This window comes from Dasypus novemcinctus, chromosome 29, assembly GCF_030445035.2.
Source record: "Dasypus novemcinctus isolate mDasNov1 chromosome 29, mDasNov1.1.hap2, whole genome shotgun sequence".
NCBI classification, from domain to species: Eukaryota; Metazoa; Chordata; class Mammalia; order Cingulata; family Dasypodidae; genus Dasypus; species Dasypus novemcinctus.
This window is the reverse complement of record NC_080701.1, coordinates 20495251-20566434: the sequence shown is the minus strand read 5'-3', so window position 1 is coordinate 20566434 and position 71184 is coordinate 20495251. Positions and strand designations below refer to the sequence as shown.

At 46.1% G+C, this 71184-nt stretch overlaps 1 protein-coding gene and 1 long non-coding RNA gene across 3 annotated transcripts; one reads left to right on the top strand and one right to left on the bottom strand.

Annotated features, from left to right (window-relative positions):
- Nucleotides 1–19080: 19080 nt before the first annotated feature.
- LOC139437840 (uncharacterized) lies at nucleotides 19081–25254 on the bottom strand. The gene is made up of 2 exons (XR_011647752.1): nucleotides 24974–25254; nucleotides 19081–24372 (listed from the first exon to the last, which is right to left on the bottom strand). It is a non-coding gene; the product is annotated as an uncharacterized lncRNA (long non-coding RNA).
- A 606-nt stretch (nucleotides 25255–25860) lies between these two features.
- Nucleotides 25861–68182, top strand: RAB11FIP1 (RAB11 family interacting protein 1). Of its 2 annotated transcripts, XM_004469373.4 has the most exons (6): nucleotides 25892–26325; nucleotides 50838–51280; nucleotides 52027–52828; nucleotides 53785–55650; nucleotides 56407–56515; nucleotides 64591–68182. In XM_004469373.4, exons 1-6 carry the CDS (start codon nucleotides 25952–25954, stop codon nucleotides 64807–64809), a joined length of 3813 nt encoding a protein of 1270 aa, XP_004469430.1. In that variant the 5' UTR covers nucleotides 25892–25951; the 3' UTR covers nucleotides 64810–68182. The 2 variants fall into 2 exon arrangements, with proteins under 2 accessions (XP_004469432.1, XP_004469430.1); XM_004469375.4 differs by lacking the exon at nucleotides 53785–55650 and having other exon boundaries at nucleotides 25861–26325.
- Nucleotides 68183–71184: the final 3002 nt, after the last annotated feature.

The window sequence follows — 71184 nt, the reverse complement described above, 5'->3', positions numbered from 1 at the left end:
AAGGGATGCCCAGTAAGATGTAGTGAGGATTTCTCATCAGAAACCATGACGGTGAGAAGACAGTGGTATGATACAATTAGTATACTGAAGGAGAAAAATTGCCAGCTAGGAATTCTTTATCTGGCAAAACTATCCTTCAAATACAAAAGTGATTTCAAATATTCACAAATAAACAGAAACTAAGAGAGTTTGTAAAATCCATCTTTATAACAAGTACTAAAGGAAGCCTTATAGCCTGAAAGAAAATGACAGGAAAGACAGGCTTGGAGGAGAGAATAGAAGGCAAAAAATAGCATAAAGGATAACTAAAGGAGTAAAAAGACAGAGGAAAATAAGATATGATACATGAAAAACAAAGAAAATGGTGGAAGTAAATAATGCATGTACAGTAATATCACTGAATGTGAATGGATTAAATTCCCCAATCAAAAGATATAGGCTGGGAGCAGGCGTAGCTCAGTGGTTGAGTGCCTGCTTCCCACATACAAGGTCCCAGGTTCAATGTCTGGTACCTCCTCAAAACAAAACAAAAAATTATACAGGCTGACAGAATGGATTAAAAAAAGTAAAGTATATATATGCTGCCTACAAGAGACTCACCTTAGACACAGAAATACAAACTGGCTGAAAGTGAAAGGTTGGAAAAAGTAACCAAAAAAGAACAGGGGTAGCAAGCTATACAAATATTGGGCAAAACAGACTTTAAATGCAAAGAAGTTCTAAGTGATACAGAAGACCACTATATTTTAATAAACAGTCAACAATGTCTATGCATCTAACCAGAGTGCCCCAAAATACATGAGGCAAAATTGAAGGGAGAAATAGACATCTCTACAATAATAGTTGGAGACTTCAACATACAACTCACATCATTAGGTAAAACCTCTAGACAGAAGGTCAACAAGGAAACAGAGAACTTGAACAATATAATAAATGAGCTAGATCTAACAGACATATATAAAACATTGCATTCCAAATCAGTGGGTTATACATTCTTCTCAAGTGCTCATGGATCTTTTTCCAGGATAGACCACATGTTAGGTCACAAGGAAGGGCTCAATAAATAGAAAATGTGAAATTATACTAAGTACCTTCGTAGATCATAATGGATTAAAGCTGGAAATAAAAAAATAGACAAGAAGGGAAAATTTGCAAGTGTGTGGAAGCTGAGAAGAGAAGACAAGGAGAGGTAGATGCAGAGGATCACGCAGTGAATGGACACAGACTGCAAAAATAAAAATAAAAAAAAAATAAACAGCAGGACCAGGTAGGGGGAGGGAGAGGGGAAAGAAAGAACTTAACAAATCAATCACATTCAAAGAGATTGAATCAGTCATCAAAAATCTCCCAAAAAAGAAATGTCCAGGACCAGATGGCTTCACAGGTGAATTCCACCAGGCATTTCAAAAGAATTAACACCAATCCTGTTCAAACTCTTCCAAAAAATTGAAGAGGAGGGAAAATTACCCAACACATTTTATAAAGCCAGCATTATCCTAATACCACACCCAAATAAAGACACTGCAAGAAAAGAAAATTACAGGGGAGCAGATGTAGCTCAGCTTCACATGTGTGAGGTCCCAGGTTTAATCCCCAGTACCACCTAAAACAAACAAATAAACAAACAAACACAACTCTAACTGGGAGTGGATGTAGCTCAGTGGATAAGTGCCTGCTCTCCATGTACCAGGTCCTGGGTTCAGCCCCCTGTACCTCCTAAAAAAAAAAAAATTACAAACCAATCTCTCTAATGAACATAGATGAAACAATTCTCAACAAAATACACCACAACCAAGTGGGATTTATTCCCGGTATGCAAAGGTGGTTCAACATTAGAAAATCAATTCATGTAATATACCACATTAACATATTGAAAGAAAAAACCCACATAATCATCTCAATAGATGCAGAAAAGGCATTCAACAAAATCCAGCATCTTTTCTTGATAAAAAACACTTCCAAAGATAGAAATATAAGGAAAGTTCCTCAATATGATAAGGGGCATATATGAAAAACCCACAGCCAACATCCTACTCAACGGGTAAAGGTGGAAAGCTTTCCCTCTAAGATCAAGAAAAAGGCAGGAATGTCCACTGTCACCACTTTATTCAATATTGTGCTAGAAGTTTTAGCTAGAGCAATTAGACAAGAAAAAAAAGCATCTAAATAGGAAAAGAGGAAGTAAAACTGTATTTGCTGTGACATGATCCTATATATATATATATTTAAAGATTTATTTATCCCCCCCACCCTGGTCCCCTCCTCCCACCCTGCTGTTTTTGTTGTCTGTATAGTCTTCTCCTCTCATTTCTCTCCTCTAGGATTCACTGGTATTCGATCCTGGAGATTGCTGATGTGGAGAGAATTTTCCTGTCAGTTGTGCCGCCTCAGTTCCTGGTTTCTGCTGCGCTTCACCTTGACTCTCCCCTTGTCTCTCTTTTGATGCATCATCATCTCCTTGCGTGACTCACTTGTGTGGGCACTGGCAGACAACTCAGGCACTTGCTCAGGCATTCGCACACAGGCGTTCGCACACACACTGGTTCACCACGCAGGCACTTGCGTGGGCAATGGCTGCCACACAGGCACACTTTCTCTTCTTTATCACCAGGAGGCCCCAGGAATTGAACCCACCCATACGGTAGGCGGAAGCTCTATTACTTGAGCCACATCTGCTTCCCAATCCTAAATTTAGCATATTCTGTTATGTCTACCACAAAGCTATTTAAATAAGAAACTAGTCTGGCAAAATGGCAGGATATAGATCAACATGCAAAAATCAAAATTAAAAACTTTTGTACCTACAGGAATTTGTCAAAAGGGTAAAAAGGCAGCTGACTCAATAGGAGAAAATATTTGAAAATCACATGTCTGATAAAGGTTTAATACCCATGTATTGAAAAATCTGAGGAGGAAATCAGGGGGAAAAATTCCACCCAAATACCTACGAATCAATTTAACCAAAGTACAGGACCTATATTCAGAAAACTACAAAACAGTGCTAAAAGAAATCAAAGAAGACTAAACAAATGGAAAGATGTTCCATGTTCATGGATTGGAAGACTAAATACTGTATTGTTTTGTTTTTTAAAAGATTTATTTATTTATTTAATTTATTTTTCTCCCCTTCCCCACCCCCTCCTCCAGTTGTCTGCTTTCTGTGTCCATTCACTGTGTGTTCTTCTGTGTCCGCTTGTGTCAGTGGTACCAGGAATCTGTGTCTCTTTTTGTTGTGTCATCTTGCTGCGTCAGCTCTCCGTGTGTGTGGTGCCACTCCTGGGCAGGCTGCACTTTTTTCGCACTGGGTGGCTCTCCTTACGGGGCGCACCCCTTGTGTGTGGGGCTCCCCTTCACGGGGGACACCCCTGCGTGGCACGACACTCCTGGCGCGCATCAGCACTGTGCCTGGGCCAGCTCATCACACGGGTCAGGAGGACCTGAATACTGTATTGTGAAGAGGTCAATCCTACCCAAACTGATTTAAAAAAAAAAAAAAGAAATAGAAAAGGAAATTACAAAATTTATTTGGAAGGGGAAGTGCATCTGAACAGCTGAAAGTATTCTGAAAAAGAAAAGTGATGCAGGAGGACTTTCACTGCCTGGCCTCGAAACATGCTACAAAGCTACAGTGAAAGTCAAAACAGCATGGTATTGGCATGCTTTTTTTTTTTTAATATATGGTCACAAAACTTATATATTTAGAATTAGCCAGCTGGACGCAGTTTAGGTGATCCCAATTTTGTTGGCAACGTCCAGAGCATCATTGTCAGGAGCCAGCCAAACATTTGCCTTCTTCTCTCCATCAGGCCTGACCAGGGTGTTGCCGTGGCCACACCAAGGTCGCGGAGCGTCTTCACCGCCTGCTTGATCTGGTGCTTGTTGGCCTTGACATCCACGGCGCACACAAGTGTGTCGTTGCCTTCAATCTTCTTCATGGCTGACTCAGTGGTCGGGGGAACTTGGGGATGGCATAGTGGTCCAGCTTGCTTCTCCTGGGGGCGCTTTTCCGAGGCTATTTGGGCCGTCTCCTGAGATGCAGCATCTTGGGCTGCTGGAAGGTGGGTGACATGCAAATTATTTTTTTGGCTGTGGATGCCTTTCAGTACTGCCTTCTTGGTTTCAAAGCTTTTGTTTTGGCTTCAGTTTCGGGAGAGGCAGGCGCTTCCTTCTTCACTTTTGGCGCCGTCTTCGTGAAAAGGCCCAAATTGATTTATAGACTCAAATGCAATACCAATCAAAATTCCAACAGCCTACTTTACAGAAAGAGAGAAGGCAATCACCAGACTTATTTGGAAGGGAAAGTGCACCTGAATAGCAAAATGTATTCTAAAAAAGAAGAGCAATGTGAGAGGACACAGGACGCAGGTCCCTGGAACTCTCTGGAACCTTCTGGAATTCCCACAGCCTCTCGTGAGAAGAGCCCGGGAGTCACCAGACAGCTTCAGGGCCAGACTCACTTGAACACCCGCATCCCCCGGCGGCAGGTCTCGGGGTGTCCACCCCCACACTAGGGACCGTGTCCTCCTGGGCGGAACCCTCCGCGGCAGCGCCCCCCACACACCCCTGATCTGTGAAGAAGTCGGGGCCCACCTGGCCACTGTCAGCAAGGCCAGGGAGGGGCCTGCCTGCCACGGGAAAAGCTGGAGCCACAGGCCCCGGGCAGAAACCAGCCAGGGCTGGGCCCACGGAGCCACCTGGCATTCCCCTGGTCTCTCTCTGTGTAGAAAGGCGGTAGACCAGCCACTCCCTCCTACCTGTTTTTCCCTCTCCATGTCCAGAAAGGCCTTCTCCTCTGGGGCGGCGGCCTGGGGCCCTGGGCTAGGGAGCCGGCCATGCCCCAAGGGTGATCCAAGGGCAAATCACAGAGAAAGCCCCGGGACAGGCAGTGGCTGGGAGAAAACCGCCTCTAGGAACCGCTCTTTAGGGCCCTGTGCCTACCTTCACCTTTGCTGGTGGCTTCCATCGTCTACTGGCCCCAGGGAACTCCTGGGCAGCCGAATCTGTGTGCTTCCCCATTCCATCCCCACGGACCTGTCCCAAGAACCCTTACCCTCCACTCTGTGATTTCAGATTTACGCGGGACTTTCTCGCTTGTTCACCGTACACCAGCCACACGGGTCTTTTTACAGTCCTACAAACGGGATTTCCTGTCTCCGGGCCTTTGCACATGCTGTCTCCTCTGCCAGTAATATATTTGCGAGATCCGGCCTTTCTCATTTTGGGCATTTTGGGCATATTAGCTGTCACCTTAAATGTCTCCTCCATAGGAAAGTCTTTTCTCTAACCTTCCTACAAAATATGGCCTCTCCTTCCATAAATATGTGGTTCCTCTCCTTCCTTGTTTCTTTTGTACCTCTTGCCACATTTTTCATTTATTTTTCTTGTACTTTTTCTTTGCTAATTCAATGGAAAATAGGGCAAGAAACAGGCTTTGTCTTGCCTAGCCTATTACTAGAACAGAGCAGATACTCAAATATTTGTGATAGCACTTTTATTAATGAAATTGAGTCCTTGCTCGGGGATTGCTTTACAGAACTTTAGAGCCAGAAAGTGCCTCCTGGGAGAGGGCAGTTGGCCTGGTTCTACAGAAATCTGTGCTATCTGCAGAGTCCCTCGCTGCTTGAAATTGGCATGTCAGTGTAATTGTCAATTGCTGAACCCTCCAGTAAAGACCCAAGTCAGCGACCTCTGCGGGGCCCTATTACAGGGCCCTCCAAAGGCCCTGAGGAGCTCAGTAAATAAGAGGGGGCTGGGCCTCCTACCCGCAGGCTTGGCTCTTCCCCATTCCCACTTGGAGGCAAACTCAGCACATGACAAATCACCCCCAAACTGATCCCACTCCACAGAGCTGAAGCTCTCATGGGGACATTAAGAAGTGAATTGACCCCATGTGGCAAAAAATCAGCCAAATCCCCTTTAGCCCTCTCTGTTCTTCCCCCAAACACCCCAGCTGCCTCCTTTTTTTCCTTCCCTCTTGGCCTCTTACAACCTCACTTAATGGCCCTAAGCAGTTCAGTTGCCTCCAAGCTTACACCCCCCACTTAGCACAATCCTGCCTTTAGAAGGCAGTTGAGAGGACACCTCTCATTACTGAGGCACACCCCTGTTTATCACCTCCCCTTACACACACCTGATCCTCCCAACTAGAAAGGGTTGGGGGAGAGGGGCGTACTCTGAACTCAAGAAAAACACGTTTTTCTCCATTTTACTACAATGAAAGAATAGGGGTTGCCCAGTGGGTAGAAGAATGTGCTCTGGAGTGAGAAAACCTGGGTTCGAATCTGTGTTCTGCATTTATGTAACCATGGGGAAATGATCTATCATCCCTGAGGCTTGGTTGTCTCCTCTGTAAAATGGGGGTTGCGGTACCCACTTTTCTGGGTTGGGCTGAGGTTGAATAAGATCACTTGTATGCAGCACTTGTCAGTAAGAGCTCAGTAAGAATTATTAGAAGTCTTCTAGAAGGTTCTATAGTCACAAGGCCTCAGGAGAGAACTCCAGTTGCCAGCCAAGGCCAGGGTCGGTTATAAAAGGCCTCTGTGTAGCGGTCGCCTCCTCAATTCTCCGGTGTCCCCCAAAGGACTTCCAATTAGAGCCCTGCCCTCCTTCATCTACTTCCATCTTTCTTCCTAGCTCTGCTTAGGTTTCCCTTTGTGATGACTTTCCCACTCTGATGTTCTCACTCACTCAGTCCACAAACGCGGCCACACGAGGGGCACAGATCTCCTTGGTTATCGTAAGGTTCAAGGAAGAAGCTGGGTAAGTGAAACCCCAGTTGCCAATCTCCCAGGGGTCTGTCAGTGGCTCTTAACCTTTGCTAAGTCAGGGACCCCTCTGAGAATCTGATGAAAGATGGGGTCTCTCTCCCTACAAAAATGTATGCTCACTCATGCACTTGACATTCGCATACAACTTCAGGGCCAGTGAGGCCCACCCAGAGCTCCGTCTGTGTCCTTACTAGGACAGGGCCTCAGCACCTGGACAGCCTCTCACAAATCTGCGGCCCCAGAAGTAGGAACAAAATCCGACTCTTTTTCCATTTCCGGCCCTCTTTTTGTCAGAAGGCGTCAGCACAAGGAAGTGATTGCTTTAAGGAGGGAGAGGGGTACACAAAACTAGACAAACCAGTGCTAACCTGAGAAATGGCTAAGCTGGGAGGACCATATTTGGTGAGTTCCACGAAGATTCACGGTATCAACAAAGAAATATATGACAATCCAAGAAGAACTTTAGGCGTGAGAAGGGAAATAGAGGGGGAGACCTGGGGGAGAAGGGTACTGAAAATGTCACTATGCACCATGTCCTCCACGAGAACTTGGAAGGTTCTCCGAGACGCTGAGCAGTTCACAATTTCTTTCTACCAAGAAGTACAGAGAGGATGACAGAAGTTTGGTCTAGGGCCTGTTTTATCAATGGTAAGTTGGGGATCAAGTGATGTTTTAAGTTTCAGCCCCGGTGGGGTGGCAGTGGTGGAACTGGCACAAAGCCTGGGAAGTTGGTGGCTTTTGTTGGAGTAGGGGTAGGGGGTCGGCAGGGGTCAAGGAGGAGAGGGCACATCGCAGCCCTGAGGATAGGTGCAGACCCCCCCTGCCTCTCTCAAGAGCCTCAACACCGGCTGCGCCCCAACCCGGTTTCCTGACTTTTGAGACAGCAGGTGGTGCTGTTGAGCAAACTTGGGCTCCACCGCCAAGAAGAAACGTGAACTTTGAACTTGAGAAGCTGGGCACCCCTGGCCCTGGTAACTGTCTGCCTTCCGTCTGCCAAAGCAGAGGGCATGGGAGATGGAAATCTCCTTCCTCCTCAAGCTCCTTGGGGCAGCCCACTGGCCCCAGAGAGGAGGGAGGGCTGGGATCCGTTCTCGTGGGTTTCCCACGTGTTCATATCCCAAATGGCTTTGGAATGTGGCTCAGGTGCAGTCCTGGGTGGTGGCCACAGGGCATCACCTGTGCTTGTCTGGGCGGGCTGGAGAAATTCAGAGGCGTCCTCGCCATCGTCAGCCAGGCTGACGCACCCTCTGCCCAACTCAGGGCGGCTTCGTTGGCTTTGCCTGGACCTCTTGGACCTCGGTTTGTCCCCCTTTCCTTAGAAAGCTGCTTTTAAGCTGCTCTGAGTCCTGGGACTCCACGGCACAAACAAAGCAAACAATTGGGGGAAAAAATCACCTGAAGCTTCTGCAATTTAATTTATTTCAGATTTTTATCTAGTGAACTCAGGCTCTAGAAAACCTAGATGTGAAATCCTTGGTGAACTGTGGTGCTTTCTGTCCGGGCTAGAGCCCTGGATTAAGTGGGTCTCCTTTTCCCCAGTGAATCAGGATTTGATTGTTCACTGGGCTTTGCCCCCAACAATGGCAGGATTCCGAGGAATGAAAACACAGCACTGGTTTAACAGCTTCAGCCAGTTTTACAAAGTCCAGCATGCCAACCCTTTTAGAACCTCGTAGCACACTGGTCTTAACTCTTAGCCTACTTCACGTCCCTACCCTTGTTTTTCCTCCACCCCACCTTTCTCCTGGTGCTCTAATTTACATCGTTTAATTCCTTTTGTGTAGATTTGTAAACAGCCTTAAATCCTATTGCAACAGGACAGGGTAAAAATAAATAAGAAGAAAAACACAGCCCCAAAAGGTTAGATGTTTTGATATTGGCTGAACCTCGTGCTGATGTAAGGAAGTAACCGCACCACCCAGAATCCTCCAGGACTCGGTGGGGAGAGGATCTCCTCATGGAAGAAAGCAGGAACCACACAGCCTGGACTCTCGGCCTCCAGGATTCCTCACCTCTCCCTTGGCACCTCTCGAGGGGCAGCGAGCTTACCACCAAGCTGTAGGGTGGAGCGGGGCTGGGACCCTTTACCCACTTTGCCAGTGTGGACAAATGACCTCTCTGTTAGTGCCCCCGGCAGAGCTTCTCAAGCTCTGAACTTATAAAGCTGGACCACTTCAGATGACTTTTGAGGGAAGTGGACTTGGCCCAGTGGTTAGGGCGTCCACCTGCCACATAGGAGGTCCAGGGTTCAAACCCCGGGCCTCCTTGACCCATGTGGAGCTGGCCCATGCTCAGTTCTGATGCGCGCAAGGAGTGCCCTGCTACGGAGGGGTGTCCCCCGCGTAGGGGAGCCCCATGTGCAAGGAGTGCACCCCGTAAGGAGAGCCACCCAGTGCGAAAGAAAGTTCAGCCTGCCCAGGAATGGTGCCGCACACACGGAGAGCTGACACAACAAGATGGCACAACAAAAAGAAACACAGATTCCCGTGCTGCTGACAACAACAGAACCAGACAAAGAAGAACACACAGCAAATGGACACAGAACAGACAACTGGGGGTGGGGGGAGGGGGAAGGGGAAAGAAAGAAATAAAAAATAAATCTTAAAAAAAAAAGATGACTTTTGAAAAGAAAGGTTATGAGATAACAAGCAAAAAATATACAGAAAACATGAAACCAGGTCATCCAACTCGTGGCTTACAATTTTTATTTTATTTTCCGTTAGCAGGGGTCCTTTTTCCCAGGTCTCTAGACTGCCCAAGGGACTGTGGGCCATTTGGGATATACTCGAATCTGGACCTTAGCGAGAACGGCCCACACAGAAATAGGGAATGCCCCTGTCTGACAGCATTCCGAGCCCCTCCCTTCTGGGTTGTGTTTTCTTTCTGATGATCTGATTTTCTCCAGACAACTTATACTTGGAATGCCCACCCCTTTCAGGATTGTCCATATCAGAATAATGCACCACATGGTGACCTGAGCATGCAAACCAAGCAGATGAGGAGCAGTCGGCATTTGTATAATTTTGTAGTATAATGCAAACTTGATAAAACACATATAGCATAATACATACATATACATAGTACATACATATATACAGTACTTACACATACATATGGTGTAACATTAATTTTACAGTATAATTTTATTACACTAGCTACAAACCAGAGCAATTGTCAAACCGCAGGACCTCACATTCTCCTTCGTCAACATGGTAGTCTTTTTAACTCTTCTTTCTAGGGGTATTTTCAAGCCAAATAATGTTCTCCAACCGCCAGCACCAGACTTGACTGTCCCACTTTAAAAGATGAACATGGCAATACCAAACACTTGGAAATATTTTCCTGCCCTGAAGGAGGTACTCCAACCATGGTCAGAGGTATCTAAGTGTTAAGATCCATTTTTACCATCAAATTGGATTTCAAAGTTTTTTAGAGATGTAAGAGCCAATAGAAATCATTTGCTGCCATTCTTTCAGGGTGCTGGGGCCAGAAATGATTTAATGACTTGCTGAAGGTCCCAGAGTTAAAAAGGCTAGACTCAGATTTAAGACTGCTGATTCCCAGACCACTCCTTTTCTTCCTACACTATCCACATTGGCCTCTCTCACAGGTATTACTCCTTTTTTTTTTTTTTAAGATTTATTTTTTATTTCTCTCCCTTTCCCCCCCACCCCGGTTGTCTGTTCTCTGTGTCTATTTGCTGTGTCTCCTTTGTCCGCTTCTGTTGTTGTCAGCGGCATGGAAATCTGTGTTTCTTTTTGCTGTGTCATCTTGTGTCATTTCTCCGTGTGGGCGGCGCCATTCTTAGGCCGGCTGCACTTTCTTTCGCGCTGGGCGGCTCTCCTTATGGGGCGCACTTCTTGTGTGTGGGGCTCCCCTACGCGGGGGACACCCCTGTGTGGCACAGCACTCCTTGCGCACATCAGCACTGCACATGGGCCAGCTCCACACGGGTCAAGGAAGCCCGGGGTTTGAACCGCGGACCTCCCATGTGGTAGACGGATGCCCTAACCATTGGGCCAAGTCTGCTTCCTGGATATTACTTCTGAATACAAGTGTAATTGTGACTGGCACTTCCTTTACAGAAGTAGATGACATTTATATAGACACATGCAAGATAATAGAAATGGGGATTAAAGTAATATTATATATAGTATAATTATATACATAAATATTATTTGTATTATAATATAATTTCAGCTATTTGTGATGGGTGTCTTAATACATGTACAGAAGAGAATCCAGACTCCTGACACATGAATGAATGACTGTTAGGCATATTGAGGGTTTACCAAGGAAGAGAGAGGGAGCAGAAAATGTAATTGCATCCACTGAATGCAGAGTACCAAGGGAAACAAAGAAATGTAAACATAGACCTTACCCTTTAGTAGTTCGTGAAATACTACTAATAAAAAGCAGACTTTGATTAGCACTATTACAATTTAGTAAGGAGTGTAGGATCACTGTACGCGAAAACAAAACAAAACAAATAAAAACACAAATGAGGAAACATCAGTTAGGTGCAAGCAAGTTCAGACACATGTTATTTTTTCACTGTATGTATCTAATAATCAAGGATGGGGTTATTTGGGGTTAATTCTTGTACAGCTTCCCGCTCAGCGTTATAGACATAACAATACTTAATGGCACCTCTCTTATCTCTTGGTTTGGTCCTCTGGTCTGAGGAGGTAAATATTTCCGGTCCATACCTCTTCTCTGAACTCCAGTGTGGGTCCTGTATCCTGCTCCTGCATACGGACACAGACTCATGTGTCTTTTTTTTCAGGAGGTACGGAGGATTGAACCCAGGACTTTGTACATGGGAAGCAAGCGTGCAACCACTTGAGCTACATCCACTCCCCGGATCTTACCTTTTTTAAAATTATATTTTTATTTAAGAAGTTATAGGTTTACAGAAAAATCTTACATGAAATACCAAGTTCCCATAATACCACCCCATTGTTAACACCTTATGTTAAATAGTAAGACATTATCTTTTAAAACATGTGGAAGCAGTTCAAATGGCCTTTTGCATTTTTTAAAGGAAGAAATAAAAATGTCCTTATTCACTAATGATAGGATTATATACATAGAAAATCCTAAGGATTCTAAAACAACCAAACTAGAACTAACTGCTAGAACTAATAAGTAAATTTAGCAAGATTGCAGGATTCAGAGGACACCATACAACATCAATCGCGCTTCTGTATAATTGAAATGAACATTGGTATAATAAAATTAATATAACAATACCATATACTATTGTATCAAAAACTACGAAATAATTAGGAATAAATTTAGCAAAATACCGTAAAGTCTATACACTTAAAACTACAAAACATTACTGGAAAAAGTGTAGAAAACCTAAATAGAGGTCAAGCTTTTGTGCGTTGAAAGCTTTAATATTGTTTAGACATCCATATTCTCCCAAATGATCTATAGATGGAATGCAATCTCAAATGAAACAGGATAGCTTTTTCACAATCCCTTCTACCATTTGCTCTCTTCTGCCACAGGGCCATTGCATATATTGTTTTCTTTGCTTGGACCATTCTTCCCCTATTCACTCACTTAACTTCTACCCATTTTCCAGATCTCAGCTTAAGTGCCACTCTTAGAGAAGCCTCCTCATCCTCCCTAGATTTAGGTCAGAGTCCCCTGTTATAGAGCGGGACTTATATCACCATGGGAAACAGTGCTTTAAAACTGCAGGTTGCCACCAATTAGTGGGGTATAACATTATTTTAGTGGGTTGCAACCAGTACTTTTTTTCAAATGAAACAATAGAAAACATGAGAGAGAACACACATGATAAGGGTAAATATCATTTCATAAAATATGTTTGTTTGGGTTATAAATATGAGTTATATATGTGTTTATGTATATTTGGTACTGATGTAAAATGTACTTGACTGAGAGGTCATAGTCAAAACAATTTGAAAGACACAAGAGACATTTTCATAGCACTTATTATGGTTTCATTTTTTTTCATTTGCTGTATAATTATTTTCTGTGCCACCTTTTAAAGAAATTTTTGTCTCTTTTCCTGTATGAGGTCAAGGGTCTTATCAATTTTAACTCAACATTTCTCTCTCTCTTCATGTATTTTTGGAAAGTACCCCAAATTATATTTACCTGTATCCTTTTTTTTTTTCCTACTGGACAAAAATCCTCAGAAGATAGAGCCTTCTCTGTTTTTAGATGTAAGCTTATAAAATGTATATTTTATAAACTCTAATAAAAATATCACATAATGTGCATTTTATTAATACACATGTCCTCCTTATGAGGTCCCCTTAGTCCATGAGTGTCTCAGGGGATGGTATAGTGGGTTGGATGATGGTCTCCCCTCCAAAAGAAATACCCCCATGTGACCCCAGGAACCTGTGAATGTGCCCGTTTTCTGAAAAAGGGTCTGTGCCGATGTAATAAGTTAAGGATCTCACAATGAGATTATCCTGGATTACCCTGGCAGGCTCTAAGTCCAGTGACAAGTGTCCTTATGAGAGACAGAAGAGAAGACACAGGAGGAGGCCCTGCGAAGACAAACGCAGAGACAGACACCACAGCCAAGGCACACCTAGAGCGGGCGGAAGCTGGGACAGGCGAGGAAGGATCCACCCCGAGCCTTCAAGGGACCGTGGTCCTGCCAACACCTCGATTCCAGACTCCTGGGCCCTGGAACGAGAGAGAATAACTTCCTGTCGTTCTAAGCCGTCAAGTTTATGGCGACTTGTCACGCGTTCGGCGTCCTTTGGAGTCTTTTCGTACCTTGTGCTATCAGGGCTCAGTGGCGCGCAGCAGAGGTGCCTTTCCAGGCCAGCTTCTGCCATAAATGTCTTCCCTTTTCTTGAAGGTAGAGAATGGGGTAAATAGACTGAACCTTACATAATAGTGTAGAAACTTTTAGGTAAGGGGTATTCACTTTTAACATGGAAGTAAAAAGATAGCCTACTCAAGGGGAGAAAATATTTGGAAGCCACATATCCCAAAACGATTTTAAAATATTCAAAATATAGAAAGTAATCTGGGAAGCAGACTTGGCTCAAGAGATAGAGCATCCGCCTACCACATGGGAGGTCCAGGGTTCAAACCCAGGCCTCCTGACCTGTGCGGTGAGCTGGCCCATGCGCAGCGCTGATGCACTCAAGGAGTGCTCCGCCATGCAAGGGGTGTCCCCCACATAGGGGAGCCCCACGCACAAGGAGTGCACCAGCAAGTAGAGCCACCCTGCATGAAAGAAAGTGCAGCCTGCCCAGGAGTGGTGCTACATACACAGAGAGCTGATGCAGCAAGATGACGCAACAGAGACAGATTCACAGTGCCACTGACAAGAATGCGAGTGGACACCGAAGAACATACAGCGAATGGACATAGAGAGCAGACAACTGGGGGAGGGGGGGGAGAGAAATAAATAAAAATAAATCTTTTCAAAAAAAGAGAAAAAGAATAATCCTTCAACTTAACCACAAAAAGACAAAGGACCCATTTTAAAAATGGATGGAAGCCTTGAATAGACATCTCTCCAAAGAAGATACACAAATGCGCAGAAAGAAAAGGTGCTCAACATCATTAGCCATTGGGGAAATTTATATCAAAGCCACAGTGAGATCCCATTTCACATCCATTAGAATGGCTGCTACTGAAAAATTATAAGTGTTGGAGAGAATGCAGAGAAACAGGAACACTCATTCATTGCTGGTGGCAATGTAACACGGTGTAGCTGCTCCGGAAGTTTGGAGCTTCCTCAGAAGGCTAACTATAGAATTACCATATGACCAGCAATTCCACTTGTAGGTATGTACCCAAAAGAATTGACAGCAGGGAAGTGGCTGTGGCTCAAGTGATAGAGCTTCTGCCTACCATATGAAGGACCTGGGTTCGATCCTTGGGGCCTCCTGGTGAAAAAGAAGAGAAAGCGTGCCCGTACAGCGAGCCAGTGCCCACCAAGTGAGTCATGCAGCAAGATGATGATGCATCAAAAGAGAGACAAGGGGAGAGTCAAGGTGAAATGCAGCAGAAACTAGGAACTGAGATGGTACAATTGACAGGGAACCTTTCTCTACATCAGGATTGAATCCTGATGAATCCTAGAGGAGAGAAAATGAGATGAGAAGACAACACAGACAGCAAAAACAGCAGGGCAGGAGGAGGGGAAGGGGGGAAATAAATAAATAAATAAATCTTTTTAAAAAATAAAAAGAATTTACAGCAGGGACTCATAGAGATATTTGCACACCGATGTTCATAACAGCATTATTCACAATTGCCAAAAGATGGACGCAACCCAAGCGTCCATCAACTGCTGAATGGATAAACAAAATGTGGTGAATATATACAGTGGAATATTATTCAGCCACAAAAAGGAATGAAGTTCTGATACATGTGACAGTACAGATGGACCCTGAAGACACAAAAAGACTAATATTGTATGAGCTTATGGCTATGAAAACAATTAGAATAAGCAATTAGAATAAGCAAGCTCATACAGTCAGAATATAAATACAGGTTACCAGGGGACAGGGTGGGGACAGGGAATGGGAATTTAAGGCCTAAAATGTATGGGGTTCCTATTTGGAATGATGGAGAAGTTTTAGTATGGATGGTGGAGATAGCAGCGCAACATTGTGAATGTAATTAGTAGTACTGAAATATATACATCTGTATGTGGTTAAAAGGGGAAATGTTAGGTTGCATAGATGGTAAGAGAATACAAATGAAAAAGTCCATGGAACTACACTATTCAGTGAACTCTATGTTAAACCATGGACTAGAGTTAATAGCACAATTATGAAAATGTGCTATCATTAATTGTAACAAATGTTCCACACCAATGCAAGGTATTGATAATAGGGTGGTTAATGGGGATCCTGTATTTTACGCAGGTTTGTTCTGTTAACTCACAACTTCTCTAATAAAGAAAAAAAAAGTCATAAAAGACAGAACTAAACAAACCAAAAACAAACTCCGGAGGTGAATTAGAGCCTGTAGTTAAGAGGTTAATCCATTTTCAAATGGGAATTCCTTCTGTGTTCTCAAGGGTCCAGAATGTCCCTTTCTTATTCCTGGCAGGCCTGCAGGAACTCATGGGTGATATGGGGAGAGGAAGAGGGAGAAAGAAAGAAAGGGATCCCACACTGGCTGACTCAGAGATATTTTCATTATGAATGACTAATAAAAAACTAAAATTTAAAAATGGTAGGGGATTCCTCAGGAAGCTAAATATAGAACTGCCATATGACCCAGCAATTCCTCTACTAGGAATATATCCAGAAAAACTAAAAACTCTGACACGAATAGACATTTGCACACCAATGTTCACAGCAGCGTTGCTCACAATTGCCAAAAGATGGAAACAACCCAAGTGTCTATCCACCAATGAACGGATAAATAGAATGTGGTCTATATGTAAGATGGAATACTATGCTGCAATATGAAATGAAACTGGGACATATGCGATAATACAGATGAGTCTTGAAGACATTATACTAAGCAAAGTAAGCCAGACACAAAAGGATAAATATGGCATGGTCTCATTAATATGAAGTAAATACAAATAATAAAGACATGGAATTAAAAAAAAATGATAGGGGAGCAGATGTGACTCAAGGGGTTGAGCGCCTGCTTCCCACATGGGAGGTCCTGGGTTCAGTTCCCAGTGCCTCCTAAAAAAAAACAAAGAACAAGCAAACAAATGAAAAAGCCAACTCAGGGGAGCTGATGTGCCTCGATGGTTGAGCACTGGCTTCCCACATATGAGGTCCAGGGTTCAAACCCCAGCCCTGGTACCCCCCCCCACCAAAAAAAAAAGAAAACATTTACAATTGCATATATATAGGAATAAATCTGACAAAAGATGTATAAAACCTCTACCCAGAAAACTACAAACTTTGGGAGAAATTAAATGAAGGGATAGATCCTGCCCATTGTTTGGAAGATTCAATAGCATAAGATGCCAACTTTCCCCAAATCGATTTATAAATTCAAAGCGACACCAATAAATATTCCAGCAGGTCCTTTTAGAAATTGACAAGTTGATTTAAGATGTACGTGAAAATGCAAGAATAGTCAAGAGGGGAGCGGGTGTAGCTCAACTGGCTGAATGCCTGCTTCCGACATACGAGGTCCTGGTTTGATCCCCAGTGCCTCCTACAAACAAAAAAACAAGCAACAAACACATGAAAATTCCAACTCAGGGAAGCCAATGTAGTTCAGTGGCTGAGGCCCTGGCTTCCCACATATAAGGTCCCTGGTTCAATATTCCTGGCCCTAGAAACTCAAAAAAAAAAAAAAAAAAAAAAAGCCAAGAAATCTTGAGGAACAAAGCTAAAGCTTTTACCCTATTAGGTCTCAAGACTTTTAAAGTTACAATAATTCAGACAGCGTGGCACTGACTCAAGAACAGACAATAAACCAATGGAACAAAACAGTACGGAAACAAATCCACACATAATGGTCATACTGAAGGCCTGGTAGTGGAAAGTTGATGTTCCCGGATTTTATCTAGGTTCTTGGCTATGCTGCAGAAGTGAATTTCAAGAGCATGCTGGGTGAGTTAGGCCTAACCTATTCAGGGAGGCAGGGAAGAGAAAGGGGAGAAAATAACAGAAAAATAACAGCACAGGGGTCCCAGGTAGAGAGGAAGGGGCTTAAAAGGGATAAAGAGGGCTGATTTACAAGCTACAATTCCCCATTATAGATGATAAATCCCCAGGTTTACTGGTGTGACCACATGGCAGAGGAAAAAATGGCGAGGATGGCACACAGAGGACAGCACGGCCCGCAGGCAAGAGAGCAGGGCAGGAGTCCACGCTCAGGCTGTGCCTGGCTTTTAAACTGTTAATTATTCCACCCCTTTGCTAATGGCAGGGGAGGGTTTCCAGCTGTTTGCTGTTTGGATTGGTCACCCCACCCATCAGTCCCTTAGTGAGGAACCAATGATAAAGTTCCCAGGGAACATCCGGGGCTTTTCCTTGCTCCGAGGAAGAAGTCTTTGTTCTGGATGGAAGAATCTTGGGGGAGGGTCTTCCAGCAGCCATCTTAGGGGTTACTGATGTCCACCTGGACTCTTTGCCAGGTTCCAGATCCGTCTATTATTTCCCTATCTTAGTAGCCTGCTTCACTGGGTCTTTCAAGAAATGTCACTGGGTCTATGAGATATCCATATGGAAAAAAAATGAATCTTGAGCCCTATCTGATGCTACAGGTACGGAATATTTTGTACTTCAATGGAAAACCATGCATTGGCCATAGCAGTGCTCTCTGGGTCATCTGATTTAGAGTCTATGGCAACTATTTTACAACTCTATAACTCGTAGATCTCTGATAGCAATGCAAAATTCATGAAAATAAACTCTGTCTGATAAGGAACAACCCTCCCCCTACCACACATGGAAAAACCAGTTTTGCCTTCATTTGCACATTCATTCAGTATTCCTGATCTATAACTGGGTCTGTCCTTTGGATTCACCTTTGAATTGGTTGTAACACTTTACCAGATTCCTCATTAATGAGTTAAATAAAACCTTTAACATCTGTACATTTTTATATCTATATGTCACCTTTTTTTTTGAAAATTATCTTTTAACAGTGCACAAAATTAATTCCAGATGGACTGCTTATCTAAATGTTAAAGCGAAACAATAACGCTTTTAGGAGATTATAAAGGAGAATACACTCATGGTCTTGTGGCAGCAAAGATTCCTTACACTATAAAGATATAGTAAAAGATTCCTCTTACTATAAAAGAAAAGCTTTATAGTATGATTAATTGACTTCATTAAAATTAAGAACTTTTTTCATCAAAAAACACCATTAAGAGAGTGAAAAAGCAAGCCACAGAGAAGATATTTGTATTACCTTTGTTTGACAAAGGTATCTGTATCCTACATATAGCTACAAATCAACATGACAACTAATAAGAAAAACGGACTAAAGACACATATAGGCACATTACAAAAGACATATCCAAATAGCTAATAAATGTGAGAAAAAGTGCACAGCCTCCTTAGCCATCAAAGAAACAAATTAAAACCACTGCACACCCACCAGAAGGGCAAAATGAAAAACTGACAACACGAAGGTTGACAAGGAAGCGGGGAAACTGACTCTTAAACATTGGGAGTGTAATTTAGTATAACAACTCTGGAAAAATTCGTTGAACATAGACCCTAGGGACCAGCAATTCCACCCTTTGATGTGTGGGTCTGTGTATGTACCAAAAAAACAATGAGAATGTTATAGCAAGTTTATTCTTGTCAGTCCTGTATTAGCTTCTTGTGGTTGGTGTAACAAATTACCACAGACTTGGTGGTTTCAAACAATAGAATTTTATTCTCTCAGTTCCAGAGGCCAGAAGTCTGAAATCAGGGAGTCGGCAGGGCTGGATCCTTCCAGGGGCTCCAGGGAAGATGCTTCTTCCAGCTTCTGGTAGCCGCCAGCATGCCTCAGCTGTGGCTTCCTCCCTCCAGCCTCTGCCTCCTCCAATGGCCGTTCTTTTTGGATCTGCGCAATCGCCCTCTTCCTCACTCTTGTAAAGTCACTTGTCATTGGATTTAGGGCCCACCTGGATGGTCCAGGATGATCGTACCTCAAGATTCTTAATTTAACTACTTCGGCAAATAAGGCCATATTCTGGGGATTAGGACGTGGGCATAAGTCTTTTTGGGGTCATCATTCAGCCCACAACAAAGCTCCAAACTAGAAACAACCTAGGGGTCCTTCGATGGTAGGTTGAAAAGGAAACTGTGGGTTATTCATACATGGGGTGCTAGAAAATAAAAATGAAAGTCATAAACACAGTACTAAATGAAAGGAGCCAGACCCCAAGCAGTACCCAATGTATGATTCCATTTATATAATGGTCAAAAGCAGCAAAATCAATCTTTGGAAATAGAAGTTAGGATAGGGGCTACCTTCAGAAAGGAGGGGGCAGAGTGATTGGGAGGGACTCACAGGGAATCTCTGGAATTGCTGATATTGTACTATTTCTTGATCCAGCTGATGAAAATTCACCAAACTAAACACTTTTGTGCACTTTCCTGCATGACTGTTTAAAATATATTTTTCTTTTACTTTTCATTCCTTTATTGTAGGTATGCTGTATTTTGATAAGGAAGTTAGTTTAAAAAAATCTGCACCTACTTGGGGCAATGAATGGGAATTCTCTAAGGTATGCACGATTGTTTTGTTAACTCACAACTTGTCAAATAAAAAAATTTTCTTTCAGTCTGCACCTATGAAAAAAATTAATAAAATAAAAAAATAAATCATGGGAAACGGATTTGGCCCAGTGATTAGGGCGTCCATCTACCACATGGGAGGTCCGCAGTTCAAACCCCGGGCCTCCTTGACCCGTGTGGAGCTGGCCCATGCGCAGTGCTGATGCGCACAAGGAGTGCCCTGCCACACAGGGGTGCCCCCCGCGTAGGGGAGCCCTATGTGCAAGGAGTGCGCCCTGTAAGGAGAGCCGCCCAGCGCGAAAGAAAGTGCAGCCTGCCCAGGAATGGCGCCACACACACGGAGAGCTGACACAACAAGATGATGCAACAAAAAGAAACACAGATTCTCAGTGCCACTGACAACAACAGAAGCGGACACAGAAGACGCAGAAAATGGACACAGAGAACAGACAACCAGGGTGGGGGTGGGAGGGGGAGGGGAGAGAAATAATCTTTTTAAAAAAATTGTCCATATTATAAAAAAAAAGGTGCACCTATGTGCACTTTTCTTCTATTTTCTGGGTGTACATATGTGTATATATATTCACACACTCCAATTTCAGTACATGTTTATTAAAAATTATGAATGATTAGGACAATATTTTCTTTCTTTCTCATTATGGGTTTAGGCAGTACTGTCTTGGGACATGTACATGTATTTTTAGTCTATCAGGCCTAACAGATACCACTAGAAATTTGGGGAGTATAAATGAGCACACTTGCAAATTAGAGCTGCTGGAGAAATCTTGGAGAAAACGCAACTTGAAGAAAGCATGACCCAACGGGCCGTGGAGAGGGCTGTTTTAGGACTTGTCCCTCCAGTTGTTCTGAGTGCCCTTGGTGCCCTTGACTTTGCTTGCTGAAGGCGTGCTCCCCACTGGAGTATGAGTGGTGGAGGTAGTGGCGGGAGGTGTTACTTCAGGGTGAATTATTCAGATTTAGGAAAGGTGTTACATATCCTGGAATGGGATTTCCTGAAGGTGGTAGAGATACAGAGGAAGGAATGTAGGAAGGGGCAGGTAAGAAGTGGGCACTTGGGGAGAGAGTCTGGTTAGAATCTGATACAGCTCCCTAGAAGGGACTGCTAGGTAAAGAGCTTTATTCTGGTTGCACTCCTTGGATGCTGTAAAAAGTCATAATTTGGGCTCAGTTTTAAACTTCTGGACCTACACTGTAATTCCTTGGGCTCAAAAGTCAATATAGGGAAGCGGACTTGGCCCGATGGATAGGGCTCCTGCCTATCACATGGGAGGTCCGCGTTCAAACCCCCGGCCTCCTTGACCTGTGTGGAGCTGGCCCATGCGCAGTGCTGATGTGCACAAGGAGTGCCGTGCCACGCAGGGGTGTCCCCGTGTAGGGGAGCCCCATGCGCAAGGAGAGCCCCCCAGTGTGAAAGAAAGTGCAGCTTGGCCAGGAATGGCACTGCACACACAGAGAGCTGACACAACAAGATGATGCAACAAAAAGAAACACAGATTCCTGGTGCCGCGGATAAGGATAGAAGCGGTCACAGAAGAACACAGCGAATGGACACAGAGAGCAGACAACTGCGGCGGGGGGGGGGGGGGGGGGCGGGGGGAGGAAGGTGACAGGAAAAAAAAAGTCAATATACCCTTCAGCCTTGTGCTGTGTGTTGTGGTATCAAAAGGAAAAGAAGAGTAAAGCGGAGCAGAGCTGCTCACCTCTATGTCCTCAACTGTTCTGCTGGGGAGGGGTCTGTGTCCAGGGGTCCCAGAATTAATATATTAATAAATTTATTTATTAAAGATAAATAAATCTTTAAAAATTATAAAAAAAATAACAACAAGGTAATACAGTTCCCAAGACTGTAGGGAAACTGATTAGCTATTTACTTTTTTTGGGGGGGAGGTACTGGGAATTGAACCCAGGATGTCATACCTGGGAAGCAGGTGCTCAACCAGTGCTCCCTAGCTATTTTTGCTATAATTTTGATCTCCATCTTGCCAGTCACTGGGGCCATGGAAAGAGAGGGGCCAGGGCCTTCCCCTCCCTGGGTGGCAAGGCAGGAAGTCCTTGCTCCTTCAGCCACACCTGGAGGGCGGCTGCTGTCAACCAAGTGGGCAGGAGGCTGAGGCAGCCGGGCCGGGAGAGGCCAGACTGTTTACCAAGCACCCAGTGACTCAATCACTGTGGGTGACCCTTGTCACCACGCCCGGGAGTCTGAGGCCCAGGAGAAAGAACCAGTCCTTACCAGCTTTTGCCCCTCCCTTGGGATAACCCGTTAGCCACTGAGGGCCCCCCCGCGCCCCCATTTCTGACTTCTGGGTTTTTATTCCTGCAGTTGTGGGGTGGTGAAGAGCTGGGGGGGGGTAGCGAGCGGGGCAGCGGAAGTCCCTCCTTCACCCCACCAGCATTTAGGGAGGAAACTTCTTCCCAGCTGCCCCGACACCGAAGTCTCAGTGCTCTGCTCGGCGGGCTCGTGGTCCCACCTGCACCTGCCCCGAGGGCGCCGGCGTCCTGCTCTGCTGCGGAGGGACAGGTTTTCCTGTCCAACCTGCCCGGCGCCCTGTCCACGTGCCCAGGGCTGCCTGAAACTCGTCCTCTTTCAGGCAGAGGCCGGCAGGGCGGGGAGCAGGCAGCCACCTCGCCGCGCCCTGGCGGGGCAGGGGTTCACCCACGCACCCCGCAGCCCCGGGACTGGCCCGGGGCGACACGCGGGGAGGGCGTAAGGCGTCAGCCTCCTCACTGGAGCCGCACGCCCCCCGCCTGGACTGGGGGCTCAGCGAATTGGGAGAAGCTGTGAAGTCGGGGGAGGACGGATTCCTCCAGGTTCTTGGCTACCTTACATAGAGGGATTGAAGGCCACGCCGTAGGGTAGGCCAGTGGTGCAGTGAGCAGTGGGAGAAAAGAACCGAATTCACACGCCCAGATATACCGCAAGCTCCTCTAGGCAGAGAGCCAGCAGGTGGCCTTGCGGGGCTGCCCTTCTTTAGCCCTGACTCGCACCTCCTCTTCCTGATGTTGGGGGCGGGCCCCAGCTGCTTCCTGCTCTGATTGGATGCCCCACCTGTCAGTTCTCAGGGGGTGGCCAATGGGGAGGCCTTTTGAAGCTATCCCGCCCTTCCCCTTGTCCGAAGGGGACCTCGTGGCAGGGGCCGGGTCTCTGCCAGGTCTCGGCTGTGGCTGGTCTTCCTTTTCCCTAAACGTTCCTGCCTTTGTAGCATTTATCACCCCGCACCTGGGAAATGGAGCTCATTCAGCTGTGTGCCCTCAGTGGCACTTGGCACATGCCTGGCACGATAAATCTTTATGGAAATGAACAGAGAGCTGTGAGGTTCAATGCAGTTAATGGAGCCTCAAGAAGGGCCACTACCCAAACCACAGGTCAGCTAGGCTTTCCTGCCCCTTACACAGCCCGTGCCTCCTTCCCTTCTCCCATCGATGATAAAGTTTTACAACGTGGAAGCCACCCTCGGCTGCAAGTCCGAGGCATACTGCCTGCCCTCCCAGCGTTTCACACGGTAAAGGACGTGCTCTGCACTCACGGTTGGCTGGAATGGCCTGCGTAGTAGCTACTGTGTACCCGGGGCCTGTGGAGGAGACCAGAGAACTAAGCCACCGTCTGGTCCCTGTCCTCCAAGGGGCTACAGGAAGCCAAACCTTGGAGAAATTTGCGGGAAGCCTTGCAACGGGCAGGCAAGAGCAGGTGAGGGGATGACAAAATGCCTAAAGGTCTGGTGGTGGGAAGATGATCTGGGTTACAAGTTAGCTTGTTCAGGAGATACAAGAGAAAGAGGGTGGGGCTAAAATAGGAAATTCTTGAAGTCTCTTTGGTCTGAGGTGAATGCAGATGGTGGTGGTTTTAGCTTCCTGTTGCTAAAACAAATACCAACAGTGGGTTGCCTTACACAACGCGAATTACTGGCTCACTGGTCTTGAGGCTCGGGGAAGTCCAAGACGGAGGGGGGCAGCAAGGCTGTGCTTTCTCCCTGAAGACTGTCGTGTCCAGGTCTGGGGCTGGCTGCTGGGGAGCCTTGGTGCTTGGCTTTTGTCACATGGCACTGCACCAGGGTGTCTTCTCTCTCCACCGAGAGCCTTTAACTCCTGGCTTCTTCCCGTGGCTTTGGCTGTGTCTGAATTTCATTCTGTTTATAAAGGCCTCCAGTAATTCGGTTTAAAACCCAGCGTGATTCAGTGAGGCCACACCTCAACCGAAGTACCGCTCAGGAGATCCTATTTATACTGGAATACAGAATGCCGGCCAACAAGTGCCCCCTGGGGTTCCGAGTCCCGGCCACCAGTGGTGAAGCATCACTGCAGGGTTACGTGGGCTAGTGAAGCCACGTGCTGAGTGGATTCGAGGGAGAAATGCCTGGACACCGGCTGGGAAACCAGCAGCAGTCCCCGATTGGGGTTCTGAGGAGCTGGAAGAAGCCAAGGATACACTTAACATACCAGATTGGGAGTTAGGAGACCTGGGTTCTAGTCCTGGATCGGCTGTGGGATCTTTACGGAGTCACTTCTCTGGTCTGGGCCTTTCCTTAGAAGCCACTTTTACAATCTGGCAACCTACAGTTGATCCTTTGAACTAGGATGTGGGAAATGGAGGGAAGCCGCCATTTCAGTGGGCATTTGGAACAAGGAAGCGGTTGACTGGGAGCCCAGAAATAAAGAGGAGGGAGAGACCCAAGAGGGCCTGGCTGGAGAAATGGGGAAGCCCGGGGAGGGCCTCGGGTGCTGACGACTGGTTTGGCAATCCCATTTTCAGTTCCTCCTCGGTCCCCTTTCCCTAATTTCGCCTCGCCCTATTTGGTGAGGGCAGAGCAAAACAGAACCCTCCCACGTCGACCTCCCCGCCCCCTCCCCCTCGGCCTTCCTCTTTTCAGGTTCGCAAAGGCTCCTGCTTCCGCATCCACCTGGCCCCGTTTCTGCACCCAGCTTCCTCCAGAGAGACGCGAGGCCAAGGAGGAAATAGGGAGTCACCTCCCTTCTCATCTTCATAGGTACCGTTGATGGGAAACTCACCATGGCCAGGCCCGGTGCTCAGAACTTCATGCATTTTTAAAAAGCAGCAACGCTACGAGGTGATTGCTATCTCATTCTGCCGATGAAGAAACTGAGACTTGAAAATGTTAGGAAACCTGCACGAGGTCCCACACCCACCAAAGGGCGATGCGGCGATTAGAAAGTAGGTCGGGCCGCCAAGCCGGTGCTCCGGCGAGTTTCTGTTCGCCCGGACGACCGGCGGCAGCTCGGCGCCGCAGCCCGCACCCGCAGCGGCCCACGCGAACTCCGCACGACCCGGCCCCTGTCCACGTGCCTCCCCGCGCGGCCCCGCCAGCCCCGCCCTCGGACTTCCGGGCGCACCGCAAGGGCTGCGTGCAGGGGGCGGGGCCGAGGCGCGGGCAGGTGGGGCGGGGCGCGGGCAGGCGGGGCGGGACCGAGGCCTGGGGGGCGGGGCGCAGGCAGGTGGGCGGGGCGGAGGCCGGGCGGGGCGGGGCCTGGCGGAGGCGGGGCCGAGGCCTGGCGGGGCGCTGGCAGGCGGGGCGGGGCGCAGGCAGATGGGCGGGGCGGAGGCCTGGCGGAGTTGGGGCCGAGGCCTGGCGGGGCGCCGGCAGGCGGGGCGGGGCTGAGGCCTGGCGGGGCGGGACGCAGGCAGGTGGGCGGGGCGGAGGCCTGGCGGAGGCGGGGCCGAGGCCTGACGGGGCGCCGGCAGGCGGGGCGGGACTCAGGCAGGTGGGCGGGGCGGAGGCCTGGCGGAGTTGGGGCCGAGGCCTGGCGGGGCGGGACGCAGGCAGGTGGGCGGGGCGGAGGCCTGGCGGAGGCGGGGCCGAGGCCTGGCGAGGCGCTGGCAGGTGGGGCGGGGCCGAGACCTGTCGGGGGCGGGGCCTGTCGGGGGCGGGGCTGGAAGCTTTAAAGGGACCCGCGCGGCTGGGCGGGCGGCAGAGGCTGCGGGCAGCGGGAGTTCCTTCTGGTCGCCGAGAGGGCTGCGGGTCGGTCACCATGTCCCTGGCGGCCTCGGCAGGCCGGAGCCTGGGAGCCGCGTGGTCCCCGACGCACGTGCAGGTGACGGTCCTGCAGGCGCGGGGCCTGCGGGCCAAGGGGGCGGAGGGCACGAGCGACGCGTACGCGGTGATCCAGGTGGGCAAGGAGAAGTACGCCACCTCGGTGTCGGAGCGCAGCCTGGGCGCGCCCGTGTGGCGCGAGGAGGCCACCTTCGAGCTGCCGCCGCTGCTGTCCGCCGGGGCCGCGCCCGCCGCCGCCACCCTGCAGCTCACCGTGCTGCACCGCGCGCTGCTCGGCCTCGACAAGTTCCTGGGCCGCGCGGAAGTGGACCTGCGGGAGCTGCACCGCGACCAGGGCCGCAGGAAGACCCAGTGAGTGCCGGCGAGGGGGCAGCCGGCAGGGGCGCGGGGGCCGGCGGGGCAGGCGCGGGATCCCCGCACTCCTGCGTTCCACGGGGACTGGCGAGGAGATCCTTAGCGAGGGACCCCTCACCTGGAAATAGTGCTCTTACCGCGTCATCCCCAGGGCTTGAGCGGCGTTTTCTGATCTGTAGGATGTCACCCGGTGCCTGACACAGAGTAAGCATTTCTTGGGATTTTGATGAATCGAAAAGGTACGTGTCAGGAGCCGATGTGGCTCGAGCGGTTGGGCGCCCGCCTCCCACATGGGAGGTCCCGGTTCGGTTCCCAGTGCCTCCTAAAAAGAAACAACAAACAACAACTCTGGGGAGCTCATGTGGCTCAGAGGTTGAGCGCCGGCTTCCTACACACGAGATCCCAGGTTCAACCCCCGGAATCTCAAAAAAATAAAAGTATGTGGGGAGAGTGTGTGTTTAAGGCAGGCGTTAGTTTATGTGAGAAGTGTCCTCACTGCACTGGGCTCTATGAGCTGGGAACGTGGATGGGCCAGAGCGCAGTGAGGTGGACACCCGCTGACACCCACGCCCTGTCACCGGCTGCCGCAGGAGCGTTGCATTGCAGCTGGGGGGATGCTGTCTGCCCCGCGAGAGTTATCCACCCCGCCCCAAGAAGTTGGTGAGATTTTGCCTCTCCAAAGAGAACGTTAGAACAGTTTGGTCTTTCTTTTCTGACTGGAAAAACAACAACCACAACAAAACACAAAAAACATTAGCAGTTTGCTGTGGGCACCGGATTAGCAAGGAGTTCCCAGTGATGGCTGGAGCCTGGGTCAGCCCTTGGCCAAGCCGGTGGGAAGTAGGGGTTGTTTCCCTTTGGAGTTTGTCAGGCTCCTCCCTCCCGGGTGCCAGCTCAGGTCCACCTCCCCAGCCAGGGTAGGTGGCAAAACCCACTTCACTCCAGAGTGACTTATTTGTTCTTTTTCACAAGTGCTTGGAAAGCTGTTTAACCCCGTGGAACAACTGCTAATTGTGCGCCCCTGGTATACCAGAAGTTTGTTGTTCAGCTTCATTGGGTTCCTTGGCTGGGCCTTGGCTATGTAAGCCAGTCATTTCACCACCTAGATCCTACAGTTTATGCAGCACACGGGTTCACCGTGTGTTTTTGTTCACTCCAGGTATTTTGACTCTCTTGTGCCGGAGAGCCAGAGGGTGTGAAGTTACCAGCTCCCTTTTCTGTCCGCGCATCCAGTTTCAGCATGCTTGCTTGCAAATGCAATGCCTGGTTCTTTTATCTGGCCAAAGATGAACAGTCTTTTCTGGACTCAAATCAGAATAAAAAAAAAAAAAGACGGGTATTTCATGGCATCTACTTACAAGCCATAAAGTGAGCAGCATCACGCGCTAGCTTTCCACCTGATTCCATGAAATTTGGGGCCTGGGGTTGGCTTCCTTTCTCACTTCACCTGGGTGCCGCTGGTCATCCTTGGTCAAGGTTCCTCCCCCTCACCTGCCCCCGTCCAGGATGTGTAGATATTAACTTCCACCTCTGCCATCTGTCTGGCACAGAACATTTTATCCTCTTGAAAGGTAGATCCGATCTCCCTGCCAGGGATCCCAGGGCCTGCTGCCACTTTGGTTTTGACTCAGTGTTGGGCCTCAGGCTTCTCGGTGTCTGAACACCCAGATTTCCCTATTATGTATAAATAGAGCTTGATGGACAGACTTAATCGATAGCTCCAGATGCTTCTGGGTTCCTGGATTCATGGGGCCATTGCGTAGACTCCAAGTTTCTGTTATTGTGTTGTGAGGAATGAAATCCTCCTTAAACTCCATTTTTCAGGAAGAGTTCGGTCTCTGCACCTTCATTTTTCTCATCTGCTCCTAGATGGTTAGTCCGGTCTCTATTCTGTGAGCTGATTACACTTAGTCACAGGAAGATGAGGCTGAGTTGATGGGTTGTGATGACTGCCAGGGAAGACTCCTTTGCTTCTCTACCAGGAGGTGAAATTGCAAGCTTGTTGTTCACCGCTTCCTGGGAGTTTCCAAGGTGCTGGGGTAACCCCGTTCAACGACGCCTGTCTGATGCCCCGGCAAGTCACCTGGATGCCTGAGTCGAGCTGAGATTTGGAGAATGAGCTCTGCCCGCTTTCACCCGGAGTAGCACAGGAGATGCACAAGTTTAACAGAAACTGGTTGGGCCAGGAAAGTCACTTGAATGAGTTGTTAATGGTTGACTCCACCTTTGACATTAAAAATCAGAAACAAACAAAAATCCAGACCTTGGTCTATAGCGTGTGTGTGCGTGTGTCTATTTTAATTTCTAGCAAAAAAGAGTTGCTGCTACAGAGATTGACTTTTATCATGGATTCAGAAGCTAAAACTAAAGGCATTAAGAACCATGCTAATATTTCTATTTGCTCTCTTGCTAAGTCCCAAAAATGTTGTATTTATTTGGAGTCAAGAGGATATATGTGTATAATACATGTATATTTTTTATGTATTCCTCCCTGCCACTCCCTCCCCTCCCCCCATCGTTTGTGCTCACTCCCTGCTCTCTGTGTCCATTTGCTGTGTGCTCTCTCTGCTCATCTTCTCTTTAGGAGATACTGGGAACAGAACCAGGAGCCTCCCATGTGGGAGAGAGGCGCTCAATTGAGCCACGTCCACGCCCTGCTTTGTTGTCTCTCTCATTGTGTTCCTCTTTGTGTCTCCTTATTGTGTCATCTTTTTGCATCAACTCACCACGCCAGCTCACTGTCTTGCTCATCTTCTCCAGGAGGCGTTGGGAACCAAACCTGGGATCTCCCATGTGGTAGGCAGGAGCTCAATCACTTGAGCCATATCCGCTTCCCGAGATGATACACAGTTAAAACATACATTTATTAGGGAAGAGTACTTGCCCTTTTAGTTAAGAAGAAATTGGAACAAATTGATTTTATACTTAAACATCTGCTAAACACCTGAGATCTCAGTGGGCCTTGATTAAATGAGATTCAGTTGGATCCATAGTCAAGAAGTGAACATGAATCTAGGGGCAGAGTCAGATGACCAACATGTAGGATTCTCTGCTCAGCTCTCTAGTCTCCGGTAGTTTGAAAGCCAAGGTTGATTAAAAAAAACCTTTTAGCATACTAGGAGCAGCAGAATTTGGGGAAACGGTCCCTAAGGACAGCTGAAAACATAATTTAATCGGCCTAGTAAATGGAAGGCCATTGTGTAATCGAGTATCCTGAAACTTAAAACTGTAACAGTCTTTCAGATGTAAAGAGAGAGTTTGAATGAGGGCGGTTAGGGTTAGTTGTCATTTCTTTTGAAGATGGAGAGGGAATGTGGTTACATATGAAAGGATTTGGCTGTTATAAAGTGGAGATGTTTTGAAGTGCTACTAAGTGTAGTGAGATGCTGAAACAAAATACCAGGAGAAATGGGAATTACTAAAAGAAACAAGGGATAGACCGTTGCTTTTCTGGGAGAGTGGTGCCTGCAGGCTGCCTAAACGCATTGAGAGTTTCAGAACAGATGGGAAAATCCCAGCAGTGTTGTTACTGGTGGAGTCCTTTCTTGGGATTCCCCTGAAAGACAACATTGGGCCTTACTGGAAACCCTCCCACCTCTCACCCAGCCCCTGTCCCCGCCCACTCTAGCGTTGGAAACTGATAGCTCAGTGCCTAAGACTGCCTGCTTGTAGATTCTGGGATGAACCACCCTACCCTACTTAAAGCAATGGAATGAAATGACTAAGAAAGGGAGGGCACCTCAGAATTTTTGCTTGACTGATGTAAAAGATGTTCCTTGATGTTTCTTTTTATGGTATTATTTGATTTCCTTTAAAGACATTCAGTTAGCATGGGGGAAATTCTAACTGCATTTTTTCCGTCTCATCTCGAAAGTTCATTCTTTTAGTAAATATTTTTCTATACCTTCTATGGGCCAGACACTGGGTAGGCAGTATAAACAGTGGTGAACAAAACAAGCATGATCCCTTCCCTCAGGAAGCTCAGAGCCTTTTGGAGGAACGGGGGAGATAGACTTTTAAACAAAGTAACCAAAAAATAATCACATATTGTGATAAATACTGTGGAAGTAGAGGACGGGGCATTGTAAGAGAAAAGAGGAAGAAAGACCTGATTTAAAGGAGATTGTGACTAGTCGTTCTGAGGTTGAGGCCTGAAGAATGAAGAATTTTTCTAGTGAAGAGTGGAGGGTAGTAGAAGAAGCCTGTGCAAAGGCCCTGAGGTAGGAACACCTGGGAAACTGGAATGGTTGTATAAGTTGAGGCTGGAGAGCAAGGCAGGACTGTTTAAGAGTGATGGGAAGCCAGTAAGCGTTACAAGCCAGGGAGTGCTGTTATGCAACGTGTTCATCAAAACCTGCAATCAGACAGACCGAATTGGCTCGGACGAGGGTGAGAGCTTTGGAGCTGGACAGAAGTTGATGCATTTCAGAAATATTTTGGAGGTTCCGTTGACTCAAGTCAAGTGACTTTGAGATGGATTGGATGTAGGAAGGGTTAAGTGAGAGAGGGTGGTAAGAATGAACAGCTGAAATAAGGAGACCTGGAGTTGAAAGTGAACCAGGAAGTGGTGGTTGCTTCCTTTTCCCAGCAGTCATTGTGATCCTAGAGTGAGGTCACCATTACAGAGACAGGGCTGGGCAGCGACACCCGCGGGCTGTGTCTTCTGTTGGAGTGCGTTAGTGGGAAATACCGTGGAAACCAGGGCGTGTTTGGGTGTCCTCTAGTATGTATACTTTTAATACTGGTCAAGTCTTTGTTTTGTAACAGTGTAGCTTGTGAATCTGAACTGTGTGTTCTAACACAGCTGACCAAGCCAGTGCTTCAAGGAATATAGGACTAAGCAAAGGAAAAAGTAACATAACACAAGGAAAGATAAGCCAGTCAAGGGAAAATATAGCTCTGAGGCAAGTTAAGTGAAACATTTAAATATTTTTCACATTAGGGAAGGTAACTTTTCATTTTGCTTTAACTTCCTTTTGGTAACAGACTTTAATTGTATTTCTGTAACTACCATCAGAGGACAGTCTGATGTGTATAAATTGTATCTGATATGTCATTTTAATGGTGATTTTTAATTTTAAAATGTCTTAACTGCATTGAAAGCAGTACATGCGCTTATTAAAATGTTATCAATGCCAACATACGTTTGCTGATATCACGCTTCCCTATCCCTATTATTATCTTGGATAGCTTTTAAAATACGGCCATTTTAGTTGCCGGGTGTCCTGGGAAACTGTGCTCCCCATCCCGTGTGTTTGGAGAGACAGCTCGCTCTGGCTTAGCTCTGGAAGGATTCAGAACCTTAGCCCTAGACGCAGAGAGTGAGAGGAGCTCGTTTTAGGCCTTTTCTTCCTCTTAGAGTGACTCCCTGGTCTTTGGACATGGGTCTGGAACGTATTCTGGGGCCTATGAATTGTAGCAGAATTAACACCCAGACCCTCGTATGGGCCAGTGAAGAAAATCAACTGCCAAAAATCTCTCTTGGAAAAAACTTGGCAATGGGGTCTGTGTCCCTTCAGGTGTCCAGGATGAGGACTCAGGCCCCAGCTGATGGAGAGGAAGAGCAAGCGTGACTTTCACTTGCTTCTTCCTTGGGCAGGGACCACAGCTGCCTTGTTCTCTGAGGTCTGACCCAACCCGGGGGCTCAGCCTCTTTGTGAGGGAGGGATGAAGTGGATGGGGTTCCTGTAGGCACAGAGCAGACTCGGGGAGCCCTTCAGTCTTTAGCCAAATGGATTTAGGACCAGGAATGTGCAAAGTATGAAGTCAAAATTCCATCCTGCAGCTTTCTGTGCCGCTCTGGCTTCCTTATCAGTGCCCTTTCTTCAGGTCAAAGGAGCAGTTTACCTTCTGCAGCTTGGTGGCTAATGATGCCTTTGGCAAAGGAGCCAGTTTTCGCCACTAATGAGAGGAGAAATTCCTTTCCTGCAGGGAGAGGCCGGTAGATAATCTCTTAGAGAAAAATCCAGGGCTTTAGTCTCCAGGGTATCCCCAGGGGGACACATTTAGGAATGTGCCTGTGGAGAGGAAAAAAGGCCTCAGTAATTAAGTCTTTTCCTGGATGGTGGCATTTGAATGGAGGAGGGGGAAAGCATTTATAAGGAATTCCAGAAAAACATCTCTAGAAGTGAGCCTACCTCGCTTAACTTTTAAAATACTTTTATTAAAAAAGGACTCGGGCTAGCCTTCAGGTAGAACAATTAACGCCCAAGTCCTGGGAAAGCCTGGTCTGAAAAGGCCTCTTGTTACCCTAAGGAGTGGGAGTCCTGGGGAGTCGGTGTAGCTCAGTGTTGAGCACCTGCTTAGCATGTACGAGGTTCTGGGTTCAATCCCCGGTACTTGCTGAAAAAAAGTGGGGCTCCTGGGGTGTTAGCAGAAGGCTCTGGGTTCTGGGCTTCTACTTTCTTGGCTTATGTCACAAAAAAAGAATTTAAGGACACGCCATAGGGTAGGCAAGGGAGTAAAGAGTTTAGTAAGAAACAAAATGAGAAAAGTACACGGTCCATTCGGACCACAGGCATGCTACAGAGTGAGATGCGTACCTGGGGTCCCAGATCAGGCCTTTTTAAAGTCTTTCCTCTTCCTCCTTCACATAATGTTGAGGGAGGGGCCTCTGCTGCTTGTTGTTCTGATTGGTTGCCCCACCTGTCAGTTCCCAGGGGGCCAATGGCGAGGTCTTTTGAGGGTATCTGGGGCTTTTGCTGAACGAGATTCTCGTTCCAAATGGGATTCTCATGGCCAGGGTCTCGTGGCATCCCTAGGAGGTTTCCGGCCATGGGGTCTGCCGGTCCTCAGCCGCCTTCCCTCTTTTACTACACTAACCTGTCTCAACTCCCCCCCTCAGAGGGTTTATACCCTTATTCCTAAGGGGGCGCTGAAGGGCGATGGCCATTCCTCTGTAGCCACTTCCTGCTGATTAGGAGGAGTAGGCCCTACCCGACAAGGTGTAAAGCCCTCTGGCTCTTCTTCTGCAGTTGAGGGAAGATGGGTCTGGCACGCTGTTTGGAACTGGATGAAACCCCCACATGACTAATTAAGGCCTTGATTCTAGAAGAAATAAATGTAGAATTTAAGATACGTGGCCCTACTAAAAGGTAAAAGAAGATGGTGGTAAGCAGGTCCCCAAAGGGGGCCGGCCATGACATATCGGCCCACGAGAGCAAGAAGGACCAGGTGCCTTCAGAGGCTGCCTCCTCCCAAGGTTGGTGGGAAACAGCCTTCTTCAGTTTTATGCTATTGGTTAACTCTAGGGAGAGACTGTGGCAGACAAGCTAGGTTTGGTGTAAATTGACAACGCCAGTTTTCCCGCAGTGGTGGTTATCCTTAGGACAGCTAGGAGAGCTGTGAAGAGAGGCACCGCCCTAGACATAAACTCACAAAGCCAGTGTAGGTAACAACAGGACAAACGTATGGCAAGCAAAATAAAGACAGTACTTAAGAGAGCCAGTCCTTCATCTTATAGCCATATTCATTAACTGCTTAGAAAATGAATTAAGTTTCCTAAGACTTTTAGCAGGTTCAATATCCTTCTGTATATGATCTAGAATAGAAAAGATTATCATATTCATTAGGCATACAGGTACAGTACTCAATACTAATCAATGCACAAGTTCCTCTTTGAGCTGCAGTTAATAGATCTAAGTTTCAGGGAGCAGGCCATAATTCCAGTTGTGTTGGTTTAAGCTCTACTTACATTACTCTGGTAATTTTTGCTCCACTTGCTATGTCCTTCACAGCCAGCCTGCTGCAGCAAGTTGATCCTAGAGAGAAGCTGGGCTCCAGTGTTTCACTGGCCTGGTGCACAGCCCCGTCAGCACTAGGAAATAGAGCCAGTCTGGAGGCAGTGTCCATTGTACATCTCGCCATACGGAGCAATTGCCAGCTGCTGCAGGAGTCCAAAACTGTCCATCCACTACAGGCGCACAACCAGAGATGTATTAATAGTAGATGCCTGTATCAGTCAGACAAAGGGGTGCTGATGCAAAGTACAAGAAACTCTGTTGGCTTTTATATAGGGTATTTATTTGGGGTAAAAGCTTATAGTTACAAGGCCCTAACGAGTCAAGGTTGGTTTCTCACCAAGTCAGCTGCCACATGTTGAAGCAAGATGGTTACCAATTTCTGCGAAGGCTCAGCCTTCCTCTCAGCTCTAGGCTGGCATCGGGCTTATTTCATTCTGGGCTTTTTCAACGCTTACTATCAGGCAAATGACTCATCTCTCTGCCCGGGGCTGCAGGATCAAAGTTCCTCTGCAGTGACTGTGGGGCTCTGTCTTCCTCCTGTGTCTTCTTGAGTGACTGCCCATTTATATCAGCCCACCAAGGTGGCAGGAACTTAACCTGAGTTAAACTCTACTGACGTGGTTGAATCAAAGCCCTAATCTTAACATAATTTAATCAAAGACATCTTAGCTGAATCTAATACAGTCAAAGGGCCTCATGCCCAGAGGAGCAGACCAGTTTACAAACATAATCCTTATCTTTTTTTTGGGGGGGGGGTTCATAAGTAATCTCAAACTCCCACAATACCTTTGTCATTTTAGGGGTCAGGACCAACCTAACAATAACTCAAATGGAGAGGCACCATACAGTGTACTGAAGGTCTGGTATGCATGCACAAGAAACTGATGACACTGACGTCTATCTTTTTACATTCTTATATACTTTTTAAATACTTACGATGCAATGTATAATATATCAAACAAACTTAACTTTTATCATGATTATGTGAAATAACAGGTATTTTATTTTAGCAGTATAGGAAAAACTACTTTCTCCATTATTTTATGAAAATCTAAGATTCCCAATGAAATTAAGATTATCTTTCCTTACTACCACTTTAATATGCAGATTGAGGTGGCCTCTGACAGGTTTCCCTGTTAAGAAGTTACTTTTTATTATTAATATCAATGAAAGTTTCTAATTAATAATGGTTTCCTGGAATTAGCCATTTAAATGCTTCAGTTTAGAAGCTTTTGCAAACTTATAATTAACTAGAAGTTACTTTACCATTAAATAAACTTATTAAATTACAATGAGCAACCAATGAAATTTACCTTTATCTTAATTTATTAAACATGAACTTACAGTTTCTATCACCTTAAAGATGTAATACATATAATACTAATTTATTTAATTGGTATTCTGTAAACCTAGGGAGATAACACACAACCTAAATAAAATTAAAATCATTATAGTTTAGGAAAGGAATGTTTATTTTTACCTTCACAGGAGGCTAAAACCTCTTTTCTTTAATAAAATTCTAAAACTGAATAATCTCAAAAGCATACTGACTGCTAGGTTCTTAAACATAATTGTTTAATTTGTTTTAATTATAGTTTAGAAAAGATCTTTCCATTGCTTTCAAGGACTTTACTTACTGAAATTTGATAATAGGATTATTAGCCACCCTCATTTTAAGGCTGTTAAAAGGTTTAAATTGGGTATTACAGGATAAACTATGATTCTGAATTCCCCAGCCTAGAAGATAGAATTTTTATCTGCCACACCTAGCCCTTCCCTCATAGCTCTTGCAAAGAGAAGGTTCTGGGGGCTGGGTAGGTCAAAGAATTTAGGAAAAACTTTATCCCTTTCCCAATAGTTTCTCTTCAGATTTCTTTGTGACCTTTCCATCCCGCTCAGCCTAATCTGGGCTCCAGGAATATTCATTCACATATATAACCGCATACTTAATTTTTAACAATTTGAATAGAGCTCTTTTAAGAATTTTCATTGGTTAATTTGATATTACCATCCCAGTGCATGTATAAACTGAACAAATAGGCAGACACAGAGAGACACAAATAGAGTTAGATACGAACACACAATGCACTGATGTTACTTATAATTTTGATTCTCTTACAAAATAAGTTTAAGTGTAAAGTAACATTTAAAGGACTCCTTTGAAAGCTATTTCTAATTAATCTGCTCTGTGACCGTGCAGTTTTGCATAAGAATTTCATTCCTTTTAATTATTGGCTTATAACCACATTGTTCCCAGTGCTTTAAAATACAATCTACAACCTTTTCCTTTACTTCAGAGCTCTGCTTATTTCCCATTCTGACTTTGACAGGCCTGGGATGAGCAACTACTAATTCCAGTATATACTCACCGAGGTCACTGAAGTCACAGGAAAACCTGGTTTTCCTCATGACTTGCTGCTTTTAGGAACCTCAACAGTGCCCAGTCCCTGGAGATAAAAGGACACCGGCAGCCACTGGACGGGAAGAGGGATGCCCAACCCTGGGGTCGAGAATCCCACGAGGCAGCAGTCTAGCCCACACCTGGAGTCACGAGAGAAAGCAGGGCTGTTAACACCGCTGGAAGGACAGGAGACAGGGGGGTCTCAAATCTGCCTTCCCTGAGCCACAGGGGGCAGGAGCTGCCATGTTAACAAACGGGGGAGAGTAGAGTTGTTACCGTCACAAAGGTGAGGCCAGCCCAGAAATAACCATGCACATAAGCAAGGCTGAGGCTAGACCTGAAGTAACCGTAAACAAAGGGAAGTTCTGTGTGTTTAATGACCATTACTATAGGAAGCATAAGGAAGGGTGTGGCTAGACCTGAAGCAATCATGACCAAAAGTGGTCTGCGATTACCATCACAGTAGTAGGTCTAGACCAAACCACCCAGTTAGAGCAATTTCAGCGGTTTGCTGTTTTATAATGTAAAAGCATCTGTATAATGATCTTAACTCTTAGTTACAGTTTCTAGTACTTTTTTTTTTTTAAGATTTAAAATTTTATTTCTCCCCATCTCCTTGTTGTTTGCACTTGCTGTGTCTGTTTGTCTTCTTTATTTCTTTAGGAGGCACTGGGAACTGAACCCGGGACCTCTGATGTGGGAGGGAGGCTCCTAGTGACTTGAGGCACCTCTGTTGCCTGCTTTGTCGTGTCCCTCATTATGCTCTTTCTCCTGCGTCTTTTCTTGCATCAGCTTGCTGCTCCTGCCCGTTGCATCAGCTCTTTAGGAGGCATCGGGAGCTTCTGCTCCCAGCTTTGTTGTGTCTCTCATCATGTTTTTCTTCTGGTGTCTCTTGTGTCACCTTGTTGTGTCAGCTTACTGCCCCTGCCCATAGCATCAGCTTGTGGTCTTCTTTAGGAGGCACCAGGAACCCAACCATGGACCTCCTGTGTGGTAGGCGGGAGCTCAATTGCTTAAGCCATATCTATTTCCCTCTAGTAAGTTTTTATTTTGGAACAAATTAGGCTCTTTTGCTTATCAACTAAACAACTAAAACAATTTTATTAGTAACATCAATGTTGCTAAATTTTTCTGCTTTTCCAGCAGTTGAATTAATTCCATGTGATTTCTTTCATACATCAATTCAATTGCAAGACAGTATTAACATTTAAGGACTCATTTTTAGGTTACCTTTCACTGTTATCCAATTTGTAACAGGCAAACCCCGAATCTGATGTGCACAGATTAGAACAGAAGAGGGAATTTTGCACATTGAGCATAGGGAAAGACTTGACTTTAGAATCACCTAGATGCAGAGTCCCAGTGTCTGTCCACGGCAGAAACCTCATGCAGGAGCCTCCAGCTTTGATCCTTCTGGAAGATCCCTGGGCAGCTGCTAAGTACAGAGCTAAGGAGTCCAGAGAAGCCCTGCCCCCAACCAGACATGAGTCAGGGCTGCTCTGGGGGCTGCATCTCATTGTTACTTCCCACGAGGGGTAAGGCCCTGAGAGGCTGTTTTGCTGGAAGGATTGGTGTGTTGGAAGGGAATAGGCAGGGAGCCAGAAATAGCCAGGAACTTTTAAATCTTAGTTGATGGCATCTGAGGCGGTTGCTCATTCTATAGGGGGAGGCTTAGTAAACGGCCTAGATCTCCATTCCCCATTCACTCCCCTTATTAGGCACAACGAGGCTAGGAGAGGTCTGGAGTGCAGGCTGAGACTGAGTAATTGGCTCCCATGTTAATTTAGCAGTCTTACCTGCCACGTCAAGGGTCACCCAAGGCCTCCTGGTTGATGTTCATGTGTGGCTTCCGGCCCCTTCCCTCTTCGCCTGGGCAAGACCCCATTGGCCGGGGTGGGGAGGCAGCTTGGGGCCGGGTTCCCGCTGACGTGGAGCCTGGACTCGGGTAGCCCTGAGGTGACAGTGCCTTTAACAGCCGCAGTTAGTAGGTGAACCTGCTTCTGGGCCCTCTGCCTACCCCCTCCTCACCTGCCTCTCCTTGGCGGCTTGGTCTTGATTACTGAAAAAGGCAGACTGGTGTTCCTAGGAGATCTGTCCTCTAGAGTTAGGATCTTCCAATAGGGCATTTTTATTGCCTCTGCCAGCTTTCCATGAAATAAGCCTGGGCTGTTGTCCTGCCTCTGAGTAAATTTCCCTGAGTTTATACTTGACCGGTTTGGTAGTACATTTCCTTATCCCTTTAGGGAGACATGGCCACGTGATCTCTGGCCCTCAGGTTTATCTGTCCTGTCCTTCTCTCACACAGGTTTAACTGGAGTTCAGGATCCAATCAGCCCACTTTTGGCTGTGCTGCGGCCACATGGTATGGCAGGGAAAGAGTAGCCTCTTCCTTTTTAGACCATCGGTAGGCAGGTTGTCCCAATTAAAAGCCGCCCATTATCTTGGGGGAGGAAAAGTGCATTCGTAAGTTTGGTGGCCTCCTACTGCTAGACCTGGTTGAATGGGTTGCTCGCTGTGCCAGCGTACCGGAGATCGAGGCCCTGCTCGTTGTCCCCCCCATTCCAGGGATCTAAGTCCAGCTCTCAGACCAAATCACCCAAGCTGGGCTGACCCTAGGAAAGGGCCTGGCTTGGGATCTTTAGCCTACTTTGCAGAAGTCTTAGGACTTAGCCATGTGTGAGCTCGTCTCATGGCCAATCCCAGGGACCAAGTTCCATAGTTAAACCTCACATTAAGAGGCACATTATAAAACAGAGACTGATCTCTGCGGCTTACAGGCTCTGGAGGTAGTGGATTAAGAGGAACTTCAGGGCTTCCGGAGGGCTGAAAAAGAAACAAACTTCCCCACATGGCCCAGGGTGAGAATCTCCAGGCCTCACTAGTAAAACAAAAGAGGGCACAGACAGGCTTTAATTAAAAACTCACCAGTCTTTATTGGGTGCCAGACAGTGTTACTTGCCTCCTTGTCTCCTGGCTGGCTCGCCAAATAGTGTTAGTAGAAGGCTCTGGGGTCTGGGCTTCTAGGTTCTTGGCTTATGTCACATAAAAGAATTTAAGGACATGCCATAGGGTAGGCAAGGGGGGTAAAGACTTTATTAAGAAACAGGAAAATTGGGAAAGTACATGGTCTGAGGCATGGACCATGGGTGTCCTGCAGCATGAGACACATGTGTAGGGCCCCAGGTCAGGCCTTCTTAAAGTCTTTCCTTCTCCCCCTTCATAATGTTGGGGGAGGGGCCCCAGCTGTTTGCTCTTCTGATTGGTTGTCCCACCTGTCAGTTCCCAGGGGGCCAAAGGTGAGGTCTTTTGAGGGTCTCCAGGACTTTCCCTGGACTCTGAGTGGGATTCTCGTTCCAAATGGGATTCTCATGGCCAGGGTCTCACGGGTCCCTCAGGAGGTTTCTGAGTGGGGGTCTCATGGCCACATGGTCTGCGGGCCATGCTGTCTGCTGGTCCTCACCTGCCTTGGGATCAGGCCTGTTCCAGGGGCATTTGTTTAAGGATGTCTGTCCCTGGAGCACATTCAATGAATTGTGATGTAATGAGTCTCTAAAATGCAGCTTTTCATTTTTACTAATTTTTTTTTTTAATTTGGAAAGCCCTTTAATTTTAAGATGTATTTCTGAGGAGAGGGTGTGGCTCGAGCAGTTGAGTGCCTGCCTCCCACATGGGAGGTCCTGGGTTCAGTTCTTGGTGCCTCCTGAAAAAAAACAAACAACAAGCAAAATGAACAACAACAACAAAAAACAACTCAGGGACGCCCATGTGGATCAGTGGCTTTCCACATACAAGATCCTGGCTTCAATCCCCAGACCCTGGTACCTCAAAATAAAAAAGTATTCATTCATCTAGATATTTTAATTTTTCCCATAAAACTTCTGGTCTTGGGAAGTAGATGTGGCTCAAGCAATTGAGCTCCCACCTACCACACAGGAGGTCCTGGGTTTGGTTCCTGGTGCCTTCTGGAGAAGATGAGCAAGGCGGTGAGATGATGCAACAAAGGAGACACAAAGAAGAACACAATGAAAGAGACAACAAAGCAGGGAGTAGAGGTGGCTCAAGTGACTCTCCCACATGGTAGGTCCCAGGTTCTGTTCCCGGTGCCTCCTAAAGAGAAGACTAAGACAGAGAGAGTACACAGTGAATGGATGCAGCAAGCAGACAGTGAGCTCAAACAGTGGGGGGGAGGGATAAATTTTAAAAATTAAAATGCAGCAGTAAAGTATATATTTCAAATTTAAAAATTAAAAAATACCTGGTCTCAAGCACTGTAATAAATTTCTATTGTTTTAAGGCACTAAACTTGTGATAATTTGTTACAGCAGCAGTAAGAACCTAATACATACACTTAGAAGGAAAAGCATAGATCCAAGAAATGAGCTTTGAGGGATTATAAATTTGGGGCAAAAGAATTAAGAGGAGAAATGAAAAACATAGAGGAAACATATAAGGAGGATATGGAAAGTGAAAGAAAGTCATCAGAGATCACAGTAACATCACAATTTTCAAGCAAATAAAAATTCCGGTTCAACTGGTTTTAAATGAAAAATGACTCTCGTTGGGTTCATATACTGAAAGGTCCAGAGGTAGGTCAAGATTCAGGTATAGTTTAATCTGGTCTCTGACCCTGGGCTCCATGAAACTCTTCTGTTTTCTGTTTTCTTTTTTTTTTTTTTTTAAAGAAATCAATTTTATTGATACATATTAATAGTGAATACAATCCATCCAAATTATACAGTCTATGGTATTTGGAATAATCACATAGTTGTGCATTCATCACTTCAATCATTATTAGAGCATTTTCATTATTTCAATAATAATAATTAAAAAGTCATACAAACCAGAAAATTCATCACCTCTTGATCTGTTTCCCCTTTTGTACATAGCTGCTATTTCTGGCTATTCTTTTATTTTTAGGAGGTGCTAGGGATTGAACCCACGCCTTATACATGGGAAGCAGGTGCTTAACCAGTGAGCTACATCTGCTCCCCAGTGAGAGTTGTTCCTTTTTTCTCTCCCTCCCTCTCTCTCTTATTTGTTTGTCTTGTTTTTAGGAGGAACTGGCAATCGACCTCAGGACCTCTTGCATGGAAAGCAGGCACTCAAGCATCCGCTACATCCGCTCCTCTGGCTATTCTTGCACATTTATTTATTAAGCAGTTTTATTGAGATATAATCACATACTCTGATCTCTCCAAAGTGTATAATCAGTGGCTTTTAGTATAATCACAATGTTGTGCATTCATCACCACAAAAAAAATTTTAGAACCAATTTCATTACTCCAAAAAGAAAATCTCCACACCCCTTAGCAGTCACCTCTCAATCCCTCTATCCTTCCCCTTGTTTGATTTTAAATATAGGACTTAAAAATGCTTTTTGGTATTATATCCCACCCCTTGTTTGCCTTAAACTTCATTACAAGATAAATCATAAATACTGTTCTCCATCATGAACTCTCATAGAAAGGAGTGTGAGAGTCTGTTCGTGGGGTGGTAAATGGATTAAATGTCTTTAGATGTCTGTTTTATTGGTCAGACAGAGGAGAGCTGTTCCTTTTTATAAAGGATATATTTATTTGGGGTAAAAGCTTACAATTATAAGACCCTAAATAGTCCAACTCAAGGTACCATAAGAGGTCCTTCCTCACCAAAGACTGTTGCCACATGTTGGAGCAAGATGGTGGGCAATGTCTGCCAGAGTTCAGCTTTCCTCTCTTTCTCAAGGCTCTGTGGTCCCAGCTTCTTCCAATCTCAGCTGTAGGCTGGAGGGCTCATCTCTTTTCCCAGGGCTTGCTTCCTTCTGGGCTCACCTACTCTGGTCTCTTCACAAGGTCAGCTGTAAACTATCAGGCGGATGGCTCATCTCTCTTTAGGGCCATAGGATCCAGCTCCATGTGTATGGAGCTCCCCATCTCTTTTCTCGAGTATCTGCTTTTATCTTCTCCCTGAGTGTCTGTTTATATAGCTCACCTGGGGGCAGGGACTCAGCCCTGCCCGCCCTAATGCCTTGGTCATGTCAAAGCCCTAATCTTGACATAATCAAGTAAACAAAAAGCCTTTGAGTTTAAATCAATCAGAGGGTATCATGCCCAGAGAACAGACCAGTTGACAAATACAGTCAATATCTCTTTTTGGAATTCATAAATAATATTACATTGCCACATCTATCATGGTGAAGTTTGCTTTTTGTTTGTTTTCTTTTGTCCTGGCCAAAGGACGGTGAACCATATGATTGCCGCCTTTTTTTTTCACCCTTAAAGTCTCTTACCTGAACCATAAAGGACAAGACAGTGATCTTTGGCAGTACACATACATCACTGGCATTTACATTTGGACCAAAGGCGAGATACCTAATCTGATGGTAGAATATTAACATTTTGGGCTTTTTAAGATATGATCAAATTTTGTAAAAAATGGTAAGTAGATGATTGTAGGAAAGGTGGACTTACCTGTCTAAAGATGCTTTAACTTTCCTACTTCTCAGAGAATTTTAAAATGCTGACATTTGCTATTTCCTTTAGTCTTAGCTTACAAGAAGTTTTGTGTTGCTGTCCATTTAGAAAACATCTTGATCAATACATTTAAATAGAATATGCCATCTTGGATATGTAGGAGATAGTTTGGGAGCCCTTTTCATCTTGTCTGTCCTACCTATTTAGAACTCTTCTTCAGGGTTTCATTGGTGGATCATTAAATGTCTTGATAAGTTACAGCAGAAAAAGAGACACTGATCATTTTAAAACTTTAAAAAATTGTTGCATGTTTTTTAAATTTTGGAAATTGCATGATATAAACTAAATACAAAATTTCCTTCAAATGCAAATTATTGTTATTTTGGTTTTTTTTGCTTGTTTGTTTTTTTGTACTTGCATGTATTAATTTTGGGTACATAGGAATACAGTCAGACTTGCTGGTATCTTAAATTTCCCTTTGAGAACGATCTGAATGGGTAGATAAACTATAATATATATGCACTTCACAAAATATCATATGGTTATAGATGTCCTTTCATTGCTGCTAGAATGGCTGCTTTTAGGGATTACGGTTTTTAAAAAAAAGCTATTCACTGCTCTTGTGATTTATCAGGACATCTTCCAAGTAGTCGACGATGGGCAGAGAAGTCCCAAAATGTCTGGGAAGGCAAGGTTGGTTGGTAGCTTTGTTTTCATGTTAGGTAATGTTGGCCAGCCCTACCTTCTTCAGTAATAAAACTTGTTAAACTGCATAGCTTCTGTACCACAGACTTTTTAAAAAATTTATTTCTCTCCACCCCCTTGTTGTTTTTCACTTGCTGAGTCTGTTCATCTTCCTTGTTTCTTTAGGAGGCACTGGAAGCCGAGCCCGGGACCTCTGATGCGGGAGGGAGGTGCCCCATCGCTTGAGCCACCTCTGCTTCCCACTTTGTTGGGTCTCTCATTCTGTTCTTCCTCCCCACATCTCTTGTTGCATCATCTGGTTGCGTCAGCTCGCTGTCTTCTTTAGGAGGTACCGGGAACCTCTGCTCCCTGCTTTGATGTGTCTCCCATTACGTTCTTTTCTTCTTGGGTCTTGCGTCAGCTTGCTGTGCCTGCCCATCACATCAGCTCGCTGTTGTCTTTTGGAGGCACCAGGATCTGAACCAGTGGCCTCCCATGTGGTAGGTGGGAGCTCAGTCACCTGAGTCACATCTGCTTCCTACCAAAGACTTTACAGGTCATAATCATCTCTGTCCCCATTTGCTATGCATAGTTTCTAGGCTACCAAGAGAAGAGTCTGTATATTTTACACACATGGGATGATTCTTTTTCAGAACCCTTAACATGTCCTCACCTGCTAACCAAATGATTTTCAGCCCTATTTTTATTCTGTGGGGGGAAACAATTGATGAACTGCTTTCTACAATTCCTTCATCTAAGAAACATTGAAGGGAGAGGACGTAGCTCAGTGGTTGAGCACCTGCTTCCTGTGTACGAGGTTCTGGGTTCAATCCCCAGTACCTCCTAAAAAAAAGAAAAGAAGCGTCGAGTGTGCCCTCTGTCCCAAACACGATGACGGAGCATCCTGTTCTTCCTGCTTCTTTCCTCACTGGAGACCATAATCCCCTGGGGTCCCGGTGCTTGGTTACCGTGGAGATGTGGGGCTACAAACCCCAATTGAGGTTTTGACCAGGAAGCAGGCCAGTATCCACACTACCCCTTGAAATTAGCCCCGAAACATCTGGAGAGTTTAAGTAACCTGTCAAGCTGGTGTCCTCCTTGCCTTGCTTTTCCTGGAGCCTACCTTGTTGAATTCCAAGGTGGCCGTTTTTGTTCATTTTGCTGAAAAGTCCCTAGTTAGGTGGTCCTCACGGCCCCTCGGGGTTTACGTGAGCTGTGAACCTTCTTTGTGAAGAAACTGTATACAGGAGCAGGAGTTTCTCTTCATGTATCATTATTTTCTCATGCTTCAAAAGAGAAAAGAAAGGCAGCCGCTGTCCCAGTAGTGGCTGCTGAGCCTGCTCTCCGTTTCCTTGGAGGGTGAGCTTTTCAGGGACAGGGACTGGCCTCTTCATCTTTTTAGTTCAGTCCCTGGCATGTAGTAGATTAAAAAAAAATTTTTTTTTCTCGGTATGTGTCTGCCTTCCAGAATGTTCTAAAGGAAAACTATGTTTGTTGCTGCCCTCCAGAATGTTCTAAAGGAAAACCATGTTTGTTGCTGCTACAGAAAAGATTCTTTTTGAGACCTCTGCCAGTTGGTCCTTTACAAGGGTAATTCTGAAAGTCTGCAGGGTTGCACTGAGAGACTTCCCATCTCCCAACAGCAGGCGCCACTCCCCTTCCCCTGTCACAGGCTGATACGAGGCCCCTGGCTCAGCTGTCAGTGTGTTTGAGAAACTACGTTCAGAGGCAAAGGCTGCGCTGAGAATCGGGCGTGGGTTTGGTTGGAAGGTTTTGGCTATTCCCAGAGTGACTGTTTTAAAAAGCCCGGATTTGACGGTGGGGGTCCTGTATCCTGCTCCTGCATATGGACATAGACTCGTGGGCGCTTTTGTTTTTGTTTTAGGAGGTAATGGGGATCAAACCCAGGACCCCAGACATGGGAAGCAGGTGCTCAACCACTGAGCTAGTACACGCCCCTCATTCTTTACCTTTGTCTAATAAGACATCTTTTTGAAGATGTGGAAGAGTTAAATGAAGTTTTGTATATTTTTTAGCTATTGTCTTGTTTTTTTTTTGTTTTCTTTTTTTAAAAAAAAAAAGGTCAGCAGGGTAGCGGGTTTGGCTAATACACATTTTTGTTTGTCTTTGCCCAGCCCAGCCCCGGGAGGGTGTGTAAGGAACTGGTACAAGTGGTTCTTCCTGAAAGGAGGACTGAGGGGGCCTGGGATCAGGGTGGGCAGAGGACAACTTCATTCTATGTCATGTTGCACAATTTGAATTTTTGCCCTATGCCTGAATGATTGCTTTAAAACATGGTTTATAGGTTTCCTATCACTTTCTAGATATACAAAGATCCTTTTTAATTTTTGAAGGACTGAATTTTAGTTCTAGGTGAAAATAATTCGTTTCTATAAGAAATCACAGAGTATAGGCTTTTAAAAAAACAACAACAAAACCACCTTGCTCCACTGGGATTAGGGATTTCTTTGTATATTCTGCCCTCTGGACTAGGAAAATGGGCCCAGCCCTGATTTCTGAGATATTTCAAGCTTCCTGGGCCTATCTGAAAAATAACACTAGCACCGGCTCACACTGCCATCCCACACTGTGGCTCTGCTGGGACTGTATTATTTATGAACTACTTCCATGAGGTACAGGAATTAAGTGAACTGAAAACCAAACAGACAAAACACACTTGAAAGTGAATTGATGCCTGCATGGTAAAACCCACAAAGGGTTTGCAGTGTCTCAGGGTGGAACATCCAGGGATGGCAGCTTTTGCTCTTCTTACCAAATTATGCGCTTGTCAAATAGCCTTTGCTTCAACTGTTTCTGAATTTAGTGAGAAGGACCGTATTGGTGATAGAAGAAACAATTCTTGTCTTCCTTTCCTGCTTTAATAAACCCAGCACAGATTTTTAAAGAATTCTGAACACGTACGTGGAATGCTGAAGCGCCCGGGAGCCTTTCCCGTACTGAAAGAGCCCTCTGGCTGTCCCTGGCTACCTGGTGTTTGGTTTCAGGTTTGCACAGGTGCTCCTGGCAGTAGGCAGCAGGAGCAGGTGCTGACGTTTCTGCTCACACCTCCCGGCGGTTGCTGGAAGTTTCCAAAACAAACCCCGCCCTGGTGCTCCGGGGGATTGGACCTGAGCATCCGGTGGGAGAGGCCCCCAGGGAGGATTCTGGGGAAGGGTGGTTACGTTTTCAGGGCAACGTAAACAGACTTTGGCCCCGATACTTTTCAAAGCTGGCCTGGTCCCAGGGAGTGGCATTCTTTGAAGACTGGCAGCACTTGGCTTTGCCTTCCTCTGGCAGCTCCTCCCCCAGGCAGCAGGGAGGTGAAACCTGTGCCTGGCCGGCCTGGCGGTCATCTGATCTTTCACGTCCAGGTTTCAGCCACTTCCGCATTTCGGGTTCCCACTGTTGGTATTTGCAAAAGTTAACCACCCTTTGTCACCAAGGCGACCATGGAGCACATGATGGGGGAAGAGGAAAATACAAATAACCCTAAAATACAAATAAACCAATCAACATCCAAGTGACAAATATGCTCAGTATTCTAGGCCAGGCCCTGGAAAATGTTTTGGGAAGATAAGAGGCTGGCCGGGCTGAAGTTATCTTTTAAAACCTTGCATCTTAGGTGTAGCTCAGTGGTTTGAGCGCCTGCCTCCCACGTTATGAGGTCCTGGGTTCAATCCCCAGTACCCCCTGAAAAAGCAAAAACAAAAAGCACCTTACATCTTTCAACACCTGATGCTTTCCCACTATGTATCTCCCTCCAGCTATGGAGAGTGGTTTTGGTTTTTTTTTTTTTTTAATGGAGTGTGGTTTTAAAAGCCACAAAAATTTCTCCTAAATATCCAAAATTTTAAGCTCACAGAATTTCATCAGATCTAGGATCTGTTAATCCAGTGTTAAGTTCTTCTTGATGGCTTTGTACCTTGGACTTTATGCGATCACAATGGATTGACTGATGGCAAGCTATCTCCTTTTTTCTTGTGACATTTACATTAGAAACTTAAATTTGCCTCAAAAAGAATTTAAATTGGTGCCCTCCTGTGTGTGGTAAAAGATAGAAGCTAAATTAGGAGAGAGAAAGAATGTGCCAAGTCGGAATCTTGGTGTAGGAGAAAGAATACCAGCTTGGGAGAAACGCAGAGCTGATTCCGAATCCCAGGTGTGTCCCTGAACAACTGTTGTGTGAGCTTGTACAAATTACTGCACTTCAGTTCTTCATCCATGAAATGGGTATAATATCCACTTCGTGTAGTTCTTGTGAAACTTAGATGAGGATGTTTCTGATTATGTAACAGTGCCAGCAAAGCTGTAGGAGCTATTTTATTTATTTAGATTTTTTATTTTATTAAAAAAATTTTTTTAGGAGCTATTTAAATGTGAGTTTTCTACTTGCCTCTGCTCCTATCCTTCAAGTGCAGAGTGAGCTAAGACAGCGAGGACAGTGTGGTGCCCTGCGAGTAAGATGTGGCTGAAGGTGAAAAAGGAAGTTGTGCTTACTGGGGCCAAACCATCATTTCCTTAAACGCCACTGCCTTCAGCTCTTAAATAGGTCACTGAAAAGAACCTCGGAACACGGGGTCACAGGGTGTGAGGGTGACCCTGTGGCCCTCTCTTTGGAGTTGTTTGTCCCACGGTGGTTATGCTGCTAATCGGGTCCCATTCCTGCAGTTCAACAACGATATCAGGTTCCCAGGTGGAAAGTAAATACCAAGGGGAGGTTCCTTTGTGTAAAGTTTGCCTTTCAGTGGCATGGGGCAGATAAAATATCATTTGCCATATCTTAAATTAGTTTGCAAGTGACCAAGTGAAATATTTGAACAATGTTTGAAATGTTCTTTTTTTTCTGATTATTAAGCGAGAGAGTTATGCCTTTTTTTTTTCTTTTTTCTTGTACTGTCTTATATATTCTGTTACTTTGTTGGTAGAGACACTTTTTTTTCCTTAAGATTTATTATTTCTCTCCTCCCCACCCCCCAGTTGTCTGCTCTCTGTCCAGTCGCTGTGTTCTTCTATGACCCGCTTCTATCCTTATCAGCACTTCTATCCTTATCAGCTACACCACAAATCTGTGTTTATTTATTATCCCCATCCCCCTCTCACCCCCCACCCCCGTCTCCGGTTATCTGTTCTCTGTGTCTATTTGCTGCGTCTTCTTCATCCGCTTCTGTTGTTGTCAGCGCTTCTGTTGTTGTCAGCGGCACGGGAATCTGTGTTTCTTTTTTTTTTTTTTTTTAATATTTATTTATTATTATTATTATTTTTTAATTACATTAAAAAAATATATGAGGTCCCATTCAACCCCACCGCCCCCGCCCCCCACTCCCCCCACAGCAACACTCTCTCCCATCATCGTGATACATCCATTGCACCTGGTAAGTTCATCTCTGAACATCACTGCACCCCATAGTCAATGGTCCACATCATAGCCCAGACTCTCTCACGTTCCATCCAGTGGGCCCTGGGGGGATCTACAGTGTCCCGTAATTGTCCGTGAAGCACTATCCAGGACAACTCCACGTCCCGAAAACGCCTCCACATCTCATCTCTTCCTCCCGTTCCCCACACCCAGCAGCCCCCATGGCTACCGTTCCCACACCCATTCCACATTTTCTCTGTGGACATTGGATTGGTTGTGTCCATTGCACACCTATGTCAAGTGAGGGCTTAGATTGCACATGGGTACTGGATGCACTCTTCCCGCTTCTAGTTGTAGACACTCTAGGCTCCATGTTGTGGTGGTTGACCTTCTTCAACTCCATGTTAGCTGAGTGGAGTAAGTCCAATAAGTCAAAGTGTAGGAGCTGAAGTCTGTTGAGGCTCTGGGCCTGGGTGTCATATTATCAGTCCAGAGATTCAAATCCCCTACATATATCTTAAACCCAGCACCAACTACAATTCCAATAAAGTAGCATGCAAGTCTTGTGAAAAGAGATCCCCTCTGAGTCCATTTCCATCACGCAGAAACACCAGCTCCAAAGAAGGGCCATCTGTCATGGCAGTGAACCCCTTCTGCCATGACCATAGAACCCGTGGGTCTCTTTATCCCTCAAAAGAACCAATACCTGGGGTTGTATCTACCTTATCTGTCTCTTAGACTCTGTTCAGTTGTACATAGGGGTATTCCTTCTGACAACCTCCAGAACTCTTTTTTAGAGACTCACAGCCTTATAATCTCATTTCTCTTTTCCATTTCCCCCTTACATTAGGTCAAACCGCTTCCCGAAGTCATGTTATTATATGTAGATAGGTATATTCTGCTGTTCCGCATTAAATCTTTAATTCAAGGTCATTTTCTAGTTGCTTCTTCAGCTGGTATGTGGTAGTGATCCCTCGGTGCCAGGGAGGCTCATCCCCGGGTGTCGTGTCCCACGCTGGGGGGAATGCATCACATCTACACGCTGAGTTTGGCTGTGAGAGTGGCCACATTTGAGTAACATGAAGGCTGTCAGGAGGAAACCCCCAGGCACAATGCTACTCTAGGCCTTGTTCTTATTGCAGGTGCATAGGCTCAAAATGTGTTTCTTTTTGTTGTGTCATCTTGCTGTGTCAGCTCTCCGTGTGTCTGGCACCATCCTGGGCAGGCTGCACTTTCTTTCGCGATGGGCGGCTCTCCTTACAGAGCACACTCCTTGCGCGTGGGGCTCCCCTATGCAGGGGACACCCCTGCGTGGCACAGCACTCCTTGCGCGCATCAGCACTGCGCATGGGCCAGCTCCACACGGGTCAAGGAGGCCCGGGGTGTGAACCGCGGACCTCCCATGTGGTAGGCAGATGCCCTATCCACTGGACCAAGTCCGCTTCCCTCCTCATACACTTTTGCGTTTGGTCTGAGACTTACCTATAGATTTGCAATTTCTTCTTGGCCATTTGGGTATGCTCTCTGCATTTTTACCCTATTGAAGTCATAGGAAATGATTTGGTGGAATTTTTATTTTGTTAATTTTAAGGAGCAGCTATTTATTGAATCTTAGGCTATTAGGTGATTATATAGTGAGGACAGCCTCAGACCTGATGTTTGTCTAATGGGTATCTTCTCAAGAAGAAAACCCCAATTCTGCCCTCATCCCCCAACCTACCTGCTGTGCCCAAAGAGAGACAGATAAGAATGTGTTTGCGTAAGAGATTGGTAGTAACAGAGAGAAGTGGCCAGGTAATGGGGCTAGAGGTCATTTGTGAAAATTGTTTTAGCCTCTTTAGTTCAAAGGTAACCCTCAGCCCTTCTCCTTGTAGGTGGTATACCTTGAAATCCAAGCCAGGAAAGAAGGAAAAAGCACGAGGCGAGATCGAGGTCGACATCCAGTTCATGAGAAACAACATGACTGCTAGCATGTTCGACCTCTCCGTGAAAGACAAGTCTCGGAACCCGTTTGGGAAACTGAAGAACAAGATTAAGGGCAAGAGTAAGGACAGCATATCGGATTCTGCTTCGGCCATCGTCCCCAGCGTGACACCCCCTGGCGACAGTGATGACGAGTCTCCGACGAAAGATAAGAAAAAGAAATCCAAGATCAAGACCTTGTTTTCCAAGTCTAATTTGCAGAAAACGCCGCTGTCCCAGTCCATGTTTGTCCTGCCTACTTCAAAGTCAGACAAAGTGCTGCTTCATCCTGGCAACTCGCCGTCCCAGTGGGACGAAGATGACCGCGAGGACGAGTCCTCTCCTGCCTCCAAGAGTGAGTTTCGTTCTTTTCTCACTAGGCGCCTCTTCCTCCACTTAGCCTCGTTTGCTTTGAGAGAGAAGAAACAAATACTAAGAAAAATTTCAATTTGGTTTTTCAGTTACTAAGATGGTGATGGTGGGGTAAGCTGGGCCAGGAGGCCCTCTGCTTTCCAAGCCCTCTGATTTCTAAGACTATATAAAACATAACTTTTCAAAATTGTCTGGCTCTCTAACTGCTGTGCATTAGTACACGTTTTGAAGCTAACAGAAGGAGTGTGTCCAAGTTTTGGTGTTTTTCTTTTAAGAGTAAAACTAAGGAATCTCAGTAATTCTTTCATTAATGTGTCAGATATTTATTGAGCTCTGATGTGCCTAACCCTCATGGGATGCTTCCTAATGGAAGCTAAGGAATCCAGTTCCCTTTATTTTGAATTGATTGTGTATTTTTAACTCCAATTTCAATTACTAACCCCCTACCTGTTATTGGTAGATTCTGCTACTCTGCCAAGAATGCCACCTTTTTCCATTGTCTTAATGCAGAGCGTCCCGATCTCGAATGGCAGTTTGGCCGAGGTAATTCTTTGGGAGGCTGTCCTGTGGGCTGAAGGATGCTGAGCGGCGTCCTTGGCTTCTACCCAGTGTTTGCCAGTATCACCTGCCCCCTCCTCCAGCTGTGGCAACCAAACATGTATCCAGACGGTAGACGGATGGCTTGTCCACTTCTTATCCATGTTCTGTTCTTTGTTTTTCTCCCCACAGTCATGTCTCACAAGAGAACAGCGAGTGCAGATCCCAAGCAGCTGAGTCAGATCACCGTCAGCCCTCCCAAGAAGGAAGGCCTCTCCTTTCTCGGCGGCCTTCGGTCTAAAAATGACGTCCCTTCCCACTCTAACGTCTGCATCAATGGCAACCATGTTTACCTGGAGCAGCAAGAAGCCAAAAGTGAGACCAAAGACAGTACCCCCCCTTCCTCCCCCTCCCCGCAGGGCTTCAGGAAGAAGGGTTTGTTCTCCTCCACAGAAAACCTGGCCCCTCGGTCTTGGAAGGAGCCTGGGGAAGGAGGTGGACTATCTCCTGACAGGCAGCCCTCAGAGTCTTCCGGAAAAGACTCCTTGAAATCCATGTCTCTGCCATCATACCGGCCGCTGGTCAGTGGGGACTTAAGGGAAAACATGGCGCCGGTGAATTTGGAGGCTGCCAAAGAAACCAAAGAGAGCAAGAAGCAGGAGCACAAGAAGCCCTCTCTGCTTTCTCTGATGACGGGAAAGAAGGATGTGCCGAAGGGCAGTGAAGGTGAAAGCCCTCTTCCTGTCCCCGGGAAGGCAAAGGAAGACACGCTTATGGGAGTCAAACCCAAGGAGGATGGGTCGGGGCCTGTGGAAGCGCTGGTGAAGAAATCTGAGAAAGACACGAGGGCTGTTGTCTCTGGACGGGGTAAATCCCTGAACCCCTTCGAAGACGTGCAGGTTGCAGAACCGCAAGCTGACCCAGAGTCCAAGCCTGGAGCCAAGCCATCTGCCACCTCTGCGTGGGCTCCCCAGACCAAAGCCGTCAAACCTCGGTGAGTCATGCCTCTTCTTCCGAGGACCTTCCCATCTCACTCCCTGTGGTACTGGGCAAAGCAGTCGTTAGAGCAAATCTCGCTGTGATTCTGTGGTAGTGCACGTATATGCCCGAGGTTTACTCTAGCCCAGTCCTTTTTTAAAACCTGCCCCGATGGCCTGTCTGGCCTATATAAATTGAACTTAGGTTTCCCAGCCCAGAGCCATGGTCCAGCAGACTCCAGTGGAAGTTCCTGCCCTGGTTTGTAGATTATGAGTGTTGCAAGTGGGGAATCCTAAGTTTCTTGGTTATGGTATGTGTGGAACTTTGTTCAGTAAATTCTCTTTGCACAGTTCTCTGTGAGGCAAATGTTATCTTTCCTTCTTACACTTTGGCATGGATTTGCTGGCATGAGAGATGCTGGCCCCCTCTGGAATGTGACAGTTTTCTGTATTTATTCTGTACCTTGTAGCAAGTCTGAGTGAGCCTTTGGGAATTTCTGCTTTGTGGCATGACTCACAGTCACACTGACAACATTTCTGTGATCTGGGGTACAAGAGACTTTTTTTTGGAGATTCTGCTTACATTGAGCTGATATACACACCAGGCACACAGATTGTTCCTCTTCAGATTCTGAGCCTGTTGCCTTATGTTACAACCTCTAATGCTCTGAACCTTTTAGATGCTTTTTGCCCTGCGATATCAAATGCTGGGGCTTTGGGTTTATCACTGAAAAAAACTGTAGGCTGTTGCTGTACTTGGATCTTTCAGTTTCTATTGCAACAAACCTTTCGTGTGGCAGATGTGCTTGGTGATAAGTGTCTCTTTTGTATGTTAAGTATTGGTGTCCCTTCTAAAGTTACTGCCCCAAATGTAAAAAAAAAATTCTTTTGAACTTTATTTTTACATGTTTTCTTTTGTCTCTCATGATGCATCTGCAACTGACCTGCAGATTTTATTTTGTCCTTTTTACAGACTGGAAGTGTCTCCAGAGGCTCAACCCAAAGCCAGGCTTCCTTCTTCCCCTGACCCTGCACTCTTTTTCTCTGCTCTCCCTTCCGCTTCTGGCCAGACACCTCTTCCTTCTGAATCAGGGCATGACTCAGAGGCACAGTCCTCCGAAAGTCCGTCTGCCTTCTTCTCCCTCTCGTCTCCCATAGTAGCTCCCATTTCCACATCCACTCCTGTTGACAGCTGGCCTTCCCCGGACAAGGGTCCGGCCAGTTCTGAAGGACCGTCTCTGCCTCTTAAAGCAGAGTCACAAAAGGAGAAGTTAACAGAAGTTCCACACACTGTTTCTTCTGCCTGGGGATCACGTCCCAAACAGCCGTCCATCCCCGTTTGTGAAGATGCTCCAGAGGGAAAGTCCAGTGAAGTAGACACAGAGAATATCGGCATTAAGGACTCAGAAAAATCTCTCCCGGAGCAGCCTGAAGTGGGGCAACAAGGAGAGGAGCTTCTGAGTTTTTCCCAAACAAAACAGCAAGATGACATCCCTTCATCGGAAGAGGCCCAAGAAACTACAGTTGCCCTTTCAGTCAGAAGTGGCAGAATTCAAAGGCCAGCCGGGAAGCCTCCTAAGGGGGAAAGTGCAGGCTGTGAGGCTCCGTCTAGATCGTTTGTGGAGAACAAAGTTAGGGATGAGGGAATGACGGCTGCAGTTACAGAAGCTGTGCCCCCTCCGAAAGTGGGAGAATCGGCGCTCCCACTTGACTCCACGATGCTTCAACATGAAGCGAAGGGCCAGAGTGTCGGCGAAGGCCAGAAGAAAATCAAGAAGCGTGTGTCATTTTCTGAGCACGTCTTTATGGATGAGGAGGTGGAGGAGTCCACTGCATTGGGAGAAGAGGACAAGAGCAACCCCCAGGCGCCGCTGGGTGAAGGGAGCGCTGCTGGACACCAGTCTAACAGAGAGCCTTCTGAGTCTGCTCACACGCAAGGCTCAGGGAGGGAAGTTGTGACCGAACACGGTGTGCCAGCCTCCACCGCGGGTCACCTTCTCTTCCCCTCTCGTGAGGAAGCCTTTTTCTCAGGCCCTGTGGGTGAAGTGAGCTCCGGGAAAGACATTCCACTCTTGAAGACCGAGGAAGACGCCACCTTTCTGGAGCAATATCAGAGCAAAGCCAGCGATCACGAGGGTTTATTGTCTGAACCCCTGAGTGATCTTCGGTTGGCTCCAGCTGTTCAGTCGCCAACTGTGGCTGATCTGAGCTTAACCCTGCCTTCCATTCCAGAAGCCACGTCGGACGATGAAAGGCTAGATCAGGTCGAAGATGTCAGAGAGCCAGCGAAGGTGGCCACTCTGGAGGCGGGGGCTTCGTCCTTGAGCACAACACCTCCCTGTCCTGAGAAGAAAAAGGCGCCTAGTGGCGAGGCAGATGGGTCTGCAGAAGGCCTGCATGACTTCAGATCGAAAGCACCCGAACCATCTGTTCCAGCCTCTGCAGAGCCAGCCACGACTTCAGGAATTCATGAACCACACCTTGGCAAGAGCTCAAGCTTGGAGGAACCGTTGCCAAGCCCCGGTGGTGACGAGGAAGAAACGCTGAAGGGCAGTGGGAGGCCAAGTCAGCCTCCTGGCGTGTCCCTGGACTCTCCTGTGTGCAGGCCCTCTCCCTCTGAGGCTTTTCCTGCCACACACTCTCCCCCTAGCTCTGCACGTTCTGACACCCACCATACCAGTAGAGCAGAATCTCCAAAAAAAGCAACAGTAGCGGGCTTCGATGGTAAAGGTGAAAACTCTGGCAAGAGGAAGCCGCTTCTTCAGGCCTGGGTCTCGCCTTCGGAGACACATCCAGTCTCGGCTCAGCCAAGCGCTGGGACTGGCTCAGCCAAGCACAGGTGAGAAATGGGGAAGTTTGTCTTCTTACGTGAGAGCACTGTTTCTCCCTTTGCTTTTTACCTGAAGAGGTTATGGCTTTCTAACCACCCAGGCGTTCCGAGGCCAGCACCGGTCTGCTGTGCTGCCAGGGCCTATTTTAAAAGGCCTGTCCCCTGTGCTGGGAACACCTCCACAGCCTTGTGTTTGGAGCAAGAGCATAGTAATAGTCTTCAACGACGGCTTAGGAGCTGTTCTGCAGTCAGGTTTTGAGCTCTAAAGTTGCAGAAATGTACTGCGATAAGTATCTTAACAGTCGCAGAACCCAACTGAGATTGAGTGCTAGGATCGGGCAGTGTTGAAACTTCCTTTAAGCTCTGCCCAATACGAAGTGGGCATGTTTGTTACCAACTCTTTCTTTACTTGTGAAGCAACCAGAGACCCTTCAGGGACTTGCGCAGAATAGTCCTTGGCTATAGTTGCCTCCTAAAATAAGAGACTATCTTTGGTGTTCTCCTGCTACTTATACGAGATGGATGGTCTTGTGAAAACATCAGGACACCTGGCCAGAGGTGTGCTTTGCTGGCTTGCAAATGGCTGCCCAGGCCCGACTTCATTCACTTCCACAGGAACTTAGACATTGGAATGTGCCGGATTGGAGATGTGAACAGAGCAGGTCACTCTCCCGCCTTTTATCTAGCTTGCTGGTGCCATCTTTGAGATGGGCAATTTCTTAGTTTAGCCATTACAGAAAGACTTCCTTTTCCTCTTCTCTCTAGACTTCAACCTGTGAAGCCAATGAACGCAACAGCCACCAAGGTTGCTAACTCCAGTTTGGGAACTGCCACCATCATCAGTGAGAACTTGATCAATGAAGCCATAATGAAGGTATGTCTTTTCTAAGAAGTCGGCATTTTAGGAATCTAAAAAAAAATTTCTGGAGTCATCATTATATATACATCTCCTTGGGCAGCAGGTTATGCCAGGACTAGTTTAATCATATTTCCGGCATCATTGGGTAACCTTTGGAAACCCCCAGATTTTCCACTGGATAAATTACTTTTTTCCTTATAGTTATTTATTGTTTAATATTTTGCATCTCAAGTAACATAATTGACGCTAGAATTTATTTTTAGTACGATAATGTCTGGCCTATTCAAATCAGATATTTTTATTTTCCCATGTTTCCTTTCTTAATTTTTGGTAAAAATATATAATTTCTTGTCATTTGTAAAGATTCCATGGCTTTCTGCTTTTGTAACTTTATTTTAAAATAATTTCAAACTTCAAAAAAGTGATAGGAATAGTGAAAATAATGCCTGTATACCCTTCACCCCAGGTCAAAAAATATCATCTTACCAGATTTGCTTTATCACTCTCTCTCTGTCTGTCCATCTCCCTCCCTCTCCCCTCCTCCTTCTCTCATATACACATTTGCACACATAATTTTTCCTGAACCATTTCAGAATAAGTTGTATATCTCATGCCCCTTTATACCTATATACTTAAATGTAATTCCTTAAAATAAAGACATTTATCAAAAACCATAAAGTTTAACATAGATGCAATACTGTTTTCTGGTCTGTAATCTGTATTTCAATTTCATCAGTTGTGCCAGTAGTGTCTCTATTAAAGTTTACTATGCTGCTCGAGCAAATATCTTAGAATGGGTTGGGTTAAGCAATGGGGATTTACTTGCTCACAGCTTTGAGGCTAAAAGAAAGTCCAAATCAAGGCAGTGTTTTCTTCTGAAGACTGTGAAGACTGGCTGCCAGCGATCCTTGGTCCCGGGCTCCTCTGTCACATGGCAATGCACATGGCGGCCTCTACTGGCGTCTCCCTTTTCCAGGTTCCACTGAATTTCAGCTTCTTGTTTCTGTGGTGTTCTGTCTGAATTTCACTCCGCTGATAAAGGACTACAGTAATAGGCCCGTCCTGATTGAGGTGAAATAACCTCATCAAAAGGTCCTACTGGCAAGGTGTTCACACCTGCAGGAATGGGTCAAATTTAAGAACATGTTTTTCTGGGGGTATATGTAGCTTCAAGCTACCACAGTCCCTTTTAGTTTCAGTTTTTAGGGTTTTTTTGTTTGTTTTTTTGGTTCAGGATCCAATCCAGAATCACTCTGTTGCATTTATAGTTGTCTTATCTCTTTAGTCTCCTTTGTTCTCCAGTAGATCCTCAGCCTTTGTCTTTCAAGACACTGACATTTTCTAAAAAATCAGATCAGTTGTTTTGTAGAATTTCCCTCAGTTTGCATTAGTCTGATGTTTCCTCATGATTTGGTTGAGGTAGTGCATTCTTGGTCGAAATTAACTATACAAATAATATGCTGTCAGTGCAATCACATAAGGAGGCATATGACAGTTTGTTCCATTTGCGGGGATATTAAAGCCGAGGACATAATTTAGGTGATGTGCGCTATGTAGACTGACACTTTTGCTCTTTACAGTTAATAAGCAGTCTGTAAGGAAAGAATTTGAGGCTATATAAATATCCTTGCAGCTTTTTAGTATCCACTGATGAATATGGTGGTTTTTAAATGATGATTTTCCAACTTTATCCCATGGAAACACTCTTGAGTTCTCTTTTTCACTTAACAGTATAGCATAGTCATTTTTGCATGTTGCTACTTAGTAATACTTTAATATTTAACCCATTTTCCTATTATCAAATATTTAGGTTGTTTTCTGTTTTTTTTTTTTTTGGTATGAATAACACTATAGCAAATATATTGCATAGAACTTTTTCTTCTTTTAGGTTGTTTCCTTAAGCTAAATTTCCACAGAGAGAATTACTGGATTCGAGAGTATCTTCTCTTTAAAAACCATGGGCTAATATCACTGCCCCGCCCTCCCCCCCCAAAAAAAACCTTGGATTATATCCCTTGATGATCTATTTCTGCTTTGTGGTATCTTCGTCCTGCCCTTTTGGTTCTAAAATCAGAAAGATTTAGAAAATTGCCTCCTTGCAAACCCCTGGCCGCCTCTAATTCATTATCACATGGAGTGGGAAAGGAATGGTTTACTAAGGAATCGATGAACCTAAGTGGACAGTGATGTGCTTCATTTCACATATGTGGAGAGGAACTTCCTTATCTACTGGGGACTGCGGTTTATGGAAATGCATTTTATTTTAATTTTAGTTCAGGGTATCTCAAAGCTTCATTCCATCATAGATTTTATAGCCCATGGACTCCAGAACAGGAAATCATTTCTTCTTCTTTTTTTTTTTAAATAAAACTCTTTATTCACACTTCCTTCATTTCTAAAAGCATCTTTTATGTGCTGCCTTGACTTCACTGTACCTTTGCCACTAGGAGCTGGGCTAGAGTTCACTGAAAACTGGAGATGCGAGTTTTCAGGTAAAAAGGCTGAGTGCTAACTAATTATTCCAGGAAACAAGTTAGCATCCTCTAGCCCTCTTGTCCTCTCTTCTCTGTAGCACTTGCCGCCAGGGCAGGTAGTAAACATCATTCTCAAAATTACCAACCCTGGCCAGAACTGTGTACCTACTGTGTGTTAGGGCCAACCTGTAAAATGACCAACTCAGCTTGGCTCACTTCTGTGTGGCTGTTGCAGGTAGAAGAGGCAGTACTCGTCTTCCTGGAGTTAACAATACTTATCAGGAAGTTGGATTAAAAAAAAATAGCATAAAGGACACGAAAACTAGATGGATTTAGTAGCCTCCCATCCCCTCTTCTTTTTAGTGTGGAATGCAGCTTGGCTCCAAACAGAAATAAACACCTAGCTTTTGTTTGGGAAGTCAGCAAGACCTTTGGCTCCCATTTTATTTGCTCCTTGAAGCTCATTTAATCAGGAGCTTAAGTCCTGGCCCTGTTTGAAACAATTAACTTGCCTTACAAAAAAATAAAACAAAAAAGACACCTGCTGCTTGTTTTACTAATGATGTCTAAGACCGTCGCTGCTCTTCTGCATATCTGCAGTGAAGCTTTGGTCATGGGCCATCCTGGTAAATGTTTTGTGTAAATATGGACATTGTCCTGAAGACTCTGTTATTGACCTGCCATATAATAGATGCTTTGTACTAAGGCATGAGATAGTAGTTAATTAAAACACACGTGCACATTCTTTGGAATACTGCAAAGTAAGAGGGAGGTTAGGGAAAGAAACTGCATAGCTGAAGTTATGAAAAGCTAGTTACAACATTATTACAATGCATTTTTTTCCTAGTTCTTATTTTAGGGCCTCCATCCTTTATAGATGATCTTTAACGAGGAGTGTTTTATTTATCCAGGCGGTTTTAACACTTCCATTTTAAAAGAGTAAAGCCAGCTAGATCCAAAAGTCATCTGTCACATTATAAAGAAAAAACATTTGCATGTACAACATTATAACTGTAGGAAAAAAAAAATTCCAGGGTTAAAATCCTGCAAAGCACTGTTGTTTCTCATGCCAGCAGGCATTTTCCCAGTGCCTCTTCTTCTCCACCACCCTTGTCCCTTTTTTCTCATGTTGGATTATTTTTAATTTCTTTTGCTCATCAAATAGCTAGGATTTTCTAATGATTTCACAGTCCTATTTTTTTTTTCTTTTGGATTAGAGCATCCATGTCAAATAGCTGTGTGCATGCCTTTTCAATTCTAGGTATTTATTCTAAGGAAATATTCAGAGATTTATGTTCATGCATTTTAATAAAATTGTATATAAAAACATGAAAAATTGAAAACAACATGAATAGTAATTAAAAAATGGTTAAAATAGAATTTTAAGCAGCTGTTCAACAAGAATGTTTTGCAAAATTTGATAGGGAGATGGTCACAATAATAAGCCAAAAAAGTAAACTATAAAACTATATTTTGTATGGTGCTAAATTTAGAAAAATAACATAAGCCCAAGAAAAATAAGAAATAAAGACCCCAAATGTCATGGGTTGGAATTACAGATAATGTTTTTCACCCTTTGGTATTTGAGATTTTCCATGATGAGCAAATACTATTTTTATAATTAAAATAAAATGTTTTGGGGAGAAATTAATTTTAATTCATGCTTTAAGGTCTAGCTTGGATGTCACTTCCCTTGCTTGTCCAATTGTCCAAGTTCCTAAAGCACACTAAACCTCTCTGGACTCTAAAGCACACCCTTCCGGAGCAATAAAGTTGTTGTGTTTTTGTTTTTTTATTTTTTAAGGAGATACCCAGATTGAACCTGGGAACTTGTACTTGGGAAGCAGGTACATTTGCGCTGCATCCACTCCCCAATAAAGATTTTTTTGAATAAGTAAAATATTTATATGACAGAGATACAATCTAAAAATCCTTGAGGACATATTCTTTCTTGGCTGTTCCATGCAAAACCTACATTTTTCTTGCTATGAAATGTAAACGCTCAACTTTTTGGTTGAATGTTGTTTTGGAAGTCACCAAGAGAATGACTGAGGTCCAGAAGAGGTACCATGTGAACACAGGCTTTCAACAAGTTAAGAAGAAAAAAATAAGGATTAAGAAAGAAGGAATTTTTTAAAAATCCAGATATTTCTGTTTATGTGCCACCTGTGTTAGGTTAAAACTCATCCTGTAGATGAAAATGTCTGTGTGTTTGTGTGTTTCTAAGTGAACTGTTACAGTTTCATAACTTTTCTTCCTGGTCAGGGTAAGGGAAGGGATTTGTCTCCTGAAGTCTGGCAGTTTGCTTTCCTAGACCGAACAGGGACAAGTACGTGTTGATTCTGCTCTCGACTTAGCTGCTTCTTGTAGAAGGTAGTTGCTGTTAGACAGTGAAACCATCACCTCCTCGGGGCAGCCTCAGAGTCTATGCGCAGAAGTATTTTGAGATTACTCCAGTACTTTGTTTCTTTAAATTTGTAATCTCCTGACCCTGTGATCTCAGAAAAAATTGGTCCCCACCCCCTTCCTGCAGACTTGGGTACGACGTGTTACTTTTTATTAATCCTTCTCTGTGTTTCCTCACGGTTTGAGCCTCATCAGATTGCAGTTGAACTCCAATCATCCGAGATTATAAATGCCAATAAAGTACAGTAACTCTTCGCGGCACCTGCTTTTTCACATTCAGCTCCAGCGCAGGTTGCTGTGTACCCAGAGGGTGTGCCAAGGGTGACTGAGAGTGCCTACTGCGATAGGGTGGCATTTGTCTTTGACTCTGCTAATTTCCCTGAGTACAGAGTGACCTAAAGTGGGGTCTCTGAGTAGCCACTGCGGCACCTAATCACCGAGTCCTTCTCCTTGAATCTTTGGCAGTAGCAGAGAGCCACCTGCTGTGTAGGAAGGACAGCACGTACCTCCTGTGTTTTCTATCACTAGGGTTTCTTCCTGGGGTCCCTGGCGTGGGCCTCATCTCTCAGCTATGCACTGACATTTGGTTGTGCAAGCTCTCCGTGTTCACAAAGGCGTGAACTCTCAGTCGGAGGATTGACTCTCCAGTGATTACATTTTTAATACCCTGGTTGCTAAAACAAATCCTATTCAATGGGTTGGCTTAACAGCTGGAATTTATTGGCTCACGGTTTCAGAGGCTGGAAGGCTTGCTTCCTCCCCTGGTTTGATATCTTCTCTCTGGCCCAAAATCTTTGGAGTTCTTTGGCTTTTCTCGAACATGGCGATGCACATGGCAGCCTCTTCTTTCTCTTCCTGGCTCCACTGAGTTCCAGCTCCTGGCCACTCCCAGTGGCTGGCTTTTTCTTCTGTGGCCTTCTCTGTAAGGGTTCTAGTGATAGGGTTAAGATGCATCCTGATTCAAGTGGGCCACACCTTAACTGAAGTCACCTCATACAATGGGCTCACACCCACAGGAACAGATTAAGATCAAGACCATGTTTTCTGGTGTCCACAGTTTCCACACCACCACAGTCACTCCTCTGGACCCCAAAAGACATGTTCTTCCCACATGCAAAATACATTCATTCCATTCAAAACATCCCAGAAGCCTGAAGCCATTTTGCAGTGCTAAATCCAAAGTCTCAGCTAAGTCAACCTGGGGCAAAATTCCTCTCTCTGAAGAACCTGTAATTAGAACCTAGAAAACAAGTTATCTGCTTTCAATGGAGGGACCTCCATAGAATAAAGGAGAAATAGGAAGGAAAACAGAGGTCAAGAGTCCCAGACAAACCCCAAACCCAGCAGGGTGAACTCCCTTAGGTTTCGAGGGCTGAGAGCCCCTTGTGGAGGGCTATTTTGTTCTCTGGGCTGATGGAGTGGCAGCCCCACCCTCTAGAAGTGCTTGCACAGCCATGCTCTCCCCAAACCCTGGAGGGAAGGCCCCGCCCTCTTCAAGCATTGGGCCCGCCCCCCTCTGAGCCCTGTCCATGCAAGGGTGGACGGAGATCTTTTCCATCCAGGCCTTTTGTTTCCATGGATCTGCCCTTGAAATCATTTTTCCTTCTATATGTCCCTTCTCTTTCCTTTTCAGGACTGCTTCTGTTCATACAGATTCCCCAGAAACTTTGTTGGCTTCGTATGCAGTTTCAAGGGGTCCAACTTATCAGACAGTCGAACATTCCACAGATACTTCCGAGAGAACTGCATTTCTAGCCCTGCCTGTCACTGAAATATCTGACAGGATCCGTGTTCAGCCGCATCTTTTTTGGCAAAGGATTTTCAGATTAACCTTGTTCTCTGGGGAGTCACTTCCCAGAGCTCAGGGAGGCCCCTGCTAGAGCTGCTTCTGGCCCTAGGCTAGGACATGCTATCTAGACAGGCTGGGAATTTTCAAAATCATCACTTTCTGATTCTTTTGTGCTAAAGAGTTTAATTCTCAGCTTATCCCTTTCCTCTTACGTTTTACCTCTAAGTTGTAAGGAGAAACCAGACTTCACCTTCCACACTTGCTTGGAAGCCTCCTCAGCTAAGTATCCAAGTTCATAGCGTTCAAGTTCTGCCTTCCACCCAATATCAGAACACAATTTTGTCAAGTTCTCTGCTACTTTATAACAAGGATTGCTTTCCCTCCAGTTTCCAATGACACATTCATCCTTTTCTTCTAAGGCCTCATCAGAAGTACATTTAATATCCATACTTCTCTCAGCAGTCTCTTAAAGCAATCTAGGCTTTTTTGTCGAGTGCCTCACAGTTCTTCTAGCCTCCAGCCTCTCCCATTACCCAATTCTAAAGTCGTTTCCACATTTTTAGGTACTTAAAATAGTGGCTTCCTACTCCTGGTACCAAAAACTCTGTTTTAGTTTCCTGGCTGCTAAAACAAATCCCATACAATGGGTTGACTTAACAAGTAGAATTTATTGGCTCACGGTTTCAGAGGCTGGAAGGCTTGCTTCTTCCCATGGTCTGATATCTTCTCTCTGGCCCGAAATCTTTGGAGTTCCTTGGCTTTTCTCTAACATGGCGATGCACACGGCAGCCTCTTCTCCTTCCTCTTCCAGGTTCCATGGACTTCCAGCTTCTGGCCACTCCCCATGGCTTTTTCTTCCATGGCCTTCTCTATAAGTCTTCTGGTAATAGGATTAAGACCCATCCTGATTGAAGTGGGCCACACTTTATCTGAAGTCACCTCATGAAAAGGTCCTGTTTACCACGGGTTCACAACCACAGGAGTGGATTAAGATCAAGAGTATGTTTCCCTGGGGTACATAACTGCAAGTCATCACATACCCCAAACCCAGAGTCTTGCCTGGGGTTCCACAACATGTGAGCTAAGTATGGTTTTTACATTTTTAATGGGTTGAAAAGCAAGAACATAATACAAGAAACAAACAAACAAAAAAAAACAAGAAGAATATGCAACAAAGGGCATATGTGTGTGGCCCACAAAGCCTAAAATATTTACTCTCTGATCTTTTATAGGAAACTTTTCTGCCTATGGTTTAGTCTTTAAACTTCATTCAGCAGCCTGTTTTTAACCTAAATTGAAAACACCAATTCCTAGGAGACTAGATCATTCATAATGTTTTCCCGGCTTTGTATTTCTTTTTTGACACTTGATTACTATGCTGATTTTGTAACTTTTTTTCCCCCCCTCTCCCCTCTCCAAAGAAATACAACCCCTCGGACCCTGCTTTTGCTTATTCCCAGCTAACCCATGACGAGCTGATCCAGCTGGTCCTCAAACAGAAGGAGACAATCAGCAAGCAGGAGTTTCAGGTTCGAGAGCTGGAAGACTACATTGACAACCTCCTGGTCAGAGTCATGGAAGAAACCCCCAGCATCCTCCGTGTTCCGTCTCAGGTTGGCAAAAAAGCAGGCAAGATGTGAATCGCCGGAATAAAACCCTGAAGCTGTTTTTATGAGGTCAAGGACTGGTATGCCTGATAACCAGCACACAGGCTCCAAGTCACCATCTCCCTTGCATGTGATCTGGCAAGAGTCTGTTCTACCAGTTGAAGCTAGGTTAATTATTACAATGAATCTCTTCCTGGACATTCCCAGGGTTTTATTTAAATGCCATAGTGCCTTTGACTATGCTGTAAATATTTTATTATGCCCACCAGAGACACGGGCCAGCGATCCAGATGGCACAGGAGGTATTCATGTACATTAAGTCCTGGGCTTTTTCTCTTTGATGTTGAGATTTTAAAATGTTACCTGCCAGCCATTGAAGCTTAGGGTGAAATGAGAAGGATGGTGCAGTTAGTGCACACACTTACGCATACTTTCTTGGCTTGTTCGTAGTTGAGACGTGGCTCTTTGGCTAGCAGATGCTAAATTTTGATACCCTGTAAATCTGCTGGGCTGCTCAGCCTTGGCTCTTGTTTTTTGTTTGTTTTTGGACTACAGCAAAAGAATGTAGCGAAAGCCTCTGGTGTGTGCCTTTTTAGATTTTGAACAAGCTGCCTTTCCTAAGCACCAGCCTCTACGACTCTCCAGCCTTAAAGTATGCTCTGCACGGGTCCAAAGGGCCTCTCTACTCGAGATAAGAAGAGCAGAGCGGGTGCCTAGAGACTAGCTTGCTAGGGAAAGTTGCCAGCATCCTTCCTCTCTGCTCGCAGGGTTCCTGCTGCCTAGAAGGACCCTTTCAAGCGCCTTGATAGGGGTTGGGTCCTCCAGGCAGTTAGGTAAGATGGTTCCACCAGGTATGCCATAATTTTAGTAGGATTCCTTTGGCCACTTCCCCTGTGCCTTTGCTTGGCTTCCTGGTTTCTGTAGCAGCATTTCCTGAAGGAGAGCAGGCAGGGCCCACCAACTCCTCCTAGATCAGGAGTTCTTAATCAGGGGCCCCCAAGGGGTCCGTGCAAAGATTTCAGGGCGTCTGTGAGCTTGAATGGGGAAAAAAAATCAACTTAGTACCTTTATTTTCTCTGACCGCTAATTGAAATCTGGCATTTCCTTCACTTATGAATATATGCCATAAATAAATTACAGTCGTATTCATTTCTCTTGACTGGCAAAGAGGCCTGTGGATCAAAAAAGGTTGCGATCCCCTGTCCTAGCTGAGGAAACCTGACGGGCGTGATCTGAGTCCATCTCTCTGTCTTCCCCACACATCCTGCCCCTGTCCCAGAGGAAACCCAGAAGTCGCGGTGGGGGGCTTAACCTAGCTAATAAGATGTAAGCGCCAGCAAAAGCAGACGCCTTGGCCCTGAGACCACTGCTGCTTTCTCCTTTTCCTTCAAGGGTAGACCCACAGCATCTTATTCCCTTGTAGAACTGTGACGAGCAAGAAGATGATCCGTCTTTCCGAATTGCTGTATTTGTTTTAAAACTAGACTGATACACATTTTTTTTTTTAAACTAAGATGCTTGCCCCCTTCTTGATGGAGATTCAGAGTCTTCAGGTAACTGCATTGTTGGTGACCTAATATTGGGCGGTTTCTGTATTGTTCAGCTTTCCTCCTGCCTTTGATAGAACATTGTCAAATCTCGACATCTCTCCCAGGGGAAGAATGTCACAGGCCCATCGGGTGGGCAGGGCTGAGATAGTTATTAAATTGGGAGATCTTTTCACTGGCGTTATAGGTATGTTGAGGTTGACAGGCGAGATGCCTGGCAGGGGAGCCTCGTTTCAAGATCACTTTTGCTGCAACACTGATTATGTCGGAGCACTTTAATTGGAAGGATAGTACTGTAACTTGCTTTTTCAAATCAGCCTTTCATTATCTGTAACTGCCTTATTTAATACTGTCCTACAATACTGGGGCCATTGTAAGCTTCTCAGATGACTTGTATTTTTGTAGTGCTATGAAGTATATTTACATACCTATAAAGAAAACTGTATATTCACTTGAACACTGAAAATGTACCTGTATATATTTGTTCCATATTATGTTTTATACTTGACAGAAATGTATTCTTACTGTGATAATCCAAGTGTGTTAGGGGGCAGGTGTACTCCGAATGGCTCTTTTCCTTTTGAGAGCTGGGGTAGGGACCTGCACTCTTCGTAGAGGTGGCTGGTTTGGAGACATCTGCTGCAAGGGCCTCGGGGATGTAACCCGGTCGGTGTTTGAGAAGGCTGCCTTTGGGTAGAGGAGTGGATTCCTGTCCCCTGAAATGCTACTTGGGAATTCTGGAGAATGAAGGACAATTGACTTCAAAGCTCTCTGGCTCCTAGTACGACTGGGGAAAAATTCATTTTATAACATTCCTGCACCTCACCAAGTAGATAACCTGGAGGTCATTCAGTTAATAACTGTCCTTGAAGACTCTACTTTGGGGAAGAATTTGTCTAGGAAAAGCTTTAGCCTGCGCTGAGCCATTAGCAGAAGTTGGGGGGACGGGGACACTGGAGCTTCTCCACGGGGCATAAAGCCATCTACACAAGGAGAGCTAGGACCTACTCTGGCTGCTTTAATGCCAGCCTAACCGAAGGGCCCCGGGAGGAGGCGTGTGCCCTGTGAAAAGGAGAAGCAGCTCCTGTCCTGGCCTTACCTGATTACCTCCAGAAAGAGCAGTCAGTACTTTACGGAAAAATCAGATTAAATACCAAACGTGTTGCAATGAAATTCAGCCGGAGGTCAGCTTCCTGGAAAAAGAAGAAAAAAAAAGTCAATCCCTTGCCTCGATTGTTTTCATCTCATTTCTTGGCTTTAGACAGATGTTCTGCCCTCCCTTTTTAGTCCCACGCAGCTACCCTTATCGGGCCCGCCCTCTGCCAGGCTGGACGGCCGCTGGCACAGGGCGCAGGCGCGTGCGTGTCCGCGCGCGCATGCGTGGATAGGACGCGTGCGTGCGGTTAACGTCTTTGCTGACAGCGACGCTCGAAAGGGCGGAGAGGGGAGTCCGTCACAGGCGGCCCCGGGATGTATTGAAGACCAGACGCAGCTTAATGTTAAATTCTGCCCGATCTTCCCTCCCCGTCCACCTTGTTTTCTTTTCCAGGACTACTAGTTAAAGACCCCTCAGGGCTGAAGGGTTACTTCCCTTAACTGCCTTAGGTGGCAAACTGACCCTCCCAGGGGCCACACCAAACTCAACCGCGGGGTCTCTTGAAACCTGCTGCGCGAACTGCTAAGCTGACACCTTGCCCCCGCCCCCCAGCTCCCCTGGAAGGGTCACCCCAGCGTTTGGGGATTGTCGAGGGAGAATTTCCTGCCTGGTTACTTTGGGAACTTTTGAATTTCTGTGGTTTTGTTTTTCAGAAATAACTGAAAATTTCCTAGAACACTAAATAAAATAACTGTGTCTCAAAGATTTGTGTCTGTAATTTAGTATGGGAGCAATATAAATGCCTTCTGTCTTCCTGGAAAAAGACGGCCCTAGGGGGAGGGGGTGAGGTGGGGGTGGTGACCAGGGTTTCTCAGCCGTGAGAGTCTCTGGCATTGACCTTGCCGCTGCCACCTTGGCTCGGTGCCCAGGTCCCAATCCCCTGCCTCCTCCAGAGGGCACCGATATCGCCGGGCCCTTCCGCATGGCCCACCCCTCCTCTTGGCCTGGCGGCTCTGTAGCTTTTACCCGAGGAACATCATGTGACTTCTTGCCACCGGTGCTGACAGCTGCCACCTTGCCCACTGCCGTGGGCCACCGTGGCTGAGCTTTGGGGAACGCTGCTTCCTTGATTTCCCTGTTGCCCCATCACCAGTTTCCCAAAGAACAGAATCTTCACTTTGGGGCCATGAGCTAAATTCAGATTGGCTTCAAAACTGCCCCAGATCTGGGAAACTGCCCTGGTTCACTCTAGTGAGTTTATCCTTTTTTAACCTCCTGAGTTCAATCTCCAGAACTCAGAGGCCTTCCTGATGAGGTGAGGGGTGTCCCTGCTGCACAAGCATAGGCTTGCTCCAAGGGTCCAGCCCTTGGAGAGAAACCTAAGAATTTTTCTTTCTTAGTGCCTGTGGAGCTGCTGGTTGGGGCGGGGGAGTGGAGCTTCCCTGGAGGATCCCTGGCTGGGTGGGGGGGCTGCGTACCCCACCACCACGTCAAGAGAAGTGAAAACAACCTCCTGGTAATAAAACACAAACCCCTCCAGGTTTGATTTTTAAAACCACCCTCTGGACAGAGTGTCTCCGAGGAAGAAAGGTAAACGATGCAAATGACCCCAGTTTTTCCCTTCCAGCCTCCTTGGGCCCTGGCTCTCAGTTTGGCCCCTGTTTCTGCCACCAAATCCACCCGTGAGCAGGTGCAGGCGATTGTATCTTTGAAGCTCCACTCCAAGCCCGGACCACAGCCCCTTCCTTTGTTTTGACTTCCCTGGTCTGGCTGCTAATAATAGAAAGCTTAAAACAAAACAAGGGAAGCAGATTTGGCTCAACTGATAGAGCATCCGCCTACCATATGGGAGGTCCAGGGTTCAAACCCCGGGCCTCCTTGACCCGTGTGGAGCTGGCCCATGCGCAGTGCTGATACGCGCAAGGAGTGCCCTGCCACATAGGGGTGTCCCCCGCATAGGGGAGCCCCATGCACAAGGAGTGCACCCCGTAAGGAGAGCCTCCCAATGCGAAAAAAGCGCAGCCCACCCAGGAGAGGTGCCGCACACACAGAGAGCTGATGCAGCAAGATGATGCAACAAAAAGACACAGTTTCCCGGTGCCACTGACAAGAATACAAGCAGACACAGGAGAACACACAGTGAATGGACACAGAGAGCTGACCACTGGGGGGTGGGAGGGGGCAGAAGGGGAGAGAAATAAATAAAAAACCAAAAAACAAGACATATAAACAGCATGAAAAGTGAAGTTTCCCAAAACTAGGTTTCTGAGCCAAAGGAAGTCAACCCCAAAGGCCCAGGGGCTTGGTGGCACCTGCCTGTCTCTGCCAAGTGGCCTTGAACTCTTGTCTTCTAAGCTGGTCTGAAGGTCCCTCACGATCCATCTCTGGGTGTGCAGGGGACACTGCCCCTGTCTTCCCTGCACTCCCCAGCCACCCAGTCTGTAGATTTTTTTAAAAAAAGATTTATTTTTTTAATTAATTTCTCTCCCCCCCCCCCCACCCGTCCCATTGTCTGCTCTCTGTGTCCATTCGCTGTCTTCTTCTGTGTCCGCTTATATTCTTGTCAGCGGCACCAGGAATCTGTGTCTCTTTTTGTTGCATCATCTTGCTGCGTCAGCTCTCCGTGTGGGCAGCCCCACTCCTGGGCAGGCTGGACTTCCTTTTGCACGCCTTGCTCTCCATATGGGGCGCACTCCTTGCGCGTGGGGCTCCCCTACGCGGGGGACACCCCTGCGTGGCACGGCACTCCTTGCACGCATCAGCCCCTTGCATGGGCCAGCTCATCACATGGGTCAGGAGGCCCGGGGTTTGAACCTTGGACCTCCCATGTGGTAAGCAGACGCCCTATCCATTCAGCCAAATCCGCTTCCCTGTCGCTTTTTCTAATTAATGTTCTGTGTGCTTATGCTTGGAAAAGAAAAAATAAAAATCACAATTGCCCCACTATCAAGTGGTAACCAGCTTATTACTAGTCCAGTTTTGTTCCTTCATACAAATAGATACACTTAAAAAGAAAAAGAACCAAGATGGGCTCACCCAGTACACAGTGTTTTGAACATTCCTCGAGTTCGTGTCTTTAGATAGTCTTTGGCAGCAAGCAGGGATAGAGGCGCTGAGGGGGGACCGACACCCCCCTGCCCCCAGCACAGAGGAGCTGCCGGCCAGGCTGACCCGGGCCACCCTGGAAGAGGGCCGACTTGGCATGGGTGCTCCCCCGCTCCCGCCCAGTGGGAAGCGGTCACTCCAGGGACGTGGTTGCTCCTGTCACCACGGCCAGGCAAAGAGTCAGCAGCGCAGCCCCCCAGCCCTGGAATCCAGCTTCTCAATGAGCGCGTCTCCTTGGCTGGGCCCCTCTCCAGGTGTCACCTTTTGGGCTCGGGGGTCTCCTCTCGGGCCCTGCGTGGCTTTCCCCTCAGACTCACAAACGGCCTGCTTGAGCTCTGTGGCGCCAGCGTTTCCCCAAACCAAAAGATCTCCTTAGGGAGCATGTCCTCACCTAGCCTTTTGTGGTATTTTTATTGTTTTTACACAGAAACCTGCATCCTGAGCTCTGGAAATGGTCACCCTGGTGACACTTGAGAGAAAGTCGCTTTATCCTCGCTCAACGGACTCACTTCAGGCCAAGCTTGTCCTGCGAAGGGGAGGCCCCATCACTGGGCTCCTCCTACGCCCTGAGCACCAGAGGGTACTATTTCTAATTCTTTGCCAGAGAGACAGTGTCTCCATCGTGCGGATGAGCAAACCTGGATCTACAGAGGTTTAAGA

Bases quoted from the DNA above. Each gene is read 5' to 3' on its own strand.
- RAB11FIP1 (XM_004469373.4), top strand. From the start codon at position 25,952: ATGTCCCTGGCGGCCTCGGCAGGCCGGAGCCTGGGAGCCGCGTGGTCC. The intron at 26,326-50,837 runs GTGAGTGCCGGC...TTCTCCTTGTAG, and splicing joins CAGGGCCGCAGGAAGACCCA to GTGGTATACCTTGAAATCCA. The intron at 52,829-53,784 runs GTGAGTCATGCC...TCCTTTTTACAG, and splicing joins ACCAAAGCCGTCAAACCTCG to ACTGGAAGTGTCTCCAGAGG.